At 37.1% G+C, this 72089-nt stretch overlaps 1 protein-coding gene across 1 annotated transcript; it reads right to left on the bottom strand.

Annotated features, from left to right (window-relative positions):
* Positions 1–18056: 18056 nt before the first annotated feature.
* On the bottom strand, positions 18057–64053 carry LOC128111445 (protein-L-histidine N-pros-methyltransferase-like; the record flags this gene model as incomplete). The annotated part of the gene is given in 5 exon segments (XM_052739714.1): positions 18057–18349; positions 18352–18539; positions 20437–20557; positions 57334–57424; positions 63880–64053. Coding segments are annotated over 5 exon segments (867 nt in total), but the record flags the coding sequence as incomplete, so codon positions are not given.
* Between the last annotated feature and the right edge of the window lie 8036 nt (positions 64054–72089).

Genomic DNA, 72089 nt, shown 5'->3' with positions numbered 1-72089 from the left:
TAATACAGTGGTTCTCAAGCTTCCTAATGCTGCAACCCTTTAATACAGCTTCTCATGTTGTGGTGACCCCCTCCCATAAAATTATTTTCATTGCTACTTCATAACTGTAATTTTGCTACCATTATGAATTGTAATGCAAATATTTTTGGAGATAGATGTTTACCAGGGGAGTAGTGACCCACAGATTGAGAACCACTGTCCTAATACTTTCTGCAAAGCAAAAACAAGGTGAGAAAAAAGCTTCTGACTAAGAAGCAATTGTGGCCTTTCTGCACACAGACCCTTGGTTCTGTACTTCCTAGACAAAAAAAGCAATCAGAAATAAGTTATGTTCTTCAGTCTATGACACATGGTTTCAAAAGCCCAAATAGACAAAGTCTCTGGATTCATGTTACATTAACCAACACCCCACATGACCTCAAAGGAAATGAGAGGACAGGAAAATTACTGGAACCAAAATACCACAACACAAGACGTCAGCCAGACTTGTTCAAAGGTTCAATGACTGATAAGTCACATGTAGTCTTGTCCAATTCGATCTAATGAGGCATGATATCTTTGGGGTTAGATGTGCACATCCCCTGGTAGCTGAACTCAGACTCACTTTGCTAAATTTCAGTTTAGGCAATGTGTCTTCCTTCTCTCACAGTCAGCACTAAAATATTTTTATAGAAAAAAATGCAATTCATATGGGTATAATTATTTTGTTCCAGGAAATGAGAATTTTCTTATGATGTTACAGCTTTCAATAAGCTTAAAAGGTTTTATGTTGGTTTTGTTCTCTTTCTTCCCCTTATGTGTGTAGATGGTGTCACCACAGTCAGGAGTATGGACTCAGAATGTGAAGTCATATGAATAAAATAAAATGTGTATTGCTATTATTTACTATCCTATCACTTATTATATAGTAATTATTATTTGGATTTAATGAAACGAAGTATCTTCCATTTTGCTCAATTTGGCCTTGCACTCACTATATTACTGGTCTGACCATGAGCTTGCAATCCTCCTGCTCAGCCCCCTAATTGTTAGAATTATGGAATTGCACCAATGCACCCAGATGAAATTCTTGTTATTCACACTTAGTTAGTATCATGAAAGATAGTATTTCAAAAGTCACCACCGATTGTAATTCATATGAACTCTTGCTTCTAATTAATATCAATGATGTGGTGATGACAGAGTTCCAAGTCTGTAGCCCTTGTCTTTACTGTGAGTCTTCCTCAGTGTCTTGCTACTCCACTAGCTGGGTAGCTTGGTGGGAGGCAGTGCTAACAGAACCAAACTATGCACCTTCTTGATAATTTTGTATCTCTCATATTGTTTCTCATGCGTTCTCTGGCTATTTTCTAGCCCTTCTTTTCTTGACATGACTTCTTTATATTTTCCACCCTTAAAGTAAGACCACATTTACTGTATCTGTTCTTTTAGGAATCTTACAGTAATCACAGAGACATTATAGTTATACAGGCAAATCATTTTAAAAAATCAAAATGGGCTAAGAAACTCACAGTTTCTCCAATAACCGAAGGAATGTTCATTGGTTTTCATTGTATCAGAAAATGAAAAATTAGTGCAAATTTATGCCAATATCTTTCTGAGATGATTGGGCATTTTGAGTCATTAGAAAAGCATTAGGTATTTAATATTTTGTCTTATCTGAATTTTACATAAGTTTAATCAGAAAATCACATAAACATCATTATTGTAATATTTTAACATAAAATAAAATATAAGGATTGAAAGGTTTTCCTAATTCAAGAAATTAACATCTATTCAAGTTAAAAAATTATTTCTTTTATTCTTTGAGATATCACTTCCCTTTCCTTTCTTCAAACAGTCCCATACCCTCCTACTTAATCTCTTTCAAAGTCATAGTCTCTTTTTTCATTAATTGATACTGCTTGCATAAATGTATATACATATATTTTTAACATAACCTGGTCAATTTGTATATTGTTAGTTGTATACATAGTTTCAAGGTAGACCATTTGGTTTGGATAATCAACTGGTGTGTTCTTCCCTGGGGAAGAGTATTTCTCCCACTTTCCAAATTCCTTTTTTCCTGTAGGTTTCCTGGTCGTTCCTCTGTAAACTTTTCAATATTTACTGTTGTCCTTTGTTCAACTCAAGTTGAGGCAGTCATGTTAGTGAGACATTACAACTTTAGCTTCTAACATAACAGGAGGTACAGTCTCACAACAAACTCCCCGATCCTCTGGCTCTCACAATCTCTCTGCCTCCTCTTTTGAAATGATGCCTAAATGGTAGCTGTGGGAGTTTTCTAGATATATCCCTTGGGAATGGTCTCTATAACTCTGCATTTTAATTGGTTGTGGATTTTCTGTAATGGTCTCTGTCTGTTGAGACTAGAAGTTTCCTTGATGAGGGGAAAAGACTAAACTTATGTGTAGGACATTATAAGGACAGATATTTAGAATGTAGTAAGGGATTTTGCTGGGTAAGGAAAGTAGAAAGTAGGCTCTCCTACTTGACACTACTAATCCTGGATAGTTGGTTAGGCTTTTAGTACCAGATATGATTTCTAGCTGAGTGGATCTTAAGTACAATTTGAGAGTTATTGGTTAACTGCCAAAGTGTTTGCCACTGCTACATCCTTAGGGTGCAAGTCAATGTTATGGTTAATAGGTGTCATGTAAGGGTAGAACTTTTGATTGCTTCCCTCATTTACATGCTTCCATGGAAACTTCTGGTACCATGAAACCTAGTCCTCAGGAGGCGTTTCAGTAATTTCTACATCAGCATCTCTGATCCCTGTCTCTGAAGTATATGATGTCTTCTTCAAAAGAGATTTACTTTCAACCTTTGAGGGTAAATCAAAAGTAGTAACAGTAGCCCTTACTTTTCCTGGGGTCTCTTAGACAACATTGAACAACTTAAAATAATTTTTTTTAAAATAATTGGCTTTGTGAATTTTGTTGGATGGTGTTTGACACTTTGAGTCAGCATTGTGAGCCCAGATGAGAAAAATTCATTTAAACTATATACATGTATTTACACACAGACTGTTATTTTACCTTCATCTCATTTCCTGTATCCATCTCCATCTCCTTCCCAACCTTGTCCATTTATATTTTTTATTCATATATTCATGTTTAAGAAAATCTACCTAGAATATTTACAATTCATTGTAATTGGTAAATACTACTTTAGAACTTCTACACATATGTTGGGTTCACAAATTTTGCTGGTATAATGCATAAAATAACTTAGAGTTAGATATACACAGTCTTAAAATTTCTTATAAGCTAACAATTATCTGAACTAAAGTCAAGGCAAATTCAGTATATAGTTATTGCTAATAATTTCCATGATGTTGCTTTCTTAAGGAAACAAATGACCAGAGGAAAGCAGGAACTGTCCCAATATCTTATAAATTTTATATATTTTATTTTTCATTAAGCTCAATATCATTGAATGCAACAAACTCCCAAGAAATTAAAAATTGATAATTTCTTCTTGAATTTATGATCCGTTTTCCTGTAGTTCTACTAAAAGAGTTAAAAATTATACTACCCTACATTTTATAGAGCCTTTTTTACTAAGTGTGAATAACGTGGTTGGAAAAGTGAGAGGTAGAAAAATGAGCTTTTTGACAAGGAGAGGTTATTAAATATGGGAACAAGTTCCTAAAGGAGCTGGGAAAACTGGAGGACTTTAGAAAAAAAAAAGGAAATATCCTCCTATCTGTGCTACAGGTGATCGTGTGGGCGAGATTATAACTAAAGGCAAAATGATAGATCTGATGAATACAAATGGAATTTTCTAGCCCTGTGGGTTAAAGATTTATTTTGTAGGATATGATAAAATCACATTTAAAAGTCATACCTCATTATTAAATCCAACTGGAGAAGAAATTTGGTGTTGAAATATTTTTGAACAAGAAAAATGAGAGGAAATGATTGTCTACTTCATGTTAATTCAGCCGGTCTCCATGGTATACAAAACAAAGGAGTTTTATATTCCAGTAACATCTGTGAAGTGCTGTGGGAAACTTTTAAATGTGACATGTAGCTGAAAGAGAAATGGCTACAGAATTCCTTTTTGGTGAGAACTCACCCGGGTTTAGTAAAACACAGAAATGGCCTTTTCTGTTTGTAGAAAGTTAGCATACAGAATGGTCCCTGGTTATCCAAGGGTGAGACAAGTATGAAGAAATTTGTGGATGAGCTGCAGTGAACAAAATGGGAGGGAGTGCCTTAGCAGAAGAAAGGAGGCTTGGAGCCACCTACATGGCCATATGAGCAAGGCTAAGGGAAATTCTCCACGGTTTCCAAGCCTGACCTCTACAAAGTCATATGGAGCCATATGAGGAGCTATCCAAGGGAGCAGTCAGCCCATTGGTCATCAGTTCTGGAAAGAAGGGTGGCAGAATCATGCTAACTGTTCATTTAAGTGAGTGCCTGCTAGAAAGCCAGGCTTTTGGCTACTGGCATTCAAATCAAGTTTGGGGTCTATTACAAGTGAAGCCACGAGCTCACTGTGGTTATTTCTCCTCTTTAAGGCACTATGGGGAAAAGCTTGCTCTGGATGCTTGTCAAATATGAAGGAAGAGGGACACGTTGTGCCTGCTGAAGAAGAAAGCAGACCACTCTTTTGTGACTTAGCTCCAGGCAGCATCAGATGCTGACAATAGTCTGCAGCCAAAAGTTGCCAGGAATACAAGTCCCACAAACTCAAGTAAATTAATCTCACCACCATACAGAAGCCTTGGAAAGTTATCAAAGCCCAGATTTAACTACAGTCTCTTCCCTCAGCTTTTAAACATTTCACTCCAGTTGGACCTTCAACAGAGCATCCATTCACATTGATTCTGAACTTCTGACTTTTACTAACAGGAAGATATTAAATGGGCATGGTTTTAGCTACTAGGTTTAAAGTGTCGTTTTGAAGTATCTCTTCCTTACTTATAGAAGCATCAGTTAAATATTAAAGATAATATTGTAAAATAAAATTAGTATGTACCCTATCTCTAATTGCTCTTTAAAATCATATAGTCAGTTGGGCAGAAGTGGCACATGCCTTTAATCCCAGCATTCTGAAGGCAGAGTCAGGTGGATTTCTGTGAGTTCGAGGCCATCTTGGTCTACAGAGCGAGATCCAGGACAGGCACCAAAACTACACGAAGAAACCCTGCCTCAAAAAAAAACAACAAAAAAAAATCATATAGTCAACAAATACCAAGAAAATGTACATTCCCCCAAAAAAAGTGGTACTTCTAGTTACATTTGACATGTCTTATACATATTAATCACCAATAACTCCAAATTCTGGGCTCAAAAATCTTATTTCTTCACAGCCAAGAAATAACACATATTTTAGACAATGTATGTTTCAAAAGATTTGTTCATGTGCACTTACTAATTTGTTAATGTGCTATATTTGTAATCTCATCAGTGATATGAATAAAGAATATTCATAGAGTTTTTAATTATTAAAGACTTGATACTCTGACAAATAGTTTTATCAGTTTGTATAACTTTAATAAAAAATACCTGTGATAATTAACTCATACAGAGAAAGAATATCCTTTAGTCGACATTTTATAGCTCCTAGTCCGTAACTGATTTAGCCATGGATGAAACATGTGAATGAGAAAATTACACATCTTAAGCCAAGAATAAAACCAGAAGGGAGCCAAGCCTCTAAAATATCTTCCTCAAGGGTAAACCTACAATGATCCAATGAGCCTGCCTCTAGAAATTTCTACTACCTCTCAGTGTGCTGCCTTGTTAACCATGCCTTTGAGCAATCCCTAAGTCTTTTAGAGATGTTCAAGATCCTACCTAGAGCTATACCTGTGCTGTATCATAATTTCCAACATTTATTACATCATTTGTATTTCTGGAAATTAGGTGAAAAGTATATAACAATAACATCTATTCAATAGTGATATTGGGGTAATACTCTGTTAATATTGAAAGTTTATTTGTAAAATAGTAAATCAGTCATTGATTATTTTTGTTATATACTCCATAGTGTGCAAAACAAAGGAATGCAATCTCTCTCTTCCTTTGTAACACCCAAGACAGCAACTCCATCTAAGGTGGTGAGTATGATTCAGACTATGTCCATAACTGCAATATTATGGAAAGCAGGCAGGAGATTTGACAGTAAATATTCTTGCCATGTTACCATTACTGTTGGAACTTTACACTATAAATGCATAGGAACAATATCTTCAATAATATCATGTCCATTTTTCAGCACTAATCAGTAAATTTTTGAACTATAAACTCTTTTAAAGCTGACACTGCATGATTTATGAAAATATTCATTGTGAAGGAGGAGAGATGGGGTGAGTTGCTTGAAATGGATTTATTAATGCTCATCCACACTCCAGCTCAGTTTATGACCTACATCCAAAGTAGGACATTACAATGATCAGGGAAAAGATATATGGTGTGCTTGGAAGAGCCTATTGGTATTGCATAAGAACAGTCCTTAAAGTCCATCCAGGAACACAGGGTGGTCGTTCATAAAGAACTGTTTGACAGGTCCAGGAAACGTGTGATCTGAGTGCATGGACTTTGGTCAGGTGCCAATGGAGTGAGACAGTAGAGTGGTTCCTGCAGCCTCCCCAGTTGTCTTCTTCACTGCATTCAGATCCAGCAGTGTAGGTACAATGGGGTAGGCAAAAACTTTCGGATGAGGTCAGATTCCAGGCTCCATAGTGGAACAGGGATAGTTCTGAATTCTCTGAATGAGCAGCACTCAAAAGTCAGTTTGTCAGCAATCTCTTTCACTCTCATAGAAGTGAGTTATGTTGTTAGGAAAGTAATTCCACAAAGGCTTCTATAGGGAAGAACTGATTACTCTCTCTTTTGTTAGAGTTTCCCCCTCACCAGAATATATTACTTTTCAAGGAAAATTAAAATTTAAAACATAAACCTCCCTCAAAATTAAATGAAATTGATCCCACTGTGACAATGTTGATAAAAATCATTGCCTACACAGAATGAATAAAACAAAAATTATACATGTCTGGCAGTAAATAAGAAAAGTATAGATACAGTAAGATCCAACTAGGTTTTTGTTGTTTTTATAGCCCCTACTATAAATCTCCTTGAAATAATTCATCTCCATACATCATTGTGTTTTCCACTGCTCTCTCACAAAAATCAATGCACAGTTTGTTCTCTCATAATTCAGAAGGAATGGCAAACTCCTTTGGAATTGTAGAGAACTATCATACTCTCTATATTTCAATGACATTATAACCATTTATCCCATGGTATACAGCATCTTAGTTGTTTGTTCATTATATTAAATGTTACTTCTTGGTGTAACTTTAATTGGTACAAATGGTTTTAGTCTTATCCAAGCCATCAACCTACTTGATTAGGATTGGAGTAATTAAAGGAAGGAGACTGATAGCATGAGGGGGTGGATTACTGAACCTACTTTTAAAGAACAACTTGACAAATATAGGATAGATATGATATCTTCTTTAATTTTGCCAAATACAAATAGACTAGATATTATAAATAGACTAGATATTGTAACTGTAATTCTTGCTTAATAATTGTTTTGTTATATGTAATTTTACTATGTCAAAGTGAAAACCTTCCTTTTGGAAAAAAAAAAGAGGGGGTAAGTGCTGTGTGGATGATTGATTGATAAATAAAATGCTGATTGGCCAGTAACCAGGCAGGAAGTATAGGTGGATCAAAGAGAGAGGAGAATTCTGGGAAGTGGAAGGCTGAGGAGAGGGACGTTGCCAGCTGCTGTGATGAGGAACAGGATGTAAAGTACAGGTAACAAGCCACGTGGCAAGATATATATGAATAGAAATGGGTTAATTTAAGATAGAAGAACTAGATAACAAGAAGTCTGCCATGGCCATACAGTTTATAAGCAATATAAGCATCTGAGTGATTATTTTATAAGTGGGCTGCAGGACTGCAGGGGCTTGGCAGGACCCAGAGGGAAACTCTCCAGCTACAGCAGACTAATGAGAATCCTCAAGTTTTGTCTGTGGATGTTTCTTACTCAGTTGATAGACTGCTTGCCTAAAATGCATGAAGTCCTGGGTTCCAACCCCAGTACCACATAACTGGGTATGGCAGTTCACAGTAGATCCAAGGCTCTGGAGATGTACAATAAAACAAAGTACAGTGTCATCCTCAGCTACATAATGAGTTCTGGATCAGACTGAGCCATGAGACCTAAACACAACAACAATCAAAAAAGGTACACATGTGGCAAATTGTCCTGGAACTCTGCCTTCTGGATATCAGGTGGCCAGTGTTGTCTATAAACCTGAGAAACTGTGATCATTATAGGAAGGGCTAATAAAATTGGACTCACTTCTATCCACTCATGGAGAAGCAAGAGGGGTAATGACACTCAATTGAGAGCACACCAGAGACTTGTCACAACAACCATCTTAAATTATATAAAAGCTGGTAAGGGGGAGAGCCAGCTCCCTGGCCCACCACAGGGGTAGGAGCAAGGAGGGGAGGGCATCTTTGCCTTGCCCTCACCACCACATTGCAGACAAGGGGGGTGTGGCATGCTATCCCACTCTCACACCCTCAGGGTACACCTGCTCTCCTGACTACTGCAACCAATGCAGGCAGGGACAGCTCTCAGGCTTTTATGACCTCAGGGCCAGCTCTTTTCTTAGATATGATTGTTTCATAGTTTCTCAGATTTGCTGAATGTTTTGTGACAGGAATTTTTTAGATGTAACATTTTCTTTGACTTATGTATCCATGTCCTCTATAGTATCTTCAATGCCTGAGATTCTGCCTTCCATCACTTGCATTCTGTTGGCAAAGCTTGCATCAGTAGTTCTTGTTCACATTCCTAAATTTTTCATTTCCAGAATTCCCTAGTTTGTGTTTTTCCTTGTTGCTTCTATTTTCCTTTTCTAGTATTGAGCAGTTTCATTCATGTCCTTTAACTTTTTTTCTGGCATTTTTTTTTAAGGATTTATTCTTTTCCTCCAATTGTTTGTTTGTATTTTCCTGGCTTCCTTTAAGGGATTTATTTATTTCTTCTTTTTTTTTTTTGGTTTTTCGAGACAGGGTTTCTCTGTGTAGCTTTGCGCCTTTCCTGGAACTCACTTGGTAGTCCAGGCTGGCCTCGAACTCACAGAGATCTGCCTGGCTCTGCCTCCCGAGTGCTGGGATTAAAGGCGTGCGCCACCACCGCCCGGCTTATTTATTTCTTCTTTAAGGACCTCTATCATATTCATATAGTTTGTTTTAAAGTCTTATTCTTGTGCTTCACCTTTGTTGGAATAATAAGTGCCTTCTGTGGTGGGGTTGCTGGGCTGTGTTGGAGGCATCTTGCCCTGGCTGTTGTATTCTTATGCTGGCATCTAGGCATCAGGGCTTGGAATGATTTTGGTTCTACTGCTGATTTCTGGCTCTATCTTTGTTGGGTGGTTGTTTCGTTCTTCATTTCTGTTTCCTCTCTGGATTTTCAGAGTGTATTGATTGTGTGTTACCTATTTTACTAGCCTGATCAGCTGATTTGTTCACAGGGAATGGTTGCTGGTGTTTGATAATGAGTCAAGGGGAGGCTAGAGGGAGATGGCCTCTTGTAGTGCTAGGAGTGACTATTAAGATTGGGTCTAGGGGAACAGAGGGATTGGAAAAAAAGTCTTTGATGACTTATCCAGATAGGCTCTCTTCTGGCAGTCAGGTGTAGGGCCTATGGTTGAGCAGGATGTATCTGTCTGAGTTCAGGTCAGGGACAGTGATGAGGGGTAGGGGAGGCCCTGGGGGATGGTCTGTGAGATCCACAGGAGGTGTGGACAGTGGAAGGGAGACTACAGCTGGTTTTGTTGCAGAATTAGGAATGATCCTGAGTATTGGGTCAGGGTCATCAGAGATAGTGGAGAAGGTCTCCAGATAGACAACCTGGTCCATTGAAAGCCACTAATTTACCTCTGCTGTAGATGAATTGCTAAACGGTCTTATTAATAAAAAAAACTCGGAGCCAGAAATTGAGGTTAAAGCTTGAGGGAGATCAGAGGAATAGGGAAAGCCACAGCTAACCTCACCTCACCAATGCAGCAGCTTCCAAAAGCAAGCTACTTCCTGTCTGCCCAGACCTATGTGCCTTACTATTCTGCCATCTGATTTGCTCTCTCTGTCCAGCTACATCACTTCCTCTTTCTGCTCAGCTCTGTCACTTTCTGTCTGTCTGTACAAACCTCCAGACCTCCATGGTTAACTAGTGTTAGAATTTAAGGCATGTGCCACCACGCCTGGCTCTGTTCCCAGTGTGGCCTTGAAATCACAGGAATCCAGCCGGATACCTGCCTGCCAAGTGATAGGATTATAAGTGTGTGCTACCATTGCCTGACTTCTATATAGTCTTTTTCCTCTGATCCTCAGGTAAATTTTCTTGGGACACACAGTATATTAGGGGATGCAATAGATCACCATCCTCTGTGCTCAAACCATATATCTATTTAAGGATGAAAAAGAATTTCATTTTCCCCTGTTTCTTTTGTTAATAATAAAACAAGAGGTTTAGGTAATCCGAACAAAAGCTAGCATAGAAAAGTCAAAGAAGAAAACAAATTTTCAAAATATCTTCTTCTAGCAGTTTCAGTATTTCATGTTTCACACTGAGGTCTTTGATCTATGTGGAGCTTAATTTTTTTTTTTTTTTTTGCAGGGTGACAGATTTTAGTCTTCTATATGTGACCATGCAATATTCACAACAGCATTTGTTGAAGAGGCTATCATCTTGTTTTCCAGGGTTTATTTGTGGCAGGTTTGACAAGTATGGGCTATTTAACTCAGTAAAAAACAAACAAACAAACAAAAAAACAAGTTTCTTACTGGAAAGATACTTTGAAATGTAAAAAACCTTTGTAATTCAGCATAATATAGAGATATGAGAGACTCTTTTCAATGTTTCTAAAAAAAAAAAAAACAGGTTTTAAGCTGAACTCTTCTTGCTTCCTGAGGCCCAAGAAGTAATCATGATTGATGGTGCCATTCATGTCTCAAGTGACTGATCATTTCTTCCCACTGTGAATAAAGGTTCTTGGAAAGACTTGTATCATATACTGAATCACTGATGAGGATTGCTAACTGAAATGATTGTGTAGAGGTTGGAATGTTTGTGTCCACAGACTATTTTTTAAACCCCTTAACATCCATCTTTTGCCTACCTCTATGTCTTAGATTACATCCTTGTGATTATCAGATGAAACCTTTGGAATTCATTCATTTCATAGACCACTAGCTTCCATCAACCAAAAGTCTAATACTATCAAAACATATCTGAGGCCAATAGATGAGATTAGCCTACCTACTAAATATTTCACCAAATGTATTTGAAAAGTGTCTTCATTAATGATTTTCTTGGTTTGATGCTGTGGGATGTCTTTCTGTATGCTGTGAATATGTGTGGCTCCCATTGGATAATAAACAAAGCTGTTTTGGCCTATGACAAGAAAACTTACAGTCAGGTGGGAAATCCAAACAGAGGTACAGAGAGAAGACTAGCAGAGTCAGGAGACACATCAGGCCACCACCGAAGAAGCAACAAGATGCCAGCAGACCAGTAATGCCACAGTCATGTGGCAGCATATAGCTTAATAGAAATGAGTTAATTTAAGATGAAAGAGTTAGGTAGCCAGAAGCTGAAGCCATAGGCCATAGAGTTTGTAATTAATATAAGCCTCAGAGTGATTATTTTATAAGTGCCTGCAGGACCTCAGGGCCAAGTGAGACTGGAGAAATTTCTGGCTACAGTTTGACTTCTATAAAGCTTTCTGAAACTGTTACCACTTTGGAATATAAAATTTGGGATAACCTGGATCTGTGTTCCTAGACCATGATCACTAATGATTGTCTCCAGAATAAACTATCTCACATCACCTTTGATGTGAGAGCTATGATTCTTGCATCACACCATGCTTCATTAGAAGCTGAGTATATGATGTCTGGAAGGCTTTGACCCTCCGATGCACATAAGTCACAGTGAAAACACATAAGGAATGATAACGCAGACAGAAATGTACTTAGACATCTTGGAATATCTCCAAAGCAGAGATTCAACCAATAAAAACCTCAGGACTTTTTGGATCATCATTATTTGAGACAATTAATTTATTTTGTGCTTTATTCATTTACTTTTTCTGAAACTTATATCTGAACTCTTCTCGCTAACAAAGAATGTACAATATAGAGACATGTTGTTCCTATTACAAAAATCTTACATGAATAAATTATTCATAATTAATAAGTAGGTTTAATTATATACAAAGTTAAAAACATAGTGATTGATTTAAGGTTTACTAATTTATCATTGAAGTACTAATGAAAAACACACTATAAAGTTATACACTATTTGAATTATAGTAAAAAATATTTTTAAATGTTTCTATCAGTAGCATGGTAAACTGAATTTGTAAAATCATAGCCAAGAATTATTTGTATCGTGGGTAAACTTTGTCTTGGAACTTGTAATGCAGACCTTGGACATTTATTCCTTGCAAATGTATTCTTTTCAAGCTCTCTCTACAAGCAATTGTTCGCTTGAATTGAATAGTAAGCCAATTTGTCTTCAAAATGCATTTATTTCCTCACCTATAACTTCAAAAATCTACAAGGAGCTTTTGAAAAATAACAAAGAATAAACATCTGATATAAAAAAAAATTATCTGAGGGAATCCTGAAAAGAACTTTACAGAGGAAAAAATAGAAGTAAAATCATATTCCATCACCAGAGTTGTTCTGCGGATTACCAATCACAACTGAATTTGGTAGAGGGGATATCATGAGCTATGTATGATGACAGAGCTCTGGGTCATAATCTTAAAGCAGCAGCATAGAAAGCCAGAAATTATTATAGGACTATGAGATGGAAAGTAAGCCCCTCGTGGAGGATTCTGACTGATCTGAGAAGCATGAATTCAAGAACAATTAACAACTGCTTACATCATTTCTCCCCTAAACTGTAGACCTATAGTTTTCTGGGATCTAGTTAGGATCCCCATTTATAAGGAAACATCATATAATAAGCCTTTAGTGCATACCCATTAGCTCCTGATCTCACTTTATATTTCCATCAAAAGCATCTCTGAATTTACTATATAATCTCATTCATCAGAACACTGAGAAAAGAAAAGAAACAAAAACAAAATCAAAAAACAATGAAAAATCCTAGATCATTTAGCAGCCATTTGAGATTTAACCAGAAAGCTACCAAAATGGTATTATAAATGGCTATAGCTAAGGTAATTAATTGTTACTCTCCCCTGAAAAGCTCATACAAATACTTGGTTATTATTATTATTTTTGAGTACCTCAGTTTCTCCTAACCCTTATGCTGAAGGTCTATGTTAAAATGCTTTTTAATATAGTTATATAGTACATTTCTTCAATCCCATGATGTTGGTGGCCCAAGACAGAGGTATTCATTTACTAGGTCTCATACTTCCTAAATATATGGTTCTTTTATTTCCTTTTTAGGCTTGGTACTTTACCCAGTGACATAAAGTTAAAGAATTATTTATGCATGAGTAATTTAAGTTTCATTGATCATGTATATAGTTTAATGATTTATGTAATATGTGTCAAACTCTTGAAATTTTAGTGAATGTGCTCTAAAATCTGTGCCAAGTAGAAAAACGAAACAGTATTCATTGAAGGAGAAATACATAAAGATTCAAGAGTTCTTTTCATATAAAATTAAAGTGTTAAGTGTTTTTGGCAGATAAACTAACCAATCTTCAGATCTCTATTTGTTTTCTGTAAATCACCTTGAGGTGGATTCCTATGTAAATATCAAATTCCATAAAATCGAGAAGTATATCTGTGTAACATTAAATGCAAAATTTTAAATAGGGCATTTCTAATGCAATGTCTTCAGATTTTAACTAGAAAAAGAATGAGGATGAAACGGCAGTTTGTGGAACATAAATCTTAGCAACTTTTTTCCCTTCTAGACCAAAGCAGAAGCAAGTATTTCTTGAGGTTGAGGGGAACACTTGAGCACCTGACACCATTCCATTACACAACTCTTAGGCTTTTGTCTGTAGCTAAACTCTTAGACCTTAGCAATGTGAATCTGTTTTGTGTTGCTATAACTTTGATACTTACTCTTTTTGCTTTGATTTACTAATCTGTTTTCAAAATTTCCTTTTAATCTTGTGAAGACATCATGAAAATTTTCATATGCTCACTAGGATCATCTCACTTATAAATATTTTAAGAATTTGTTTGTTATCATTGCAAACATCACCTTTCTAATTCTTAGTACAAAAGACAAATACTTGATGTTTCTCTATCATTAGCATGCATATAAAATAGAAATTATACAATGTATTTTCTTTTCCTTTTTAAACACCACTTCATGTTAAGCATCATGAGAATGTATTTTCAAGGCAGGTGGGATACTTGATCATGTAAGAAAGGTATTAGTCTTAAAATCCAGGTTTAGACCAAAAGATCCTCCAAATTCCTGAAGAACCAGTATTTTATTACAGCAGAGCATTCTGTCCTGGCATGGAGCCTATGCCAACTGTTCTGTGTGAGTTTTGTTCTGTAGTAAAAGAGTAACAGGACATGGAAAAAAAAGTTTGTTTTCCCTTCTGGGATGGATTAAGAGAAGAAAACAGATGGAAGTTAAGTGACGAAAACATTTTTTTTTCTGTTCTCCCACCTCTTGAGTCTGTGTTAGATAGATGAACTGAGAGGAAAGGTGTTCTGGTTCTGTCAATATAGCACTCCTGAGTACCTGGATGTGATAGTATCACTGCCAGTCTTCCAAATGACATTTGTGTCAGACATGTTGTGACAACCGTCACAGAGTCCAGAGTTCATGAGCAGGGGACAGCCAGGTAAGGTTTGCAAACATGTGCCTTTTGTATAAATGATGTTTTCTTGGAACAAAGCCACAGCTCTTATATGAATGGTAGAGATAGAGATACGTTTTTCTCTGAGCTAGCTCACTTTCTACAAGAAAAAAAATAGCCTGTTTTCTGTTTTTTTTATTTTCATGCTGATCCTTGACCTCATACACTCCATTTAACAAAAAGCATCTGACAAGTTATAGTGGTGCATGCCTTTATTCACAGCACTCAGGAGGCAGAAGCAGGTGGATTTCTGTGAATTAGAGGCCAGTCTGATCTACATAGTGATTCCTAGTCCATCTAGGGCTACATTTTGAGACATAGTTTCATAGAAAGGTAAAATAAAATAAAAATGAAAATATGAAACATTTGACTCCATTTTGCATTCATATATTGAACCAAGATGACTCTGGACCCTGATGAGCATATGTACAACTCAATCGGTTTGTTACCTTCAACAAGGCTCTGACCAAAAATATCTTGTTCCTAAAAGCAGTAAGTACGCCACTGTATGCATTTTCTAAAGGAATATGGAACCATAACATGGGCATACTAAAATTATATCAGACAAACCAGGACCAAGAACTTTCCAAACACAACTGAGCAAGTACAACATCCTTATAGGGACACCATAAAGATGAGGACCTGTAACAGTACTGTGTCCGCACTTGATGCCTTTGCATCTGACAGCTTGGTGTGTACATCATGGAACTGATGAGCAGAGAACTCTACCTTCCCTGGAGTGTCATCACTGCTTGGTCTCCAACACTGATGTGCCCTACTCAACTCACAATCAACGGTAGTGTTTGGGTAAGGTCCACACCTTTGTTTGTCTGTGTAGACCCCATTCATCTTTATGGGCTCTTGATCTTCTGCCTTACTTCGGCCGCGCAATTGCATACTAGACTGAACTTAATGGTGACCCGGAATCTCAAACTGTCAACAAATGTTGCTATTCATTTCCCACAGACTATCTTTGCCTCCTACCCACTTTCACCTTTCCTCTAGCAAGGCCTCTTTGAAATTCCCAGAACTTTGTTGCAGCCTTTTTTACTGTTTGTAGCCATTTTAGAACCTATACAGATATAGATACATATAAAGAGATCACAAATATGTTTACTGTGTGATGTATAATGTGTGATTTTAGAGTGAATTGCAGTAGTTAAAATTGTAATAAAATACTCTTTGTTTATTTACCCTGGCTATGTGATCAACAAAATGAAGACCACTTGGCAAATTACAGGCAACAAAAATCATTGTAGTTGGTGATTTATAGTTATTCAATAAATCTTGATATTTCTGACATGGCACACTCACAAACATAACCTCTTATGTGTGGCTGCTTTAAAGTTTCAGGGTCAACCTTTTCCTTATTGCAATGGAAATTGTATGTCCCCTAAGTCTAAATATTTACTTGTAACTTGGCACAAGTGGAGAAAAATGCATTGGTCATGAGAACATTTAGAGAGAAATCATGAGTTGCACCATCATATAAAGTGTTCCATAAACGGGAGTCATACTTCTGGTGACTGACTGTGCCTAACATACACAAATATGAAAGGGATCCTATCAGTTCCTAGGGACAATTATGCTTATTTTTCTCAATGTCTTTATATTGCTAGTTTAAGGAATGAGGAAGAAAATATTTACATGATGTAAGTTGGCAAGCACAAACAATCAGGTCATTTGTTTTATGTGTTTCCAGACAGGTCATTTAGAAAACTTCAAAGCATACCACTGCTCAGCAAACTGACACGTCAGAACTAACCTCCAGCCTTTCATGTCGTATAGTCTCAAATTCAGCCACCCAAAACAGCTAAGAGAAACACTAGGAAGAATGGAAGAAATCTGAATGACTGTGTATTTTCATTAAAATTATAAGAATTATCCAGACTTTATTCACACAGTTTAGTTTTTATCCCTAAAAATGTTTATTAGCATGATTAAACAAATTTTTGAATAGTAACAGAAGGAGTTGCTAAACATGTAAGAGTTATCAGTAGCTCTAACCTATAACCAATATTCGAACTGAGTGGACAGCTTTATTGCCAGTCTTCGTTTATCGAAAACAATCCACGTATTGGTTCCATGACATTCTAACTATAGCCTTGTCTGAGAATGAGTCCCTACAGCAATTAAGTATGAAAAAGTATCTTCCATCATAATTGGAAAGTGACTTGCATTGGAGTGTGACTGAGTAAAGAGTTGATTAAAAATACACAAAGAGTTGGATTTTTTGTTTTTAAAAACACTCCTTTACACACGACAAAGAAATAATTGGTGTTGTGGCTTTTAAAATTCCTATGTGATGCTGAGAATGGCATCCCCAAGAAGTCCCCCCACCCCCCTGCACTGGATGCAGCCCTTCTTGGAGATGGCAGATTCCAGGGGTGGACCCTGAAGACTTAGGCCTCCACATGTTTAGAGTGGGTGAGAACAAAGAAGGAAATGGGAGGTTCGAGTGGAACGGGGACAGAGTGGGAGAGCAAGGAAAGAGATACCAGGATAAATGAAGACATCACGGGAATAGGAAGAGACAGGGTGCTGGGGAAGTTCCCAGGAATCCACAAGGACGACTCCACCTTGGACTAATGGCAATGGTCGAGAGGGTGCCTGAGCTGGCCTATTCTGGTGACTCGATTAGAGAATACCCTAACTGTCATCATAGAGCCTTCATCTAGTTACTGATGGAAGCAGATGCAGAGATCCATGGCCAGGTGCCAGGCTGAGTTCCAGGAATCCAATCAATGAGAGAGAGGAGGAATTCTGTGGGCGGGGGGCATTGAGATCCTGATGGGAAAACAGGCATAGACAAACAGCCACACTAGTGGAAACCCATGAACTGTAGACCAACAGCAGTGGAGCCCCCATTGGACTGGACTAGGCCCTCTGGATACACGAAGCAGTTGTTTAGCTTGAACTGTTTGCCCCTCACCCCCCAGGCAGGGGGAACTGGGATCCATCCCTAGTACATGTGCAGGCTTTTTGGAGCCCGGTACCTAGGGTGTGGCACCTTGCACAGCCTTGGTGCAGGGGGAGGGGCTTGGACCTGCCTCAGCTGAGTGTACCAGGCTCTGCTAATTCCCCATGCTGACCTTGACTTGGGGGACATTAGAATGGGGGGGTTTGGGGAGAGGCTCGGGGTGGGAAGAGGGGGGAATCTGTGGTTGGTATGTAAAGTGAATAGAAAATTTCTTAATAATAATAATAAAACAAAGACAACATTGTTCAGAGCATAGTAATCATTGTACCTGTCATCTTCATACAGGTGTGGAAGTCTAATGAAAGCTTCCATGACAAAGTCAGCTTTCCTGAACACTTCAAGTAGGCTATTCAATTTTTCTTCCCAATTCTGTCTATTGATTTTCAAAATTTCTGACGGTTTCTCCCACTTGCAACCTACATTTTCCACACAGGGATGAAAGGGCAAAACTAAGGCAAGGATCTCCCTGCCTTGGATGAACTTCAAGACACTTTTGATATCTTTAAACAATGTCAGGGCCGATCACAAAGATCCAACAGATATAAGTAGCTGACGACATCTTTCTGGAACCCTGTATTTTGCCATTCATTTATACCAAGCACTCTGTACTTCTTTCTCTGGAGCTGCCAAATCATCATTTCAGAAAGCTCAGTGGTATGAATTTCTTCAAAACGAGGGCTCATGATTTTTGTGACTTCCCCTTCCCTACAGAACTTAAACAACAGCACTGAGAAATCTGGCTGGCTATTTATCCAACTCTGTAATGCTTTTGTATCATCTGTTCTTAGCCTATTTATGTCTAGAACATCTGTCAATGGGTTGCTAGGAAGAGTCTGCTAGATGTTTGTATTTTCACCAGATTAGTTTCAGAGACTACTTAAAATTAACCCAGAACAGAAAACACATTTTAATTTTTAAATGAAGGAATGTAGTTAAAAGTCATTGACTTATTTATGATTGTAGTCATTTCTGTTACCTTGTGATGGGACTTCTGAGCAAAAGCAAATCAATTATTAAGATTTCCTTTCTTGGTGTCCTTGTTGGCCACTCTGGCTCTTACAATCTTTCCACCTCCTCATCCACAGAGTTCCCTGATTCCTGAGAGGAGGGATTTGATGAAGACATGCCATTTAGGACTGAGTATTACAAAGTCTCTCACTCTCTGTACTTTTTCGGCTGTGGGTCTCTGTATTTGTTCCCATTTATTTAAGGAGAAAGCGTCTCTGATGATGGCTGAGACACTTATCTATGAATGTAACAGAATGTCATTAGGAGTAATTTTTGGTTATATTCATTTAGCAGGATTGTAGTGTTTGTTTTTCCCCTAGGTTCCTGGCCTATCTAGTCTCAGGAATTTGGCCATCGAAGCAATGTTTGGGATGGGTTCTATCTCATAGAGTAGGTCTTAAACCAGTTAGATGTTGATTGGTTACTCCCATAAGCTCAGTGCTGCTATTACACTAATGTGTGTTGCAGGCAGGGCACCATTGTAATCAAGGGATTTTTAGTTGGGTTGGTGTTTTACTTTTGTCCTTTGGTAGCATGCAGACTACTTTTTAGTGCCGTGAGTCACTAAGGATGAATAGAGTTTCCCTATGTTAAATGAGTTGTGTAGGTGTTTTCTCCAGTGATTGGGCCTTACTGCCACTTTGTGGAGATTAACCCAGAGCCCTGTCCATAGCCTGAGTTGTTTGTGGATTCCTAAAAAGCCCCTTTGCCAAACAACTTGATTAGATGAAACCCATTCCCAGTTCTAGAAACTTCATTTGGTGCGCAAAACTAGCTAGTTTAAGCTCCATCTTCCCCGTTATTTGGCAATTTCATCTAGATCACCGTCATACATGTGCATATTTTAGGAAGCTTCTACTGTAGTTTCTGTATTACCCCTCAAATGGTGCTTAGCTTTAACAACCACTCCCCATATTCCCTCCCATTTGCCCTTCTTCCTTCCCTTTACCCATTGAACCTCCCATTACAGTCCTCCACCCCCTTGTCCATCCATAACTGTCTATTCTATAAACATATCACAGTGGGTAAACATTAACTCACAGAGACTGGCAGCAAACACAGGACCCACAAGGGTCTGTGCCAGATGGGGTCTCAGTGCTGAGAGAAGTGGACACACACTCCCATCTGTAAACCAGCATCTATCTACAATTGATAACCACTAGCAAATAAAAAATTAGTTTTCTCTAATGGATTCTCCCTAGGGATACAAACCACACTTAAGGTCAGGCTCCATGCCCAGCAGTAGATGGTCAACAGAAAACAAACTCAGTGGCATTATCTAAGGTTCTTTGTCTCAATGTTTTGTCAGGGCTTTTTCTTCCTGCCTTCCTTCCTTCCTCCCTCCCTCCCTCCCTTCCTTCCTTCCTCCTTCCCTCCCTTCCTTCTTCCCTCCCTCCCTCCCTTCCTTTTTTCCTTCCTTTCCTCTTTACAGGCTCTTTGCCTATGTATTATTGTTTCTGGATTTGTGTTTTTATGTCATTCCTGTCTGTGCAAATTTATGTCTCTGCATCTACATGTGTTTTTCCTGAGTTTCCTTTGGCTCTTTTTCTTCTGTTAGTTTTGTCCTGTTTCAATTTGTTTGTTTTTGTCTTACCTTATTTGATTTTTATTACTAATCTTTAGATGCCTGCTTGTTTTTGAAGTAGAGAGAAAGTATGTGGATCCAATTGGAAGGGAAGGTCCGTCAGATCTTGGAGGAGTAGGAAGAAGAGGAACTGTAATAACAATGCATTACTGAAAAAGAATTTTTCTATTTATATAACTTCAAGTGTTAGTGTTAGAAGATTTCTAAATGCAAACCAAAATAGATATATATTGTTTTGTAGAAATATACTTAGTTTTGCAATATTTAGGAATATTAAATATACATTGTTATTTTTAAAAGTTTATATAAAGCTAATATTTTTTTATTTTAATACTATTGTAGAGAAATTTATTTTTACATTTCCTTTTTATATTTTCAACAAGATCTTTTCCTCCATTTTCTTAGTGATAAATATGAGGTGTTTACTTCCAGTAGAACACTAGGAACTGGTATTAAAGCTCTCCTTCTGGTGGTCCATTATTTTACCATTCCCTTAACCTCCACTGAAAATATTCATAGGAGCACGCAATACATAGCAGAAAAAGCAAAGCAGTTAGAATTCATTCTGTTTAAAGGAGACAACCTCAAATGATGAGAGAAATGACATTTATTTTTATTCTTCCTTGACAATATGAGAGAAAACATATGGAAAATTAGCATTAGGGGGTTGATTGTAGCTTTTATTTCTTAGTTTTTTTTTCTTTTTCCTGTTTGCCCATTTATGGAATAATAAGTAAGCATTGACAATTGTACATTAAATTTTGTTATTATTTGCAATAACGTAATCATCAAAATGAGGTTTTCTGAGTACATTTCTGTTTTATTTTTCAAATTTTATCTTTACATTATCATTAAAATTGTGTTTTTATTTGTGTGATCACTTTGTTTTATAATTTTATATCTATGATAAGACATATGTCATCTGACTCTAATTAATAGTTTCACTTTTTATAATTAATTATGCTAATCTCTCTGGACTATGTCATAATATGACATGGAGATTGGAGAATACTTTAATTATTTTGTAATTAGTTAACCTATTATCACAACCCCTCTGATATTTTATGTGATCATTATCATTTGTTTCTCTTCTTGACTGTTCCATTAGTTTTTGCCAATTCTGTCATGTCACTTTGTCATATCTCATTTTTCAAGGTTAAAGATGTCTATTAAATCAAGGGCATGGTTTGTCCCAATCCTGTCCATCTTATGACCTTCAGTAGAATGTTCTGGATAAGTCCTAGAAAAAAATCATGTTCTACAAGATAAAAGAAAAATATAGGATGAATTGAGTGACAGATGTCTTAAGTCTCCTGTAATATTGGTTTAATGAATATGTGACAATTGATCTATATTGTGGATAAGAGCAAGAAATGGATTCAGAATTTGACATTGATGAGAACACAAAGTCTCATTATATATTCTAGGCTACTACACACTCTCAATTGCTCTGTGAACCTAAAGAAAGACTAGTTACTATTTAGTGTGTTCATTTATAGGTACCTCCTTTTATCAGAATTTTTTAGATTATAATTTTGTTACAATGTTTCTTTCTTTCCTTCCTCCAAACCTCCCATAGATCCCTTCCCACTCTCCTTTAAATGTATGGCCTCTTTTTTTCTCTAATTGCTATTGCAAGCATATACTTATATGTACATGCATATATATTCTTAAATATAACCTATTCTGTCTATAAAAATCAATTTGTATGTATATTTTCAGAGTTGACCATTTACCAGTGCACAACGAATTGATGTCTTGTTAGAATTTAGAATTTTGATCAAAGGGAGGAGATACAAAAATACAATTGACAAAGGGTTGACTACTGTTATAATAGTCTTTAATATTTATTGGTAATTTATATTTTACACCTACATTAGATCAAATTAGATTTTATATTTTGTATTTTGCATTTTTGTATTTTGAAACAAAGTGCCTCCCAGAGACAGTTGCTTGCTCTTCTGTAGAAGCTGGGCTATGGCTTATTGGTTCCTAGGATATGTATCTTTGACAGAGATGGCTCTTTATCCTTGATAAAGCTATTCTTAGGAAACAAATTAGCCAAGTGCAAATCTATTCTTCAAAATACAATACCTATGCTTGCCGGATCATGGCCTTCAGGACCTTGTAGCTGCTGCAGCTGGCTGTGTTTTACCATGCCCTGTAGCTGGAAGTTCCTCAAGTCCTGTCTGGCCCTGCAGTTGGACGAATCTCTCCCACTCATGTCCTACACCTGCTTGTTCCCAAGTAAACACACAGAGGCTTATATTATTTACAAACTGTATGGCCTATGGCTAAAACTTCTGCCTAGCTAGCTCTTTAATCTGAAATTAACCCATTCCTATTAATATATTTGTTGCCATGTAGCCATGGTGTTAACTGTCTGCTGGCATCTTGTTGCTCCTTTGGAAGCAGACTAGAGTCTCCTCCACCTCTGCCTTTCTTCTTCCCGTCTTTCTCTTGGGTTTCCTGCCTGGCTATAACCTGACTCACCATAGGCCAGAGCAGCTTCTTTATTAGCCAATCAGAAAGACATCCCACAGCAACGCCCGTGCCTTGATGGACTGCTCCGTAGTTATTTTGTTGTTGTTGTTGCTGCTGCTGCTGTAACAGCTGTTTCCTCACCAGCAGCAACCCATGCAACAGCACCTTGACTTCCAGTACAACTCCATGAGGCATATAGCAGCCTGGTCTTGGGGCAGACAGTACCCCATTGCCTAGCCAGTCCTATGGCAGTGGATACTGTAGCTGCAAGAGGAGAAGCAGTAGATTGGACCCCAGGCCAGCAAATCCACATAAGCCCTCAATAGCACATGCTTGAAGGACAGCCACATACTTTGCATTTGATCTACCAGCAGATTGCTATATCCCTTATAACCAGATATAGGGCCCAGGCCTCTGTCCAGTCTCTAAGGCCACAATTCAAGCATCCACATTTCAGTTCATCAATGTGGATATAGTTTCAGCCTTCCTCACCACAGACTCTTTCCCCCAACCCAGGACCTACAGTCACCATGACCAGGCCCATGAATCAGAGACACTTGAGGATCCCTGAACAGAGTGCAATCCACACCCCTCCCAGTGAATACCACCCACCTGCCCCCAAACAGGAACATGCTATCCAGAGAACTGTCCCTATTTGGTGACACCTTTGGAGACACACTAGAAAAAAGTTCATAGATGGTTTGTAACATTTTGAGAACAATGGGTGTTTGTTGTTTTTCTCTTCACATCCTTAAACAGTTTATACTGAAAACCCAGACATCTACGCTCATTTTATTAAGCACAAACAGGACTATGATGCCCAAGCATGCATGGGCCATTTGAGGTTTAAAGAAACAATACAGATATTATTTTCGATGTTGTTGTTAAAAGCCAGTTGATTTAAATACCCTTCCCATGCCCCCCGCCCCTTTCCATCATGTTTTATTTTAGGAGCAAGGGAATTATGGGAATTCTTTTTGTCATCATTATTGGTACCTCCAGCCTATTAAAATGGGAAAAAATTCATTATATTCACTTTTTGTTTGTTTGCTTTTAGAGACAGAGTTTTTCTGTGTATCTCTGGAGCCTCTCCTGGAACTCACTCTGTAGAACTGGCTCACAGAGATCTGCCTGCCTCTGCCTCCTGAGTGCTGGGATTAAAGACCTGTGCGACCACTGCCCGGCCTTATTTGTATTTTCAATACTTAAGCATTTATGTGTAAAAGTGAGAAGAAAAGTAATACTTAGAAACTGGTTTCAGAAATAATGCTTCTTATAATACGTCCCAATAACAAGCCAATGTCATAGGAAGTTTTCTGTTTGTTTGTTTGGTTTGGTTTGGTTTTTTTCTACAGCGAACTCTGTGGACTTCTCCAAATAGTAATCATAGATGATAGGAATTGACTCTGGCACACACAGATGAATATACCCACAATATGCATTTATACAGTCAGACTAAAGCCAACTTCTTGTCTTACAGATGTAGGAATTGCTGCTTTGTTTCTCTAATAAAACTGATTTTAGACAAAAATAGAAATGATTACATTCTTAGACAATGCTAATGTTAAAAATTACTTAATAATGTATCTATTTAACTTAACATTTAATGACAGAGCATCTTTAATTATATCTGCAGCAAAATATATCTGAATTATATGATTTCACCCAACAGAAATTATTAAATCTCCTAATATACTTTTGAAATTCCCTTTTGTTTTAATGGGTCTTTCTTAATTTTTATTCTCACAATGATCAACTAGCTCACCATTTTCTAAAAGAACATACTTCTAAAAAAGCACTTCAGAGATGCATATATCTAAAAATGGCCTCTCTCAGAGATTTGTTAAGCCTTTTTTACTCCCAATTAACCCCCCACCCAGGCATTGTGCAGATTCAGTTTCTCAATCATCTCTATAAAGTCCACAGATTTCTTCTTTTCTTTAAACATGCCAGAGAGCAACAGCACCTGCTGTGACTAGAGAAAAGCAAAATGTGAACACAATGTTAGCCATGGCCTTTATCCCCCTTCAGAGTCATTAGGCAGTAGGAGCCTTGAGAATATAGATGAAATAACAATATTCAAAACGGTAGTAAAGTCTCTTTTCAATTAGAAAAAGAAAGTATATTGCAGTTTATCACTTGATACTTTCAGTTAATTTGCAGGAAGTCTAAGAAAATGGCTGAAAAACACACTTAGTGTTTATTTGACCCCTATGTACAATGAACAAATATCTACCAAGATAAGCAATTAAAACAAGCTAGTAAAGACTGGATTTCAGGGGAAATACCACCCTCCCGAGTAGACATTTACTTAATTCTAAAAGTACTTGAGAAAATTAATCATGTGCTTTTTGTCTATACAGAAGACAATCCTATAAGTCAGGTTTGCTCTTAAAATCCTAGTATTTAACAATATTTGCCTTTCAGCATTTGTTAATTTAAAAACCCAACTTTTAAAATTCCAGTAATAATGGAATATTTGAGGGAACATAATAAAAATTTGAGTTTTTCATATGTGAGTATTTGGTTTTATTAAAGTACATGGTCTGGGTAAACAAATAGTCATGAGAAGGTCATGGTTGATTAAATACACAATGTCATCATCATTCAGACATACTAAAGCAAGTTGTACCACCTAGGAATATGTTGAAGATAATCCTAAATGCTCATAATTTTTAAAATAATAAAATTCTTTCAGAAATATAGTAAGTGTAAATTACTAGATAGGTTATTGTAGGGGAATTGAGATCAGTTATTTGGGGGACTTAACTGTTGATTTAGAGGACAGCCACTTGACTTTCCTGAGGTCCAACCTAATTTCTTTGTTGTTATTTGTTGTTCAGAAAACAGATTGGGGCAAGTTTGAGGTGAGAAGTGTGAATGTAGACATTTCTTTCCTGAAATGGTGAAGCACATAGTCTGGTTTGAAGTGTTAGGGTAGCAGAAAAGCTCATTCTGATCAAGAGAATGAACTCTCTGGCCTGAGTGAAGACCTAACATTTCAGCTGGCCAGCAAAGAACGGCTTTTGCTAAGGAACAGCCATCAGAAAGATGGGACCAGCCCTAGGAAGGCAGGCTCATCTTTAGCCATACTACAGGGCAAAGTTAAAGGATAATTATTCCTTTAACCTGACAGGTACGTTTCCTTACCAGAATTCCCACTGGCCAGCACAATCCTTCTTAAACAAGTAAGTCAGCATAGTTCTGCCACACTTTCTGCTTTTGTCTCTCCCCATCCGTTTCTCTCTTTTGGATGCAGTTCAGAACCTAAGTATACTTTTTATCATTCTTGTGCTTCATAGAGCTCAAAGTTATAATTTGTCTGTCATGTTTTTTTTTTCTTTTAAAATCCTGGTGAAATTGTCTTTGAGCTTCCATTTGAGTCTGTACTTAAAATGTTTTATTATATGAGACTGTGATCCTAACGAAGGTCCCAAATTCTTCTGCATCAAAAGTATTTCATAGAGTCTGTTCCTCTAGAATAGTAGGAGTCCTTTATTGTGATGTCTATTTTTTTAATTAATGAAATCATGGGTTTTTAGCTTTTCTTCCTCTGTTTCTTTGTCTTGCAGGGGAAAAGCTGAAAACATGTGGAATTGTTGGGAAGCTATACAGATATTAGTGATCTTAGTAGTTACTGAGAATGAAATTCTTCCTCATAAGCAGTGTTAGGCATCACCTCTTTTTCCCACACAAACACTAGAAAGAGATATATGAGGTTTTTCCTCCTTATGATTTAAAATACTATAACAGCTGCCATGATATTAGGATTATGTTCAGCAGACTACAAGAAACAAGTTTCATGAAACTGAAAGTTACATGAAATGATATGTCAAGTGAAATGACAATGTGTTTATTAGAAATAAAACAAAAATGAAACTCCCCAAGTAGTTGACTCAGAAAGGACCAGTTCCCACGTAGTAACAACTTCATGCCTTTAAGTATTTGCAGACTATCACCAAGGAAGAGGGTAAGGGATGACTTATCTTCTTCCAGGTTACCCAAGATCACTGATTTCTTCCCAACATCAGGGTTATGTCAGAAATTTGAATAATTCCCTAAAGCTCATCCATCAGAGGGGTTTGATGCGTAGAACATCTGTAACTGACATTAAGAGCCTGTCCAGAGAATTGAGGGTCTCCAGATGTACAGGGACTCATTGGGGCGAGTTCCTCACTACCTGTTTCCTCTAAGCCCTGCCTTAATACTGGTTGAAATGGTAGAGATAGCTAGCAGGGTTTTTTGAGGCCCATAAAGGGAAACCTACTTCCTTCCGGTCAAAGTATAGATTCCGAGTTCTCCCCTGACCTTGGATACAGAGAGGCTAATTTAAACTGCCCAAAACTTTACCAAGAACTCATAAAGGCAGCCCCAGTTCTCTGGTCCCAAAATGACTCTAATCTATTATACATGTTTAGTTCTCATATTTCAAAGTCTTCTTATAACAGTATATAATGTGTTCATTGTAGGAGATGGTTCACGCAGTCCTTTGTCTATTTTTAATAGGCCACCAAATCCTTATTTTATAAGCACAGGGTTGACACAGGCCTGCACCAGATCCTCTGTGTCTACATTAGAGCTCTCAGTTTAGCAGTTTTATGGGAATCCTGAGTGTGTGACCGAGTGGGCCTCTGACTCTTCTGCTTTCCTTTGGAGCTCTTTTCCATCTGTTGGTTTGCCTTGTCCAACTTTAATGTGAGGTTTTTCGATTTATTTTATTTTTTGTCATGTTCGGCTGTCATCTCTTGGAAACCTGTTCTTTTCAAAAAGACAAAACAAGATGGGATCCTTATGGGAGGAGAGGTAGGGAAGAACTGGAAAAAGAAGAGATAGGGGAACTGTAATCAGGATATATTGGATGAGGAAGAATCAACTTTTAATAAAATGTATGAGGAGAAATCTCAGGTATTCACTGCATGGGAAAGAGGAGTCTAGTGCCCAGGAGGCTTCCACTTGTGTTCAAGGAAATCTTTGGTAACTGTGAGTTTAAGGTTAGCCTCACTATATAAAATCCTGTCTCAGAAAACCAAATAAATGAATGAAGAAGTAAATCTATAGAATTTAAAATGCTGCACAACATAAATTACATTTTTAGTTTCAAAGGCTCTCTTCCAGCAAAAAAAAAATTAATATATTTTTAAAAGTAAAGAAATCAAACTGTAATTACCAAATATAAAAAAAAGAAAAAAAATTAAGAATTTGAAAAGATGGCAGCAACCGTCAGCACCAGCCTTGGAGCTCCTCAAAGTCCAAGAGATTCAAAGAGGCTCTGAGGGTCGATGTGGCAGTGGAAAAGAAGTCTGCAGGGTCTGCAATAGCTCCAGAACAACGGGGGGGGGGGGGGGTAAGGTTTTGTGGCAAGATGCTTGTAAAAAGTGGACTCCCCAAATCAGAAGGCAAGATGGTGTTATGGAATTAAGAGCCAGGAGAGAATGACAAAATTACACCCTTTGCTGCCACATCTCACTCAGCAGGCTGCAAGCACAAGGGTCTAGTGTGGCTTGCTCCCAGGGTGGCAGACATTGAGGACAGGGAGGTATGTGGCTGCCAAGAGCTTACACTGAGCTGGCCCCAGGAAGCCCTGCCTCGCTGCAACATCACCCTGACTCTGGGCAACAGCAGGATATCTGAACTGAGTTTCTGCAATGGTCCAGTATTTATGATGCTTCAGAAGCTAGAAACCTTGAACCAGACCAAGGACTCCTTCTAATAATATTTTACATGCAAAACTGTCTGGGGGAAAAACAAACAAAACCAAAAGTAAACAAACAAAACCAATATATATGCATACACATACATACACATGTGGGTATGTGTATATACATTTATATACATACACAATGTGACACAGTGCAATACCTGTACGATGAACAGGTATACAGAGGAGAGGTGGGAAAGATAGAGAAATGGAGCAATGGATGAGGGAGCTGTGAAGAGGTGGAACTGAGTCCGTGGTGATGTCCAGGTCCCAGCTGCTGCTGAGGGTCATATCTACACCTGTGGTTCTACTACAAACAGAGCCGGTGTGGGATCTCCATGGCCATGTTGTCACGAAGGCCATTTGGATGTCCATGGTCTGTGTTGCAGCCTGAAGCTATGTTGATATCTGAGGGTTGTGCTGCAACTGGGTTCCATATTGATGTGAGTGGCCTATGCAGCCACCTGGGGCCATGGTGAAGTCAGGTTTTGTGCTACTGTTACAGGCCGAGTCTTTGTCAATGATTCTGCTCCTGCTAGGGTCTGTGTTGAGATCTGTGGTCCATGTTACCACCAAAAACTGTGTGGATGTTCATGGTCTGTGCTGCAGCCTGGGCCCATGTTGATGTCCATGTGCTCTGCTGCCACCAAGGACCATGTTGTTGTGAGTGGCCTGCACTGCCACCTGAAACAATGTGGATATCCTTGGCTTGTGCTGCCAATAAGGGCATCCTTGACCCATGCGGAGGCCGGGGTTGATGTCTGTGGTCTGTACAGTTACAGAAGACCAGGCTGAGGTCAATGTCATGAACTGAAGATGGAGTCCATTTTGATGTCTGTGGTCCACACTGTGCCAGCAACCTGTAAGTTCATGCTTCATGCTTCCATTGAATGTAAAGGGCAAGGAAGCTCTTTTTGCCATGGTATTGATGACTAGAGACTCACATTTGAGAGAGTGGGACATAGAAGGCTTCTGTGACAACTCCTAACCCCAATCCCCCAAAGTAACAACCTAGACAGAAAGCCATAGACTAGAACTCCTAAAAACTATGATAAAGATGCTGAAATGTAGCTCTTCACAACTGATAGCTTCTGGAGGGATGTGGGTAGGGAAGGACCCAGTTTTCCTTAAGGGACTGGCCACCAGGAATTTGACCATGCTCAAGTGAATATATGGACAACACAAATTGAACTTTATTCTCTTTATTTTATTGGGGGGGTGCTGGGATAAGATGTGGGAAGACTGAGAGTTGAGAGTGATTGTGGTTCATGCTGTGAAATTCCAAAATAATAAGTAAAAATCTATGTGAAAAAAATAAGAAAGGAAAGGGAAAGAAAACATTCTGCCCCCCAACTCAGTTGGTAGAGACTGGAGAGATGGGATCTGAGGTCCTCTTCTAGTGTCCACTGGCACATACATCTCTAAAGATAAAACCTTGTTCAAATAAAATATGAAATGAATAGAAATTTTAAAGTAAAGAAAAGAGCTCAAAAAAAAAACTGTCCTGTATTTTACATTTAATTTTGCTCCTTCAAAATGCATCTCCCAAGATAAACATGATTTTGTCCTGTAGATTACAAAGGAAAGAAAACATGATATAGAATAAAAATAAAGGGACTTTTCTGTTGAGGTAATAAAGAAAGACTAGGGGTAAAATCGAGGGAGAATTGCAGTTAAGTTGGATATGAGTAATATAGCAAATATCAGCTAAAATGGAATTAACTGAGCTAGGAAAGCTAAGAAAGGTGGTTTTTAAAAAGTGGAAGGTCGACTAGAAGGACAGCTGAGTCAGGAGAATGTTTGGTATGTAAATGTGAGGACCTGAGTTCAGTCCCCAGCCACAAAACAAAACAAAACAAAACAAAAAACAAAAAACAGCATAATGCCATGGAGGCACAGATGACTGAATACCAAGGATGGTCATGCAGTCCAGTCCAGCTGAATAACTAAATTTCTTAAACAGGTAGCTGCTTTGAGACCCTGTCTCCAAAGTAAGTGAAAAGCAGTTGAAGAAAATACCCATTATCAACCCTGTAGGTTCATTTCCAGAAGTATACATGCCTACATGCACACACACACACACACACACACACACACACACACACACACACACGCCACACACCAAAGAAAATATAGAATGCTACAGCTTGTGCATGGTTGTGTTGGCTAATTTTATGCCAACTGGACAGATCCTAAAGTCATCTGAGAGGAGGGAGCCCTAACAAAATGACTGTTCTGTAGACAATCCTATAGGACATTTTTTTTTAAATTAGTGATTGATGCTTGTGAATGGGAGAAGAGGGTGTCAGTTTCCCTGGCTGGAAATTCAGGTGGCTGTATATCCCACAATATGGGTGCTGCGGATCAAACTTTGTCCTCTACAAAAGCACAGAGCACTCTTAAGTGCTCTCTTCAGCCCTACAAACTTAATATTTAGATGAACATTCAGTAGAAACTATATGTTAAACTTTTAGATTTTTTTATCTCTGGGTTACATACAGACTGTAGGATGACGTCTGTAGATGCAGTCAGCAGAAGTTCCCAGTCTGCTATACGATCATGAGAACAAATCGTCAATGCACTGGGATGAAATTTGCGGCTAAGTTGTGATGTTTGGTTGGTTTAGGGTACTAAATTTTCCCCAGCTTATAACAGGCTTATCAATGTGAACCCCATTGTGAGTTAGATCCCCAAGTTGGCATAGCCATACACTGTAGTCATGTGTTTCTAGCTTAAATGTCTTAATATTTTCTGTGTCTATGCTGATTTTGTTTTCATCCTAAAGAAAACATACAGAAAATAAACATTTTTTTTTTTTGTAATTCACATCACTATTTGTGGGAACATGAATGCTCTCAACTGTCTAATGTGAAAACATTTAAATTTCCATTCCTGAATTTGCAATCTTAATTCATGATCTCAATAATTATGTGAATGTAAAAAAAAAAAAACCCATATCCTGGTAGCAGTCATCATTAAGGATGTCCTCATTGTTTCCACACAGCTCTACTTGAAGATATAAATATTAAGCAGTGTGTAATGGTAATAGGTGCATCATTGTACTCAGCAACAAAATAGCACAGTGAGCTTCCAATAAAGGCTGCACTTGAACCTAGAGACCTGAGACTTGTAGTTCAGAGAGCAGAGCCATCAGGGACGTGTTTTTTTCAATCTTATTATCATTAGAACCAGTGATTTAGGAACAAAAGTTCATTTAAAAACAATAAAGAAACATTGTAACAAAATTTATTTTTGCCATTTGGAAACAAGATGACCTTGCATATAATTAATATTTTTCTGTATTTTTTTATGGACAGTTAGTGATCAGCAATAAGGAAATGTGGGCTTGATTTTATTTAACCCATGAATTCCATGTATCATTTGTGCATTTAATTTACCTTCTACAAACAAATGTTTTATCTATTGCCACAAAAATAATACATTGAATCAAGTATTTGGTGATGTGACTTGATTAAGTAGTGGACTATTTTTTGATGGAATTATTTTATTCTTTGTTTCCATCAAAGTGGTGTCAGTTCCTTGATGAAGATGTGCTGTGGGATGTTCTGTATGTCATTTGATTAGTTGATTCTGTATGTTGCTGATTAGTCAATAATTAAAACACTGATTGGCCATTGGCTAGGCAGGAAGTGTAGGCGGGACAAGGAGGAGAATAAAGCTGGGAAGTGGAAGGCTGAGTCAGAGAGACACTGCCAGCCGCCACGATGAGAAACAGCATGTGAAGATGCCGGTAAGCCATGAGCCATGTGGCAAGGTATAGATTTATAAAAATGGATTAATTTAAGCTGAAAGAACAGTTAGCAAGAAGCCTGCCATGGCCATACAGTTTGAAACCAATACAAGTCTCTGTGTTTACTTGGTCGGGTCTGAGCGTCTGTGGGACTGGCAGGTGAGAGAGATTTGCCCTGACTGTGGGCCAGGCAGGAAAACTCTACCTACAAAGATGTCACTTTAAAAATAAATGAGGCCTTTAAAATTTCTTCCTCTGAGAAAATAGTTTTATGGAATGTAAATCAACACACAAATTCCTCAGTGCATCACCTAAGTCTGTTATAGATCATGATTTACCAAATATTTCACTTTGAATATTTTAGAATGGCATTTGTTTAAACCCTACTTATATAATTAGTTTTGTCACCCTTTGCCAGTTACCCCAAAGCCAGTAGCATACATCTTGTTATGATGTGTGTGATAGTTGCAACCCTACTTCAATACTGATATCTATTTGAGTCCTATAGGTACAAGAGGCTGAAATTATCCGCACTTTCGACAGTCCTGCCTCACTCATGTTACGGTGAACATGAGGGTGAGCTGTAAAGTATGCACCTCCTCTCTGCTCCCCATGTCTTTTCACCTGAGGACACAACCAAGAAAGACTTATCTGGTATATGATGTTCTATCCAGAAGATGACAGTGCCTGAGATGGATGACACAATTATATTTAAAGTTCTGTTGTGATATAAATTTCAATTTTCCTCTTTCTTCTTTGATAAAAATGTTCTTCATGTTACAAAGCTAAAATCCAGTGAGATAAGTGCATATTTTCCAATCATGGAATGGGAAAGAAAGTCCCGTGATAATGAATGGGTGTGTAAATGTCTATTATGAGAAAGAATGATTAGCATAATAACCTTTTTTTGTAGCCGTTTACTTCCACAATCCCTCTTTTCGTGTTCTATGTTTTATACCTTTTTCTGCTAAAATTGTAATTTTCGGTAGTAAATATTAGTTTTCTAAAAATATTGTCAGTAATTTATTACTAACTGTATCTCTCTCAGCTTATAGTATCTTGATTAGGATAGAGCTCTTATTGACCATGAAACTTATAAGTTTCAGTTGGGGCATGTTTGGGGATGAAATCAATCTCCCAGCTGTATTTGGGCTAATACATGGAAAACTCAAACAAATGTTCACATTCCTAAGACAGAAAATGACTGTGTTCTTGGGAATTTATAGGGGTGAGTGTGAAGTAAAATTAATTTATTCTGTTTATAATAATCTATCTATCTATTTATCTATCATGTATCTATAATCTACTAATCTAAATACCATCTCTGTATGTATTCATCTATTATCTATGTATATTTAAGGAGGAAATGTACAACTAAAGATAGTTTTCTATAGGAAACTTAAAACACAATAATGAAATTGAAAAGGTTAATATCAAGGAAAATTATTGTGAAAATGTGAGGAGATAAACATAAAATATATCTTGCATCATTAAACATTTTCCCATCATGCCAGCTGCCTGCATTCATTATAAAAAGGTGATTAATTCCGAATTACAGAAAAATACTTAAAGTTGAGAAAAGAGGTTTGGGGAATTTTAAAGAGTTTGTGAGTTATGAAATATTCCCTGAGCAGTAGCAATGCTTCTGGAAATTTCTTGAATTCCTGAAATTTCAGTTTGGAAAGTTGCATTGATTTTTTTTATATGACATAACCTTGTTCTAATTCCATATCTATATGGATTTTTCAAACATAATTTTTATCAGTAAATGGGGTGTGAGAAAGAGGGTTAATGCTGCCTCACTGAGGCTGTAAGGAAAGTTGGCTTGAGGATTTCTAAGCCAGCTTTTGTAAAATAGAGTTTCAGCAATTAAGGAATATAAGTATTCCAAAAAAGTGGCAACACACGCACATGCACACGCACGCACACACACACACACACACACACACACACACACACACACACGCACACACACACACACACACAAATACGCACACAGAGGATATAGAGAGAAAGATAATAAGGAAGGGAGGGAGGGAGGGAGGGAGGGATAGAGAGAGAGAGGGAAGGAGGGAGGGAGAGAGAGCGAGATGTTTAAATATTAGGGAAGGTTAATTCTATCACCTACAATGATGTAGAAGGGTTTAAAGAATAAATGAAAGGGTTAAAGAGTAAGTTAAACATGAAATTAATCATGTGGAATCAGGTTAAACAGTATCCTCCTTCCAAATGTTAGAAGTTAAATAGTGTAAAGCCTGATGCTACTCATTAATACTTGTTTTATTAAACCCACGAGAATAAACATAGTTGTCAATATTTTCTTTGAATGATCTTAGAACTCAAAAATGTGAGGGATTTTAAGATACTTAAGTACTTATACTATCAAAGACATGGAGAATTGAAAACATGTAACATATCCGTTTCTGACATATTTAGATGGTCAATGGTTAACAGATTCATGGAACCTTAACTCTGACCACAGGTTTCTTTTTTCATACCACACATAACTCAGATTACAAACTTACTTTCCAAAAGCCGTTCTGAGATAAAAACTGTGTTTTAGTTCAACCAGCTCCACCTGCACCTGAAGGAAACCTCTAAGAGACTCTTCACAATCAGTATACCTAAATCAGTGGATGATTTTTGAAACTGTGACTGAATTATCAACACATGACTTAGCAATTCTGGAAAGCATGATTTTATATGGATGGCTAATAGCCTTTCACCCAGGGGGCTTTTGGCATACTCTCCATATGTCAATCTAGTGTAAAACCGATGGTATCAAACCTCTTAAACTAGTGGTATGTTTTTTTTTTTTTTTCCTTTGTGGGTTTAAGTCCTTCTGTTTTGCATTTCTAGTGGCACAGAAAAGAACTAGCAATTCTCTTAACCCTACGGTGCCAACCAAGTTAACTGACATCTTGATTCATATGAAACATTATCTGAGTAAAATTCTAAACAGTTGATAATAATATACATAAAATCTGAAAAGTTATCTTCAAATTCCCCAGGACATTATTTGGAAATCACTTGGGAATGGCCTTCAAATCCTTCTGTGCTTGAAGACTGTCCAAGTGCAGAGATGTTGGAGTTGGTAGGGCCATTATGGCCTCTGTGCTAGTTCCAGATAATCAGGTGATTTGGGGGAACTACCTTCTAAAGGAACTGATTCTGTTCTACCAGAGAGAAGTAGTTCTCATGAGATTAGAATAGTTCTAATTGAAGGCACCAAAGGATATTGGCCCTTTCTGCAGGAGGACAGCGCCTTTCCTGTTTTCCTATGTGATTCTTCCACTGGGTCTATTTCCAATGCAAAATAATAAGGCTTTCAGTCGCCCAAATTGTGCGCCAAATACTGCTATCCCTTCAGGTATTCAGATTGAATTATATCAAAATTTTATTTCTTATTGATTTATTCATGTATTGATTGATTGATAGATGGTGTAGGCTGAGTCTAGTGCCTTGCATACAAGCACCTAACACTGAGCCAGCCCTAAGCCCTCTATGATTTTACAAATTTCTCCACATGCAATACTGAATCTGACTTACAAATATAGTGCATAAACATTTTTTTTTTTAAAGAAAGAACATAGTGGAAGCTTGGCCAAACTGACCTTTAGAATTGAAATTTCTTATGAATTGTAGATGCCTCATTTGAGCTGTTTCTAAACCTGGGTCAACAGATTTATGTTCCTTTCAGGTGGTCTAAGATCTGTCCCTTTATCTGTACCAGCCTATCAAACAATCATATACTTGTTAGAAAGAGGAAGCTCATGGATTTTGTGACAATGCACATTGAGTTTGCTAACGAATTACCTGTCAATTTTATCTATATCTTCAAAGTATGAGAGAAGGTGCCCCGTAAATGCTGATGTCAACAAAAATCTCTCTGTCTTGGCTGTTAGAATTGTATAGCAAGTAACTTGAACATATTAGGTCCCTGCCAGGAAGGACATCTACTACTCTCAGAATTGCTTTCCCTATTGTACCTTAGGAGTGTGCTCTTAAGATTCATTTCTACAACTTAGTAAAGTATGCACTGTTATATCATTTACAGAGAAGTTTTCAAAGAACTGTGCCAAAGCTACAGACCATATTCATCTTAATTGCTTAATCCAAAGTATTTTACTTCTAGAGTTGATGTTTTAACTGATCTGATAAAGAAAAGAAGGTACTTCTTATATAAACATTTAATAATTCAGTCTTAGAGGAACAGTCAAGTTGATTTAATCAGTAGAAAGTTTACTAAAAGTGAAGATCATGAAACTTGTGCTTTTAAATTATTAGAAACTAAAAAAAAAAAAAAGAAAAAAGAAAGAAAAAGATATGTGATAAGTTAAGTGATTATTATTTTTTGTTTCCTGAAGTTACCCTTAGTTGGTCAGAAACCAATTGTATTACCATCTTTTCAATAGCTTTTTATTCTAATCCTTTATTTGAATAGATCTATTTTTTAAAATAATTACCTACTCAACAATTCTGCTAGATAAAATACAAAGGCAAAAAGCTCATCACTGTAACAAATTTTTAGCAATGAAATCATATACACAATTCGAGCAATTTCTATAGTCCAACACCTAATTATGTACTTACTCATTACTTAGTTCACAGAAGTGAATGTCAAGCTAATTAGGACTTTTATTGGGCTCTTCATCTGCAATGAAAATAGACTGTAGTCAGGGTTTGTAGTGAACTGGAGAGCACACTGAATAGACTCTATGGTTCTATTGTTTAAAGCTGCTCTTCCCATAGTGCAAATATTTCAATAATGTGTCATGACTGTCCTAAAATTCTTTTGTTTTTCTGAATTGTGAATCATAGTTGATGGAAAAGGTGGTGCATATTAAGTGCAAACAGTGTTTTCTCTGCTTCTGTCATGTGCCTTTCTCTTCTTTCTTAAAGCTCTTGCTACATTCTGTGTCCTAGAGGACAAAGACAATTAACACTGAGGCATTTTTATTGTATCCAGCATGTTAAAACTCTGAGAAAGCTGAGATTATACTTTCTCCCTGTATGGACCTAAATGTGGATTTATTTGATCACATCAGCCATTCACCTTGACTTCTGAAATCTTTTGTTTGTGGTGTCTCAGTCACTGGAGTAAACATCCTTCTCACCTTGATCTTTTCTCTTCATCACCTTCACGTTTTTGTGTCAGACCATGATTGATATGCATATGGGAGTGGGGACTGGACCTCTAGGACTTAGAAAATGAACTGAAAGTTATTTAATTTGCCTGCATTTTCTCAGAGTGTTACCCTCCTTCCTGCCTTAGTTTGCTTCTTACCATCACCACTTCAGCCCATTTCTGATCAAATTTTATCCCCTGCTGCTACATCTTTGGTTTTTCCCTTACTGATTTCCTGGTAATTGGCATTCTCTTTGTTTTAGATTTTAACCTTCCTCCACTCATAGCAGCTGAGACATATTCCACAATGCTCCTTTCATATTTCCAATGGACATTGGTGTATACACAAATGATCCTTCCTCTTATAAGGGGCATCAAGTATTGATGTGGCCATTAAACACTTGACTGTTTCCCAATCACGGGTGAGTACACTTCTTGGTTGTTTTGCTGAGTACTAGCCATCTGTCTTGTTTTGTTATCTGCACTGTGAGAAGAAGTGTTTTAATTACGCCTACAATTCCATTGCTGAATGCCAGGACTAGATTTTCTAGAGTCCTAGTGCAACTTACATTCCTTGAGTTTAATAACCTTTTTAATCAAATGAGTATTACTTATTTACTTTCCCCCACTACAATGTATCATAAAGTTCTTTAGGGGACTCTGGCTATCCAACTCAGAGAAGGATTCTATTCCTGTAGCCCTTACCTGCTTTGTTATAAGTGATAGACTTCCTCTTTCTGTTTCTCACATCATCACAATAAAACCTCATTTTGGCTAAATACTGTCCTCTTTTATATCTTTAAGCATGCAACTGAACATAATTGGAAAAAAAAATGGCTTTGTTAACTGGTTGAACTTTAAATTCTGAACTGTCAATGGTGTGTGTCCTCTTAGTCCTGCCAAACAGCTCAGCTTTGCTTTCCTGGGATGCTGAACTTCCCACTCACAATGAAAATCTACTCTATTTCCCAGCAGCTTGTTTTGTATTTTGTTATAATGGATGCACAATATTCCATAACCAATTGGACCTAGATATTAATCTTGGTCTATAATGTGTAATGAATTTCAGTAAATATATTTGATAGATAGAAAAATATTCATTAAAACATATTCCCTGGTCCCTTCTAGATTTCTACCTTGACATATACACTGTATGTTTTTCAATATAGAAAGCTTATACTTGTCAAATGTCTGATAATGGTAAGAAGGTACCTTTTTTATTTATCTAGTATAACATTTAATCTTCAGTACTATTATATATGATTATTACCCCCATTTTCAGCAAGGAACAAAAGATGTTAAATGCATCCTTACAGTAACACAACCAATCACAATTGGTGGGGGATTTATACAAAAGTTGTTTTTGAATTCCAGAGGTCAATATTCTATGACATACTTGGCCTTATGCAGTATAGTGAAGAGTATGAACAGTTAGTTATGTTAGAAGCTAGGAGTAATGAAGGTCATATCACTTCCTGACGACCCAAAGATAAGAGTTTTTATGTTGACCTGGGCAAGACTGTGATGTCCAACCTCAGTTGGCAATCGTTGCCTGTATCATAAAGACGCAAAGAAAAATCACTAGAACTTCACTGTGCTATTTTTGGTAAAAATTATTCATTCTGATATTCCCTTGGAATGCTGAGTAGCAGTTTGTACCATTTATTTCACTGAGGTGACAAAAGCATGAGACAAGCTATGAAGGTAATGTCTTAGCTATGGTTTCTATTGCTGTGAAGAGAGATCATGATCATGGCAATGTGTGTAAAGGAAAACATTTAGTGGGGTGGCTCATTTACAGTTTAGATGTTTAGTCCATTATCATCAGGGCAGGAAGCAAGGTAGCATGAAGATAGACTTAGTGCTGGAGCTGAGAGACCATACATCTTAATCCAAAGGCAACAGGAAGTGAACTGTCTCACTGGGGGTAGCTTGAGCATAATTGTGATCTCAATGCTTACCTCCAGAGTGACACACTTCCTCCAACAAAACCACACCTACCCCAACAAGACCATGCCTCCTAATAGTGCCACCCTCTTTGGGGGCCATTTTCTTTCAAACTACCACAATCCTCTCCCTGGCCACCAAGGCTTATAGCCATATCATAATGCAAAAATGCACTCAGTCCAATTTCAAATGTCTCTAAAGTCTATAACAGTCTCAAACTTATTTAAAAGTCTGAAGTTCAAAGTCTCTTCTGAGATTCATTTAATCTCTTAACTGTAACCCCCTATAAAATAAAAATAAAAGAGCAAATCATATACTTCCAACATATAATGGCCCAGGATATACATTACCATTTCAAAATGTGAGGAAGGGAACATAGTAAGGAAATATAGGACCAAAGCAAGACTGAAAACCAGATGGGCAAATTTCAAACTCTGCATCTCTGTCTGATGTCAAAGCACTCTTCAGATCACCAACTCCTTTCAGCTTTGTTGACCACAGCACTTCTTTCTCTTGGGCTGTTTCTACTCCCTGTTAGCAGCTCTCCTTGGGAGGTGTCCCATGGCTCTGGCATTTCCAGTATCTTGGGGTCTCCAAGACAATCAAAGCTTCAGTTTCACAACGTAACAAAATGGCCTCTCTAGGTGTCCATTCAGGGACACCCCTGACACATGCTTGGTCTCGTCAGTTTTTCTTAGTCAGGGAGGCAAATCCCACAGCCCCCTTTTTCTCTCCTTAACTCCAGAATGACACAGCTGAAGCCACCAGGTTTGCTGTTTACGGGACTGAGGCATGGTCCCCTAGTTCAACTGCATCTTCACCAACTTGCTGGTTTTGATGGTTTCCTTCACTGCCTAAGCTTGGATGTTCTGAAACTGGATCTGTAGATCATGCTGTCCTTGAACTCAGAGATCTTTCAATTACATCTCACCAGCTTTCTGTCTTTGATTTCCTTCACTGCCTAAGCTTGGTTGCTCTGGAACTTGCTCTGTAGATCAGGATGGCATCAAACTCAAAGACTCACCAGTCTCTGCCTTCCCAGTGCTGGGATTAAAGGCATAAACCTTACACTCTGCTCTAAGCTTTTCTGTAATTCCTTTCCCCAAATTGGAAACAGTAACATGAATTGCTAAATGGTCTTATTAATTAAAAAAAACCTGAAGCCAGATGCTGGGGTAAATGCTGAAAGACCAGAGAAACAGAACAAGCCACAACCAACCTCACCTGGCCAGCTCCTTAGCTGATCCTGTTTCCTCAGATTGAAAGCCTCTGAGTCCTTATCCAGAAGGGTCCTCAGCTGAACTGCTGCTAAAAAGCCTCTAGTTCCTGGTCCTCAAGCCTTTATATACCTTTCTGCTTCCTACCATCACTTCCTGGAATTAAAGACTTGTATACTTCCCCAGCAAAGACATGAGATCTCAAGTGCTGGGATTAAAGGTGTATGCCACCATGCCTGGCTTTGTTCCCAGTGTGTCTGGAACTCACAGAGATCCAGACAGATCTCTGCCTCCTGAGTGATTGGATTAAAGGCATGTGTGGCATCACTGTTGGGCCTCTGTGTCTATCTAGTGGCTGGCTCTGTCCTCTGATCCCAGATTATTAGGGTACACTATTAGGGTGCAAAATATATTGGAGTAGGCAATATATCACCACAAGAAACTTAACTGAGTGGGATCTTTTCCTGAGGTCACTACACCTTTACTAAATTTCTTATTCTGTTTATCTCCTTGAATACAGAATTTAGCTCCATTCTACTTTCTGGTCTTCTTTTTCTCCTCAAACATTTTTCATTGCTCGGCTTACTCCTTCTCATTATATATTTTCATTAGAGTTAATACTAGAAAATGCATAACAGAGTCTATTCTAGGTTGTTTTGAGATTTCCTGTGCCAAGGGAATAAATCCAAAACTCTTTACTGTAGCCTCAGGCAAACATTTCACACAGGGACAAAAGACAGACACATTCTTCACCAAAATATCACAAGAATGATTTCTTTGCAACATACTAAAATTCTTCTCCTCTGAACCCTCTTGAGACAGCCTCCCCTGCCCCCACACACAGTTCATATCATTCTCAGCATTATCATCTTCCATGCTCCTACTGGTATGGCCCATTGAGCAGCACATAAAGAATTCCATTGCTTTCCTAACCCAAACTCCCAAAGGCCAAATTTCTCCCAACAAGCATGGTCAGGCCTTTCACAACAATACCCCAAAGCCTGGCACCAACTTCTGTCTTAGGGTTTCTGTTGCTGTGAAGAGACATCATGACTGTCGCAACTCTTATAAAAGAAAACGTTTAGTTGGGGTGGCTCACTTACAGTTCAGAGGTTCAATCCATTACCATCATGGTGGGACATGGTGGTGTGCAGGCAGATTCGGTGTAGGAGAATTCTACATCTTGACTTGCAGGCAACAGGAAGTGAACTGTCTCACTGGGCATGGCTTAGTCATGTGTGAGACCTCAGAATGTGCCTCCAGAGTGAAAAACTTCCTCCAGGAAGGCCACATCTACTCCAACAACGTCGCATCTCCTAATAGTGTCACTCCCATTTGGGGACACTTCTTTCAAGCCGCCACAGGTAGGAAGCCTCTCTATTTTTGGCTCAGAGTTTGAGGGCAGGGTTCATCATGTCAGTAAGTTCATGGTGGCAGGAGCTTGAGACAGCTGGTCACATTACAGCTGCAATCAGGAAGCAGAGAGAGATGAATGCCTTTACTCTGTTGGTTCTCCCGTGTATTCAGTCCAGGATCCAATCCCACAGAATGATGCCATCTACAATGTGTAGGTCTTCCTACTCCAGTTTTCCTGATTTAGAAATTCCTTCTTCAGAGCTGTTCCACTTGGGATTAGTCTTCTAGATGATTGGAGGGACTACAAAATGACGATATTCACCACCACAACTTAGTTATGGAGGACTTAAATACAACTTGTTTATTCCAAACCAATTATATTTTATTTGGCTATGAATTAGTTGTTCATATTATATACCATAACATGGTGATTCTAGCCAGAGCTATAATCAGAATTTAATGTTATATGCACTGGTTCCTGTTTAAGAAATTGGCTTTTCAGGGCTTACTTTGGCTGAATTCGGAAAAAAAATGGATTATATTTTCTACCTGCTTCTAAGTGATAACCAAGTGTACTCTGAAAAAGCATGGACTGATTCTCAAATGTAAAATTGTTTCAAGTTTGCATACAAATTGTTGGCTCATATTTACAGGTATAGGTCTCCATTGAATACAGAAACATTCTAAATTTATTTCTGTGAATAATGGTGAGGATAGAATGCCATAAAAAGGCAGGTAAGAGTAACAGATAATGAATGGCCTTAGAGAAAGATTTGCATATTAATGAGAAAGGATTCTGGTGTGGAGAACCAGACTTCGCCTGAATCTACATCAAGGACAGAGCAGACATTTAGGTACAGGGTAAGGCTGATTATTAATTAGTCAACTTCCTCATTTCTAGTACCCTAGAAGATTGCATGGTAAGACCTCTCAGGACTGCCCTGCTGTGTGACAAGAACTTTATTATCAGACAGCCAAAGAACTCAATTTTTAAATCTGTTTAAATTTTTCCTACAGGAGTTAGCAGTGATAAAAGGAATTTCTTTCCTCATCTGCTGGACTATGACTTGATGACAGAGAAGCAGGCAAAGATGATGAGGAGCTCAAAGCAGTGCCTGCTGATAAATATCCTCAAAATTGCAGGGATCAAGTTCCCTAATGTGACATAAAAGTCTGCTCAAGAAATTCACTGATCACATACACACCACTGAAAGCAGACAGAAGCAAAATAGAAGCAAGCAGGAAAAAAAAGTGGTCCACAACGTAAGAAGAGAACAATTAGGTCAGAACACTATAGCACAGGAGGCAGAAGGTTTTGGAGGCTGTGTTTACTTTGGAGATGCCTCAATTCTTTTCAGACTTACCATCTATTGCTGTGGGATGTTCTGTATGGCAAATGTGTTGCTGATTGGTCAATAAATAAAACACTGATTGGCCATTGGCTAGGCAGGAAGTGTAGGCGGGACAAGGAGGAGAATAAAGCTGGGAATTGGAAGGCTGAGAGAGACACTGCCAGCTGCCACGATGACAAACAGCATGTGAAGATGCCGGTAAGCCACGAGCCATGTGGCAAGGTATAGATTAATGGAAATGGGTTTATTTAAGCTAAAAGAACAGTTAGCAAGAAGCCTGCCACGGCCATACAGTTTGTAAGCAATATAAGTCTCTGTGTTTATTTGGTTGGGTCTGAGTGGCTGTGGGACTGGCGGGTGAGAGAGATTTGTCCTGATTGTGGGCCAGGCAGGAAAACTCTAGCTACAATCTATGGCCTTTGTGTTTGATGGTATTGCCTCATCAGCTAGAGGAAACTGGTAGAAACTACTAAAGTCTCCTTCATGTGCTCTTTACTGGGTTGGTTCCTACTAACCTATTCCCAATAAAATATCTCATATCTATTGATTATCAAGATATCTTAATTCATTTCCTGAAAATTCTGTAATCTGTTTTACAGATGCTGAATGAATATAAGGGCATGGCCTCTCCAAGGTATGGTTAAGGAGGAGGTTTTTATTGTAGATACAAGAGAGAGCACACTCAGAGGCTTCTGGCAGTCTAGACAGAACTGGGCCATGGCGGGTGGGGAGGAAACAAGAGATAGGAGAGAGAGAAGGCAAGTGGACCAAGAAAGGAGCCGGAATCATGAGAATGTGTGGTGGTCTAAATGGCAGGTTTATACAGCAAAGGGAAACAGCCAGAAAAGAAGAGCAGTCCAGCCCTTGGGCTGGTGAGGTTTAAGGTAGAGGGTGGGGTGAGTAGCTCTGGGAGCAGCCACACTTACTGAGCTAGTCAGACACTGGTGTCTTTGGGGTCTGACAGACTGTATGTATGCAACTATGATGTACAGACGTTTGTTAAGGCAAGAGTTTCTATATTATATGTGAGTTTATCGTCATATTTTAGGCATAAAATTAAATATGAGTGTTTAAGGCAAGTTTTAGCTCTTCCCCCCCCCCCCCCCGCCTAAAATCCAGCAGTCTTTAAACAACCCAAGCTAGTTAAATGCTCATAATGGTTTTGTAATTTTTCTAGCTTATAATTAGCTAAAATTGTATATAAAGAACTGCCAGCTTTCCAACTTCTTTAGTTGCAAGTGATTTTTTTTTCTTAGAAAGTGAATTTAAAGATTATTCTAGGTTTTTTTTTTTTTTTTGCATTACTGGTTGTTTATATAAACCTTTCTATATTCTCAAAATAAAGACTTTATTGAAGGGCTGTGAAACAGAAAGGAACTAAAAACTACAGTTGATGGATTAGCTCAGTATTTCCCAGCAGAATTTTTTCAGTCTCTTCTGTTTCATAGTTTCCTATCTCAGTGGACTACACCTCCCGTTTTTTATCAATTACCTCCGGGCACTTCTCTACAAATGCTTGCAATTCTATAGACTGTTCTGGCCGACCTCGCCTTTACCTTTGGCTCTTTATCTTTGGATTCTATCAGAAGCTTTCAAGGGAACTATTGTGCAGCCAGCTCTGGGAACCTGAGCACTAGAGTGTTTCAGATCTTCTTTCTTCTTCTTCTTCTTTTTTTTAACCCCCTGTGAAATAGTTGCAGATCCCAAGATAGCCATTTTCAAAGCAAGTACTATTTTGTGAAGGAAGAAAAAACTCCTGGATTTATGCATGAGAAGGGGATAGTCTATACATTTAATTTTCATTCATTTGTATTCTTCTGAACAGCTAATGTAACTATAGTAAGTAAACATGCACACAGCACTTTGAAGAAAGAAAATATATGCACGTGATAGAAATTATTGCTGGCTTGATTGTGATGATGATAATATTCACCTCTGAAATACATTTAATCATTTCTAATCATTCTTAAGTCATTCCAATATTGTCAATTTTCTTGAATTATTCAAAGATTACCTGTAGCCCTATTTTGTTTTTATTTTGCTTCAAGTAAAAGCTTTGGTGTAAGACTTACAGTAACTTTGTTAAATTTATAGTGTGTTTTAGATGATGACATGCAAAGGTTCTGAGGTAAATATTACAGGATGCAAATCAATTTCTGAACTTAATGTACTTGTAAGCAATAAATCAGAAAAAAAGACACATTTTGATATGTTTGTTTTTAAGACACTGAAAGCAAGAAATTAAAGATACAGGAAAAGAGAAAGACTGCTCATGAACATGTTCATTGACTGGTAGGATTAATATTGTGAAAATAGCCATGCTACCAAGAACATCTACAGATGCAATGCAACCCTTCACCAACTTCAAATGTAATTACTCACAGAAATTAAAAATATTCTTATATTTTATATGCAAATACAATGAAGACACAAGATAATATCACTCTGCTGGGAATAGTGTTAAATTGGCTTCTAATTATTTCTCGTACCCATAGATCAGTGAATCCCTGAACCCTCTCCAGAAAAGCTTATTTTTGTAGTAGGTGGGATTAACAGAGGGACTCTTAACTGGCCAGGTTAGAGAACAAGAGATTGCTGAATGCTCGTCCTTAAATATGACATCAATATGACACTCTTTTCAAGGCTCTGGATCCTTTGGTAATACGAAGAAAGAGTGTAAGAGCTAGAGGTAGTAGATGAATACAAGTAAACCATGTTTCCTGGGCACAATTGAGCAGTGGTGAAAATGTGCATGAGTCCAGGTTAAACTCAAGCCCGGAGTAACTCCAGCACAGAGAAAAAGGTGGGCAAAAGTCCTACCTAGCTATTTGCAAATGATAGTAGATAGGAGAAGAGGCAGTTTTCTGTGGTGATGTACTGTATCCCCCAATACACTGTGTCCCCAAATAAAATTTATCTGAGCATCAGGGGGGAAGCCAGACACTATAAGTAAATATAGAAGTCAGGCAATGGTTGCACACGCCTTTAATCCTATCACTTGGGAGGCAGGGATCTGTCTGGAACTCTGTGAGTTCAAGGCCACACTGGGGAACAGAGCCAAGCATGGTGACACACGCCTTTAATCCCAGCACTGACCACAGAGGTCTGGATGTCTGTACAGACAGACAGGAAGTGACAGAGCTGGTCAGAAAGAGGAAGTAATGTAGCTGGGCTGAGAAAGCCAATGAGAGAACAGAACAGTAAGGCATATAGGCTTGGGTACATAGGAAGTATCTCTCCTTGAAGACTGAGGTGTCAGTGAGGTGAGGTCAGCTTGTGGCTTTCCCCATTTTCCTGATCTCTCAGGTTTTCACCCCTATATCTGGCTCCATGTTTTTTTTTTATTTAATAAGACCATTTAGCAATTTGTCTACAGTTTTTTTATCACCTTGTGTCTACTAGGAGACCAACCATGCACTACTAGAAGGGTACACGAACAAAATTACATAGATAGCACAAATTGTATGTGATGGATTAAGAAAAAACAGAAAAAGTAAACAAAGTTGAATGTGTATAGAAACAGATGTGGACCTGGGAGGAATTCTAGGAGTGTGAATATGATCAAAAGTATATTATATGAAATTTCCAAAGAACTAATGAAACACGGAGAGACAACAAAGTTGTAAGATTTATTTTTACATGATGGAGATTTTACCACAGAAATACTAAAACATTCAGAATATAAATGGAATGTTATACAAGTATTGGTGCTGACATTGCTATTGGTCAGCATTACATTGAAGGAAACATGTTGTTTGTGAGTGTATGTACATGATGTGTGGTCTGTTATAAGTAAGGAAACTATGGAAATTTCTTTGGAGAGAATGGTCAGCAACTAGGAAACATTAAAAAAATATTCTGGGTGTTTTGATTTAAAAAAGGTTTTTTTCTGCCCCAAAATTCAGATGAAAGGAAAAATTAAAATAATTTATAAAGTGACATTGACTATGGTCTTTTAGCACTTTGCAAGCCAGGATATCGTCTTCCATCAATGCATTAAACTATAATTTCAAGTTTTTCCTCTTCTTTTCTTTATAATATATGGTCAGTATAATAAAAAATGTGTGCAGAGAAGTGTGGTGATTTGTTATTTTTATAAAGAACATATTATGGAAATGATGTATTGACTTGCTGGCAGCCATAGGTAAAGGTTGCGTTGGTGATAGAATAAAAAGGCTGCTTCATATAATTAAACATTAGAAGTGTCCACGGTCATCCTGCAATACCTAATCAAGTCATGTGAATTATCTCTTTCAAAGAAAATTTCACACAATTTTAGTTTGAAGGATTGTAATATCTTTATAAGTGTGCACTCATATCCATAGGCATATGTATAGATAGGAATATCTGTGCAAACACACACACACATATGTATATTTATACTTGCATGTATAAAATCAAGGATAAATTCTTTCACAAGAAGGAATCAAAATCAGTTGTGACTTGATAACATAGTTACACTCATGTGATTTAAAATAATAGTTCAAATCAAGCCTAAAAGTAGCAGTGTGTCTGACTTCAATGACTGCTAGCTCTTTAAGTTACCAAGGTGAAAGAGGTGTTACTTGACAAATGTAATAGTATTTCCTCTTAGAAGACAAGACTTTTTTCCTTTCCAGATTAAGGCTTTGAGATGACTTTTTAGTCCTCATATTTTCCCCTCTGTGGTGGTGAGATTTGAGCACAGAGCATTGCATATGTAGGAAATGGTCTATTGCTGAGCTGCCCTTCAGTCTTTTACCCTGTATCTTCAAAACTAATTGAGAAAAATTATGAACTGTTTTGAAGGCTAAATTCAGAAATGTACAAAATTAAATGCAGGACAGCTATACAGTATAAATCACCTGTAAAAATATATGTTTTCTAAAATTTTATTGACAAAATTTTCTATATTCAGCTGATGTCCAGGAATTTTTCTACAATTTTTCCTGCATATGTGTCTTCATAAGTTGAGATTGAATTATTTCTCGGCTTATCTTTCTGTGACTGGTAGAAAATAATTCCATGCCTCTATTAGTATGCATATACATGATTAATTGTGTTTGGGTCTGTGGGAGTGGTTATATGTAGATATTCAATTCAATAATCCATTCATAAAACATTTTATTTATTATATAATTTCAAATTCTATAAATTACTCACAAAGATTTGCAACTGAATTATTGAGCAAGTATTACTATATTTCTCATAATTTTTCCTTCTTTTTTCTATTATATATATATGTGTGTGTGTGTGTGTGTGTGTGTGTGTGTGTGTGTGTGTGTGTATAGCTGGAGTTTTCCTGCCTGACCCACAGGCCAATCAGTGATTTATTCATTGACCAATCAGCAACACATTTGACATACAGACCATCCCACAGCACTTCCCCCCCCCTTTTTTTTTTTCAAAAAGGAAGGTTTTAACCTTAACAAAGTAAAATTACATATATTTTGGGAATTTGGGTGTAGCTTCTCTTACTACTTCCTGCTGGAGGGGGGCACTGTATCTTATGGGGGCTGAGTCAGAGAGACACTGCCAGCCGCCATGATGAGAAACAGCATGTAAAGATGCCGGTAAGCCATGAGCCATGTGGCAAGGTATAGATTAATGGAAATGGATTAATTTAAGCTGTAAGAACAGTTAGCAAGAAGCCTGCCACGGCCATACAGTTTGTAACCAATATAAGTCTCTGTGTTTACTTGGTCGGGTTTGAGTGGCTGTGGGACTGGCGGGAGTCAGAGATTTGTCCTGACTGTGGGCCAGGCAGGAAAATTCTAGCTACATGTGTGTGTGTGTGTGTGTGTGTGTGTGTGTGTGTGTGTGTGTGTGTGTGTTTATGTGTGTGTGTATGTGTATGTGTGTGTGTGTGTGTGTGTGTGTGTATGTGTGTGTGTATGTGTATGTGTGTGTGTATGTGTGTGTGTGTGTGTGTGTGTGTGTGTGTGTGTGTGTGTGTATGTGTGTGTGTCTATATGTTTGTACTGAAATAGTTCATTTTCTCAGGTCCGAAGAAAGTTCATGAAAGTAAAGTCTGCTGTGGATTCCAGGAAGACATGTAACAATTTCCTGACTTATCAAAACTGTCCTTATCTTTGAATTTGGAAATTGATTAAGGCCGACTAATATAATTAGCAAACATTTAATTCCAGTGAAAAGTTTTGAGTTATCTACTCCTTATCTAGAAAATAAAATTGTCCAGTCATTTCAATTCAGCTGAATGTTCAGTTTTATGTGTCATGTATACCCAGTGATTTTGTTACAGCTATAGTCTTATAGTTTATGGATATAAACCTTAAATTTTAGCAGCATTTGAATATCCATCTTACAGAAAAATATGTACCAATTATGTGTTTATTTAAAATTATTATCATCATCAACAACAAAATATTCTTCTGTACACAATGGTTTCCACACCATATTAACTTTGTCCAAGGTGCTACTTCGCATGGTAAATTTTGTCTCTTTGTTGAAATGAGTTAGGTTGAAATACATTTTTCATAATTCTAATTTTTTTAAATTTATGCTAGTGCTGTACTGCATGAGAAAATCTGCATTTAGTATGCAAATTGGAATCAGCTCAGGATAATGGTGGCTTTCCCAACTTTCAATATGTCATGTCATAAAACTGCATGTAAGACACATAAAATATTAACATTAAAGACACAGAAAGAGGTCAGTGTTACTGATAACATCAGAAAGGACATTCTAGGCTGATTCTCTCTCAAGTAAATAAGACTCTTACTAAAAAGAAATTTTTCATTTTAATAAGCAGGTTTATAAAATATTTTTTAGCAGTTCATTTGATTTTTAGGAAATTGGCTGAAACAGAACATATGGAAGCTTGTTTATATTAGAGACCCTCTTAGATTTGCTTTATTCTTAATATTAGATAACAAATCTTCAGATGTGTCTATATTTTCTAGTTTTAAAAGGGTAATTGTATAGATACCACTTTCACTTTCACCTGAGACATAAATTTTCTCTTTCACAGAACTGAAGCTTCTTTCTGAGCCAATTAATTCCACTTACATGTACAGAAAAATTGTGTTCATAAAAGTTTAGTGTTGTTTTCTTGGATATGTATATTATTTTAAAGAAAATTTCATTGAAGGAATGAAACACATAGTGGTGATTTAGTGATTTGTTTGTTTTCCTTAACACAAAGAAAGTTTCCAAGCAAAGTAGATGATTAGTAATAAAATGAATTGCTTGTCCATAGAAAACATGGGAAAATGCATTGTAACTATCTGATCAATGGTGTCTGGGATATATGTAAACCAGCAAAAATTGTAGAGAAAAAATAATGATGGAAAAAGAAAAAGAGAGGGAGATTCTGTTTAGTATCAGTTTTATCATTTAACCCAGCTCATTTACATTTAGGCTTGTGAAAATAGATACACAAAAATCAATAGGTGAATATTAAATCTAAAACTGATGGACATTTAAACTACTATATTCTTCGATCTAGCAGAGATAATGAAGAAAATTAACAGACATTTTGCGTTTAAGGAAATACACTACAGTCAGGAAGGTAAGCTCCTTTCCCAGGCACTGAAGTAACAGATTATGTAGGTGTTTTGTAAAACAGGTCTTTCAATTTCAATTTGATTCTGAAGAAAATAATAGCTACCAGCTTTGATGAATAGGATTACTATTATGTTAGGAAAAGGAACCTGTCATCAGTGGTTTTAAGAAGGCTAGTCCATTATTTCATACTTTACCAAAACATTATAAGGTAAGCTATTTCCACATTAAAATTCTCCTTGGCTGTGTTGATTAGAATTCTTATGATTCTCTACCCCTTCTCTGTTATTTCATACATATATATAATGCATATATTATATATATTCATATATATTTCAAATTAAATATATATCAAATATATGTAAGTATGCTATATTTTAAAATGATAAGAATTTTCAGTGTTTCTCTGCAATATCAGGCTGCCTCAGCACTTTGTCCTTGGTAAGTTTTGTCCTTGGTAAGTGTCCCTATTACTCAACAGCTTCCAATTAATACTTATCAAATCATTATTATGAACTCAGTGTTCACAACTGCTGATGACTAGAAGCTGTATTGCTGCCATCTCACAATCATGCTGGATTACATACTAGACTCCACATATATATCTTCATTGGAATGTCCCAAAATAGTGAGTTCTTTTCTCCTTAGCAGATGATTATTGCAGTGTGAACCTAAAATTAGTTTGTCATTTGTTTTGTTTTTAAATTTTTAACTTTATTTTATGTGCACTGGTGTGTAGCTGTCATAACCCCTGGAACTAGAGTTACTGACAGTTGTGAGATGCCATGTGGGTGCTGGGAATTGAACCTGACTCCTCTGGAAGAATGCCAGTGCTCTTAACCACTGAACAATCTCCCCAGGCCTGAGCTTATCATTCTTAATACTGTCTCAGTTTTTTTTTTTAAATTATTTCTCTGACATGAGTACATTTTTGTCAGACTATGAGATCTACTTCTTCCTATTTCAAAAGTTTGGGGTAGTACTAAAAAAATGAGTCTTTTGTAAGGTCTTTTATCTTTCACTATATTGTTTTTGGCAACATGTGAGTGTATTTCTTAAGCCCCACATTTGGATTCACTCTTCAGGCATTTTCTATTGTGGATGTCTTGATACAGGACTGAATGGTTATAGTACACTTATTTCAGTACTCTTAGCTGTGTTGAATATTGATAGTTGTTGCAGTTCCTTGCTTGGTTTCTGTATTAATTTCAGCTACTACTCCAACTATGCCAAATATCTTTTTTCACTAATCATTTGTTGCTATATAGCACATTACTGTAAGGTGGAGCTCCTTAAAATTGTATTGTCTTTTACATTGTTTGAGATGAAGTGATCTGGAATCACCTTAACTGGAAGTCTGTATTTGAAAGTTTCCAGTGAAATCACAGTCAGTCTGTTGATACCACAGCAATTTCCATACTCACCTACAGCAGGTTGAAACATCTGCGCTGCACATGGTGTTGTCAAGCCACAAAATGTGTTTTCATACTGCCTACAGGAATTTCTCATTCCTGGCAACTGGTTTAAACCATGGTCATTGGTCCAAGAAGAATGGAAAGAAAGAATATTATGGATAAACAAGTTCTTTTATGAACCCAAATTCCGAGATAATATGCCACCATTTGGCTCTAATCTATCCTTAGATGTGAATCAATAAGCTTATTCATACTCAGGTATGGAGGATCGTACAGGATGTGAATCTCATGGGCCCAATATATCAATTATGGGACATGCCTTGTAGACATCTTAATATGTTTTTTTTCTACTAAGATACTCAGGACTGTCTGTTATTGATTGCAGCCCTTTGGAGATGAGTAGTCAACTATGTGAGCATTGAAATATTCTTTATATTCTTATGTCTTTTTGTGTACTTTAAAAAACCAATTCAGGTATCCTGGTTACAAATCTTGAATTCATATTTTATAACTGCCTTAGTTTGACCAATATCACTGTTATCAGTAGCAGAAAAGAAAGCAATTTAAAAGCAGGAAACATACTTTGGCTCATGACTTCAGAAATGAAAGTCTGAGCAGTTGACCTGATTTTGCTGGACGTGAGATGAAACAGAGCACATTGGTGGAAACATAATGTTGGAACAGGCTTCTCTCCTCAAGGTCTTCAGACAGCAAAGACTGAAAGGAAATAAGGAGCATGGACAATGGACAGACGGCCAATTGCTGCCATGAAATGATGGCTTTATCATAAAGTCAGACAGGTCCTTTCATTACTCATACAGCTTTTTATATGAAGTGACTTTATAAAAATCACCGTAGATTAAACAGAAAGGTAATGATTAGAAGAATACAAAAGACACAATGGAAACTGCATTTAAAAAACATTTATTTGTCGGGTGGTGGTGGTGCATGCCTTTAATCCCAGCACTCAGGAGGCAGAGGCAGGTGGATCTCTGTGAGTTCAAGGCCAGCCTGGTCTACAAAGCAAGTTCCAGGAAAGGCACAAAGCTACACAGAGAAACCCTGTCTCAAAAAAACAAAACAACAACAACAAACAAAACAAAACAAAAACAAAAAAATTGCTTGCTTGTATGTGTTTATGTGCACACATATACAGCTGTGTGTACATTGGAGATAAAAGGTTGTATCTGATCCTTCAGAACCGGAGTTATAGGTACATTCCTCCAGGACAGCCCAGATTCTTATGTGCATGTTGCTGCTGTGGGTGCTGCTGTCTGAGCTCTGGTAACTAAAATCAATAACATTGTTGCTTCAACTATGTTTAAACATTTAAAACTTTTTTGATCCTTCATTGGAAATTCCACTTATTCCTTTTCCATATTTGAATGTTTTCTTTGAATACATTTTTGGGTGACTTTGCTGTCATTTGGGGTGAATTTGTACTTTCCAGGCCCTACTTTTTGTCGTTGCTTAAATATTCAATATTATTACTGGAGAATGCAGAATAAAAATGGACACCACTTTATTCTTAGGATTTCCTGTTTTATCTTTGGAAACTGATAATGTTATTCAACCATCCTTCCAGATTTTCATACTATTTGGCATTTTCTCTACAGAGTTATAAAAATCTGCTCTTTGCATAATGAGACTTCCTTTAATATCCATTTAAAAACTACTGAGTTCATTTTCTTTAAATAGGTGAGTGAAAGCACACAGACATTTCCACTTTTGGGTGTCTGAAGCCAATCTCCAGATATTAATCATTAGTAGTCTGTTGTCAGGCCATTATCAATATCTTCCTCACTGGCTTTATTGGCAGAGTTGTTAGGGTTACCAGCAGAGTTATAAACAACTATGTGCAACATCCGCATCCACACACTGATGCTAACATTCACATTTATAAAATCACTTGGAGAATATTCTTTACATTAATGTGTATATGTTAATGTTGTGTTGTGTATGTATTATGTGTGATGTATAGGAATATGTATGTGCCAGTGTATGTGTGAAAGTGTGTATTCAGGTGCAAAAGCATATGCTTGTGATGTTCTTGGAGGCTGGAGTTGATTTAAGGTGTCTTTCCTTGATCACTCTATCATTCTTCACCTCCATTTATATAGTCATATTATTAGTTCTTTGAGAATTCCTTGCACCATGTTTTAATAATATTTACCTCCACATCCTCCAAGATCCACCCCTTCCTTATCCATGCAAGTTTGTGGCTTTCCCCTCACTTTTTAAAAGCCCATTGGATCTAATATGCATTGCTCATATGTGCATGAGTGTGCGGCCTTCCACTGGATCATGTTCAGCATATCAGAAGTTACAAGCTTAAAGAAAACTGACTCTCTTTCTCCCAGCAGCTATCAATTTCCATAGCACCTCAGCTAGTGACAGGACTTCTTGTCCTCTTCCCTTCTCTATGAAGGGATTTAGGCTTGATCTTGTAAAGATCTTGTGCATGTTGTCATAACCGCTGTGAATTCATATATGAAACTCCCCTGCTGTGTCTAGAAGACTGTTTTCTTATAGTAATCCATCACCTCTGACTCTAACAGTTATTCCCTTGCTCTTCTGCAATGTTCTGTGAACCCTAGGAGAAGAGGCAAGATATAGATGTCCCATTTAAGATTGAGCATTCTACAGTCTTATTCTCTGCATCTAAGCCAATTGTGAATCCATGAGTTTATTGCATTTGATGAGGGTTGAGAGATACATTATGAAAACTTGCTATTGTAGAAGCTTCACACACACACACACACACACACACACACACACACACACACACACACACACACATTGAATTATCTTATAACAGGATGACAGTGCCCATACTAAATACTGCCTTTTTTTTTTAAAAAAAAAAAAAAAAAAAAGGTATCTCATGAAAACCAAACCTCAGCTAGAATGTCTGCCCAGCAAGCTTCAGAAATGTGCTTATTCCTATACTCCTACCCCAGTGTTTGGGTTAGAAACACATACTACCAAACTAGTTTTAATTATTATAAATTTTTAGAATGTGGGTTATATGACTGTAAACTCAAGTTTATGGCCTTATATGGTTAGATTTTCCTCACTGAGCCATCTGGTCAATCCCTGTCCTTGGTTTAAAGTGACATCTTTTTTTATAATTAATGTTGCCCCCTATTCTTTTTGTCCTCTGAATATAGGTAATGGATAGCAGATTTGTTTAAGGAGTTACAGAGCTTGTGTTTTAATTTATTATTTAGGTGCAGGATCTCACTTTTGTTTGGCCTATATTACAACAGGCCTTGAAAAAGCAGAAATCAAACAGTCTATGCCTTCCGAGTTCTGGGTTTCAAGGCAGGCACAGATACATCCATTGGGGAAAAAAACTGTTTTAAAATACTTCTTGTGCATATATCACAGTTGGATTTAATAAAGCAAATTAGTTGACCAGTGTCAAAACATTAAAAATTATCTGAAAGACAGTTCTTGGGTTTTTCTTTCTCTACCCACTATCTCTTTTTATTTCTTACTTATACTCCTGTTTCAAAATTCTGATCATTATGAATTCTCAGAAATCCATGGCCTTTTATAGTCTCTCTCTTTTTTTTTCTGTACTTAACTCTGTTTGCTTAAATGTCCTATTCCCAACTAGTATCCTGTAGATGTATCCAACCTTCTTATTAAATAATAAACACAGAACCAATGCAAAGAAGAAAGCCAAGAGGTCAGAGCTAAGAGCTAAAACCTTACCCTTCCTCCTGCGGTGGTCCTACCTCTCCGAACCAGAACTACCCCTGTGTTAAAGTCTTTATATAGAGTTCCTGTCCTGCCTTCTCATTGGTTGTAAACCCAACCACATGACCGCCTCCTCACGGCCTGTCTGTATAGGCCTCCAGGTTTTCCATGATTGGTATTAAGATTAAAGGCATGTGTATCCAATAATGGCTGTATCCCTGAACACACAGAGACTTACCCAGCTCTGCCTACCAAGTGCTGGAATTAAAAGCGTAAGCTACCACTGCCCTGCTTTCCTATGGCTTGCTAATAGCTCTGACCCCCAGGCAACTTTATTTATTAACATACAAATAACATTTTAATACAAATAAAATATCACCATAGTATCCATCCACTGAAAATTCTAATATAGCTTGGTCCTATTATGGACTACAGAGAATGATTGAAGAACCATGATAACCAGACTTTTCAGATTTTCATGTTCCATGCCCCCAGTCAAGGAAGGATACAATCCCCATTAGCTATTGAAGTATCTCTATATAGTAGATGCTAGGGTGTTGATTACTAGTAGGGAGTATGCTGAAACAGGAATGAGATGTAAAATAAGATGAGTTGAATGGGAAAGTCTTCATAAGAAAGCCTTCATGCTCTATGAGCAAGGGACATTGAGATCATGATGGGAACATGTACAGAGACAGCCAGCCAAACTAGTAGAAATGCATGAACTGTGGACCAATAGCTGAGGAGCCCCCATGGTACTGGCCTAGGCCCTCTGGGTAGGTGAGACAGTTGTTTAGCTTGAACTATTTAGTGGTCCCCCAGGCAGTGGGATTGGACCCGTCCTTGGTGCATGAACAGGCTTTTTGGAGCCTAGTGCCTGTGGTGGGACACTTTGCATAGCCTTAGTGCAGGGAGGAGGGGCTTGGACCTGTCTCAACTGAATGTACCAGGCTCTGCTGACTCCCCATAGGAGACCTTGCCTTGGAGGAGATGGGAATGGGAAGGGGTGGGAAGCAGGGGGAAGGCTGAGGCATGGGAGGAGGGAGATGAGGGGAATCTGTGGTTAGTAAGTTTAATGAATAGAAATTCTCTTAATAATAAAAAAAATGTTTCTCATGTTAAAAAAAAGAAAACCTTCATGTATCATCTGTTTGTTTGGGACATATGTAGTGAGAAGGCCTGGATCCTTCTTTGGTAGAGATTTCTATGGATGAAATGCTGGCTAAAGCAAGCAATGCTATAGGTTGAGAATGGGTGATAGTTTGCTTGAGAAGAAGACAACACATGGATAATTTCAGGAGTTGTGACGTAGATGTAGTCACTGGGGCTCAGCTCCCCATGATCACTTACCTCTGCATTTTGTCCAGTTGGGGTTTTCTGTGATAATTTCTACTTGCTGTAAAGATAAGCTATTTTCATAAGTGGTGATAGCTACAGTTATCTGTGAGTAAAAGAGAAGATTGAGAATGCAATTAGGAATTATACTGGCCTAGCAAAGTGAAGGTAATAGATTATCTTCTAAGATCCATGACCTCACTAGGAGGGTTGGGAAAATTCTAAGAGTCAGAAAGCCAGGATATTTTCTGAGAAGCAGTCTTTCATAGGAATGATTTCATAAATAAGACTTGAACAATGGCAATATTTGTAGACATGCTAATACTAAAGGGGAGGAAAACTCATGGGGTTCCATGACTAAACAAAGAACTACTGGTCACTAGTGACCGATAAGAGAGGTAGAATTAGCCTTTCTCAGGAATGAGCCACTACCTGGTTACTGAATACAATGTAGTCAGCACTGAAACCATAAACACACAAACAACAACAACAAAAAAACAGATTCTGTAGGATATGCATATATATATGTGTATGTAGATGCTTTGTCATTAAGATTTTAGTAAACACACACACACACACATATATATATATATATATAAACACAAATGCTTAAAAGTAAATCTATAATCATATTTCATATATCCTTTCATGAATATAATAAAATGTAATTAGCTAATATATTCAAAATATATTGTCAATCAATGTACACAAAAGTTATATATTCTGTTCCTCCGAATTTAGGAACATACAAGTAAGGTAGAGACAAAGTTGCTATATTTGCATGCTTCTATGTAAAACTGACAAACCTGGATGTTGACAGAGAAGATATCCAAGACCAAAGTTATATTCTCTATAAGCTGCTCCTCTGATATGAGAGGGTAAAGACACAATTTCAGTAAGCCTTGCTATAGCTCTTTTCATTCAATTTTCACTCTATCCATAGTTGTGGGAGTTAACAGTAAAGGATGGCATCACTTGGGAATCTGCCTGTCATTGATAAAGGAATACAAAACCTTCATATGGGACAGTGAAAGGAGTAAGACCCAGCTATGATATGTCCATTGCTTGAGATTGTTCAGTAAACCTTCAATTCGACATAAAGAAAACTGAGAATATAAGTAAATGAAAAAGAAAACTCAGGAGAATATGCACTCATATAGGTAGAACACAGGTTTAGCACAATGACTTATTAGGTTAGTTGTAACACTCTAGTTAATCATGCAACAAGCTATGTTGAAAAATTCCCTGTAGAACATGTACACTTCTAAGTCATGAATATAAACAGAGTAGAGAGTTGACAGAGCAAAAATATATTGGAGATCAGGATTTGCCAGACATGTGGGGGCCTAGATATGTGATATTTTAGGCTTTAGCAGCCATATGGTGTCTATCATGTCTACTCATCTCTACCATATTACTGAGATTGTAGACCTAAACAGTACGTAAGGGAATGGCTATGTTGTGTTCCAATCAGATTACACTGGCAAGGCTATTATTGAACTCTGTTTTAGGAAAGACATTAGCATAGTAAAGGAGATACCTATAGTCTCAGAGATCTAGAGACAGTTGGGTATTGATGGTCAGTGAAGTGAAGGTTTGAGGATGATGAAATTAACAGCAAGAGATGCAAAGGCAGAAAAGCCGAGTGAGCTTAAGGTAATAATGAGAACTTTAACCCGTAAATCAGAGTTTGGACAGATGGTCAAAAGATTTGATGGTGATACGTGGAAGAGATTGTCCTGGAAGGATTTTTGAGGAGAATAACTTTTTGGATTATGCATTTCAATAATAGAAGGATTGGAGTAGGTTGAAAAATCAGGTATTACATGTTTCATCAGGGTTGGGGCGATGGCTCAGTCTGTAAAGAGCTTGTTATGCAAGCATGGGGACCTGAGTTCAGATACCCAGAACCCATAAAGAGAGATAAATTCGTCGTCTGAGTGCTGGAGAGATGGAGAAACAAGTATCCTGGAGCTTCTGGGCCAACTAGTCTAGATGATTTGATAAGCTTCATGTCCTGTCAGAGACCCTGTCTCAAGAAATAAGGTGACAAGGGACTGAGAAACTCTCTCAACTTTGACATTGTCCTCTGTGTACACATACATGCACACACATATATGCAGACACACATGCACACACATACACGTGCACACACACACATGCACGAACACACACTCAATTAGATGATAGATAGTGGACAGATACAGAGATAATATATATATACATATATATATGTATATATATATATATATATATACAGATGATAGACAGATGTACAAATGGATAGATAGATGATAGATATAGACAGACATAATCAATCAATCATCCAATCAATCAATCATGTTTATCCAGTGAAGTCTCTCCGGTTTTCAGTCACACAATGTGTGTGAGGAGGACAGGGAGAAATTTGCATCAGTCATTTGGCAGGGCCATATTTCAATTTTCATTATATCATTCCTGAAACTCAATGAAAAATTATTCAGTGGGTTCAAATACAGAAAGAACAATTTGGAGGTGGCTCATGTAGACAGTGATGTGAAATTTTTAAAGGGCATAGCTGTTAGGAACAGGCAAAAATGAATGTTTTGGCAGAAACTTGCTGTATTACTTGATAAATGCCAGAGAAGATTTAAACAGTGATGCCTGCTCTCAGTATTTTAAACTGACTTTTAACTGTGTAAATGTGCATACATAGGAGTTAAATGCTTCATTGTTGACATTCAGTTTATATGTGTATATATGTATATATATTAGATAAACACAAAGCAAAATAATAATAAAATAAATTATTCTAAATTGTAAATAAGTAGTTGATAATGCCGATTTCTGGAGAAGTCACAATAGTAAATTTCTTATGATCATTTAATCCCTTAGGACAAATCAAGTTTGGCCCCATGTATGCCTGTGCTATTTACCATCTGACTATTTTTCTTAAGATAGTGTAGCTTTCACTTGTGATCATGTCAATGCTGAGTTCTTGACTCTTGTAAATATAAACATTACACCCCATCTCCCAAATGATGTTGAGAATGATTTGGAGGAAGAGAAGAAAGAAGAGAGGGGTAGGCTGAGGTGATGAACAACGGCTTGATGTTCATATGTGGCTAATTGTAAATTCTCGGTGACAGAAACCTGACAATGCCTTTCATAAATCACATGGCTTTGTTCATATCTCTTTTGACATATGGTTTTAGGTCGATGCCACTAACACTTCTGGTTTCTTCCTTCCTGTGCAGCCCTGATCTGTTCAGCACTAATGATGACAAGAGTGATTGGTGGAGGTCTTTCAAAGGATTTAGAGCCATCACAGGAGAAAAAGTAGGGATGGAATACCATTTATAAGATCCAAAGAAGAACAAAGTCCACATTAAGAGCTGTGACTTGACCATCACTTAAAGGACTGTCATACAAAGTCTCATGTGTCACTTGAAATATATTGACACTTCAAGCACAAAGTGGGCCAGAGAGAGAGTTAAAGGTCTGAAAACCTTAGCATTCTTTCTTGGAATGAGTTTCCAGGGAGAATAGCAAAAGTCATGATTCATCTTGATATTTTCTTTTTAGTTATTATTTTTTAGGCATGTATTGCCAAAAGTCATTATATTTGTCTTATTATTTGTAGAGTCCATGGTTATACTTCCTAAATATCTATAGAAAATATAGGGATTAATATTCTCAAATTGTTGGCAGCATCAATGGCTTGGCCTGTCATCCTTTTCCTCTTCTCCATCACACCACTAATCCTTGAAAGCAGTCAGACTGAAACCGATTCTGTATCTTGTGTGACTGTTACTTGATTTTGTTTATTACGAGGTTAATAGAGCATTCTTTACACCATATTTACTTTAATTTCTCTCAAAGATGAAAAAAAAACAGTATGATGCATCATGATAGTGAAGGTATTTAAATAAATAGCAGTTCTTACTCTTATCAATTATCAATACTTCAATATTTCAAAAAATGTTTACAGGAAATGGTAATCAATTTTAAAAAGTACTCTTTCTTATAACAATACCACATTAATTGAAAAATTAAGAGAGTAAATCTAATATAGTTTTAAAAATACAAATTTAGTTAAAGGCGAACAATTGTAAGGCAATTAAAGAAAGTACAATGTAGAAAGATGGGTATATGTTTTAATTTCGTTACAGTGTCAGATTTCACTTTACCATCCTGCCAGATAAGTTCTGAAGTCAGACAAAGTGATTTCATATCTTCTTGCACAGATTTATAAAACCTACTGCTTCTCCTGATTATAGTGAAAATTTTATTAGATATTAAACACCACTTAGCTAAATATATAATGTATATTAAATAATTATTAATAGTCAATGATTTTCATCTTTCAGCTATTCATATTCAAGTCAGATAAATGCAAATTTGAGAAAATTTCTGTATTCCTACTTTTGTTTCCCGTGACATACCAGTGTAATATAGCTTATAAAATGAGTTAGGGCACATACCAGTAAAAAATGTCAAATTTAAAAACACCCTATTTTGGAGAGTAATTCACATACACTTTATTTATGCAACTGCTTGTGTATTGATTGGCACTGATATTCAAAATAAAATGAAAATTTAGTCAAGTTTCCTGGCTAACATAGTATCAAAAATTAATTTTTATAATGATGTTTCATATTGCGTATACCATTTATTCTTTTCAGAGTACATCTAGATTTGTGTAAACATTCACAAAAGAAACATATTTAAACATATGAATAAATATTTAGGCATTAAATATTAATTATGCACCTGTTTGGGAGAGAGATAGGTAGGTAGATAGACAGATAGAAAGAAAGAAGGAAAGATAGACGACAGACAGACAAATAGATAGGTAGATAGATGTGGATACATTTGTATTATGTATAGATGCACATATATAAAGCTAAGTATATAAAAATATATGCATAAGTTTAAGTATATATACATTATTGATAAAAATTGTAATTATGCTTTTAAGCTTCTGTTTTCAAAATGATACTACAGAAAACTACTGAGATCAGCCTCCATTTTAAGCACAGTAAGAAATCTAAATTTTCATCAAAATTAGATGGGGGTGTTTGTTCTTGTTTTAACATTTATATGCATGTGGCAGCTGTGTGCTAGATTTTGAATTACTTAGGTAATATGACATCAATTTTTTTGATTCTTAGATCTCTATGTTAGATATTTCCTTGGGTTTTTTTCGGAGTGTGACTGAAAGTGTTTTTTGGTATATAAACCAGTTTAGACAGAACTCTCAATGGATTCTTCTTAGCAAGGCAGAACCAGTGGCCTCATTCTGTAAAAATTAAGGCATCATGTCTGTCTGCAGAAGGAAATTACTTTGGTATTACCTCATTTTCAGTTGCTTTCAGAGTTACCAAGCTTCCCAGAGGACCGCTCATCTCCTTCTCTCAAACAAAAGGTGACTTTAAAACAATCTCAATGACTGTAGTTTCATTACTGCCTAGGACCAAAATGGGATGATTCTTATATTGAGAACAAATAATGCAAATTTTTTTTATATTCTCTATTTGCTTAAGTATTTTCTACTATTTTTAAAAGGAAGGGTTCAATTTGACTTATAGTTGGAGAGTGCAGTCCATAAAAGCAGGAAAGTCATGCCAGAAACAAGAGTTAGCTGGTCACCTATTATCTGCAAACAGGAAGCAGAAAGAGATGAATGGTGCACACAGCTTACTCTTATTTGTATTCAGTCCAGGTCCCCACCTATATAATGCTGTTGCCCATACTCGGTGTGTATTTTCAGCTTAATAAACATAATCTAGAAATTTCCTTATAGACATCCTGAAAAAAAGAATCTCCTCTTATTCCACATCTCATCTTGGTGACAGTACTGACCATCATATCATGTGACCTTTCAAGGATTAAAGGAAGCAGGGACAACACTGATCTACACCAGCCTGAGTCTCTTGTAATAGAGTACAATGAACAAAAAATAATAGCTCGGTACTTTTGCTTGCTCTCTGATAAAGTTCAGGAAGAGTGGTGCTAAATCTCTCAAATACTTCTTCAGCAGTCTGGATGCTCACAGCTACACTCCAGTGTAGCTCAGTTACTAAGCAGGAGTAAAACCGTTTTACTCACATAGAAAAAAATTGGATGGCAGCGGTTTAGTAGTGAATTTACAATTATTAATATTTATGCCAATAATAGCTTAATGGTGCATCTGTTAATATATGTGGAAGGAAAATGTTTATAGACAGAGGCATAAAATTGAAAAATAAACATATAACAAAGGAGGATACTCTATTGAATAGACAATATAAACCCATATTCAAGAAAGGACCATTTCCAGTGACCATAATGTTTATTTCTCATTTGTATATGATTGCATTAGGCGACTGAGAACAGCAATTGGCGATGCAGCAAACAGGCAAACCGTATAAAAATAAAGACTGTGCAAAGTACATTTTTCCCTTTTGTAATCTTCAGTTGCAGAAATTTACACATTTAAGTAACCATCTGTTTTCCTCAGGAAGAAATCATTTTCATTTCTCTCTCTCATCTTGCAAACAGCTGTCAGCCAGGAGGGCAGAGAGGATATTTATTGCTCACATCAGATGAAGCCTGGGACAGACTCCAGTAATCCTCAAGTTTCAAAGTCTTCTCTATCACTAAGTCGCCTTTGTTTTTCTCATTCATCACTCTTCGTCTGTTGTACGTTTTCCTTTTGTAGCTTTTACTGCTGGCATCAAATCTTGGAGAATTCTGCTGGATACCTCTCTCCATTATAATTATTTCAACCAATATTTCATATTGAGCCTTACTTCGAAAAAATTCTTATGCATCATTTTGAATTTCTGGTTGAAATATGTATTTTTCAATGCATTTTGCAAAATAATAAATACAAATCAAGAATGTTAACATTACAGAAATTTCTATCATACTCCATTGGGAACTCTGCACAAAAGGTCATCATTTGTTAGGATTTTGTTAAATTTAATGATTTTTTTCTTCTATTATGATTAAATTTTTCTGTTTGGGGAATGGGGCAGTCCCCTCTTATGTTTCCTAAATTAAGTTAACATTAGCACACAGAAATTTACAAATATTAGAAAATCAATATTTTGATTTGCTAATTTGATAATTCTTAACAGGTATATTGGTTAGAGTCAATATTTCTGCTAAAATTGTATCATTCAAGAAAACGTTCCTGTAAACTTTCCTAATCAGGTCACATCCATCTCAGAAAAAGCATCAGTGGTTTCTACTCCGAATGTGTTTTTTTCTAAAATTACCATTTTAAATAAATGAAATTATTCATGTTCATAGGTGCTAAGTAGACAGGTGATCACATGGTTCATAAAATTCTTGGCATAGCAATGAAAAGGACAGAAACTTGAAGTTAAGCACAGACATGATCACCTAATAACTGTCAGAAGTTAAGAGTTACATACAGAGGTCACTGTGGTAATTGGTAATGGATTTACAAGAAGGTAAGACTCTAAGAGAAATGCCAACCAAGAGAGATTTTATTCTACAAGATTCCTGGTGACTTTGAAGTAACTGTGGTATACTGAGCCAGAAAGAAGCTTAGGAAACAAGATTACTAGAGTTATAATAATAGAACTGAGACAATTAATAAAAACCCTTTGGAATAACTCATGTAACTATAAAGATAATGGAACAGTATTATGAAATGCATTTACAGAATTACTCAGTGGCATACAGTCAACAGAAGAGACAGAACCTTTGTTCACATTCCAACTCTAATGTCTGTTCCAGAGACCCTGCTCTCTACTAACTGGAAAACAAGATAGTTACCATTATTGTGAACATTTTATACAGATGGACAAGGCTTTTATACTGGTACTCACAGTTCTTAAGTCATCCGGAGACTGTAATTCTGAAAAAACAAAATCAATGCAGCAGGGAGTCAGAAAGACTGAAAGTAGTGTGTAACTGTATAATATTGCAACCTAGAAACAATTTCATCTGAAATAAAGCACTTTCTGCAGGGTAGATATAGGAAAATCCCTGAAAATAGTAAGCCCTCTGCATCTTGCTGTCATTTATTTTATATTATCTGAAAATCAAACACTGGTCCTATTGGGAGGTGAGCATAAGAAGCCTGCATTCTATGAAGGCAATTGCCTTACAAGAGTAGCACACAGCACTGTACTCTAAAAACAACTTTAGATTTGGCTAGCGTGTGAAAAGTATTCAAAAAATTCTACGAGCAGTGGCTGTCCAGAGAAATAACGGTGTCACCTCTTCTTGATTAAGAAAGTCATGATCTGAATAAATGATTTCTAGACAGTAAAAAAAAGGCAAAATAAAACATGAAAATCCGACAAGTTTCATATTTTTTTTAGATGAAATTCACTGAAAAGTGAAGTGGAGGTAATATGGCCATGAAGGCGTCCTAGGAAATAACCACTGTCATTTCCTCAGATTAACAGGGATTGTCTCTAGGAGACTCAGATAAGAAAAGCCAAGAACGTGCAATCTCTTGTATAATGTAGTGTCATTTCATATATCATGTATACAAATTCTACAGGTAAATCATCTGTTTATTAACACGAAAAATGGGAAGCCTAGGTAAATAGACATTATACTGAATTGATTAAGCAATTATAAGAAAATATCTACATATGGACAGTACATATGCAGAAATATTTTCCTTTTTTAAATTATAGTTTTCTCAAAGACAATTGCACACCGGGGTGTGGAACTCATAGATATGAGCAGCTATCTAGCTCTGAAAATTACCAACTGCAAATTCTTGACTTTCCCACAAATATAGTAAATTTTTATTAAAGAGGAACATATGAATAAGCAGAAGAAAATAGATACGCCAAAGAGCAAAAGTACTATAATAAGCAGAATTCTGTCTCTGTTAGATGTTTCAGAAATCAAACCAGGAATATTTTATAAATTAGCGATATATTGTGAGTTCAAGGGTGACAACCTTTCATTCAGGAACATAATATTTAGAGAAGATTACAGCACCTTAGGGCATATTTTCAAATTTCCTATTCTCTTTTCTCTACCAAGCTGTTATCCATATGATGGAAGCTTGATTATATAATCTCCTGAGAATAGTTAACATTGGAAAGTGAATTTCACTTTCCAGAAAAATTCCTCATTTAGGAATTTGTATCCCTACCCTGGTCAATTGTCATATGAACCTTCTCTTTGGCAGGTGACATTCAGGAGGCAGTACTCACACTGTGAAGGAGGTGACACCTGTAGGTCATCAGAACAGAGATAATAGACTCCTTTTGGAAAACAGCTATGGAAAAAGTGTGTCTGGGATGCCCACTGTGCACTCCCAGGGCCCTGGAACCTAACTGTCTGTAGACCTAGGATGCCCACCATCCATGCCCAGAGCCCTGGAACCTAGTTCTTTGTAGACCTGCGATGAACATTGTGCACTTCCAGGGCCTTGGAAGCTAGGTGTCTGTAGACCTGGAATGCCCTGCCCACTGTGCATCCCAGGGCCTTGGAACTTAGTTATCTGTAGACTTCTGCTGAGCAGTTTGTTCAGGAACTCACGATGCTCTTTTCTTTAGAGATTCTTGAAATGAACTATAGCAACAAAGCTGTAGCTATTCTCAGGTTCTAATGACACCACTCCTAATCTATTCCTTCTACTGGATATTCATTTTTACCTTCAAAATTCATCAACAGATTCTGGGTGGTATATTATGGGATCTAACCAGCAGGATTCTAGAGTTGTAAGATACCATGGCATAGTCAAGTTTATTCAGGTCCTTATACAGCAAATGTTACTTTATAAAATAGTTATCATAGTGTTTTTGTTACCAAGATCTAGCACTTGCCTTCTCTGAACTGTTTTTGTCATTTCTACTGAAATGAAGGCAAGACACTGAGAACAGAGTACAGAAGAAACAGTATATTATAGTGTAGAATGAGACACATTCAAAGGACAAGTGTGGCTGATGGCCAAGTGACCAATGGGGGGGAAAAACTCTCAAGGGGTGATAGAAACAGTTGTGAAGTAAAATAGTCTAATGTATTGGGAGTGGACAGTAGTGAAAGGAAGACTTTCTTATGGGATCACAATGGACAATAGGCAGAAAAATGATAAAGGAAGAAAACCCTCTCAGGGGTGAGAGTGGATAATGGATGGAGTGATCATTATGTCAACCTCCACTTTATTTAGAAATTATAATCTATTTATAGACTTTATTACTATAGAAATTATATTATAGGCTATATTACTAAAGTTTCCAGAAAATCAAGTCTGTTAGAGGCATTTTTCTGCACAAGCGATTGGCAGGATTACTAAGTTAAACTCTTAAGGAAAGTCTCCTATTTACTGTGTATTTGGAAGTTTTATTTGTTTGTATTTTGCTGTTTTTTTTTCAACAACTCACACTAGATTTATCTGGGAAGAGGAAAGTTAGTTGAAAAGAATGTCTATGTCAAATTGCCTTTAGACAAGTATGAGGAAGCATTTTCTTCATTAATATTTGATGTGGGAGAGCTTATCACACTCAGAGCAGTGCCATGCAAGGGCTAATGGTTTTTGATGGTATTAGAAAGCAGGCTGAGGGGGCTATGAGAGAAGTCAGTAAACAGGTTCCTCTGTAGCATCTGCTTCAGTTTCTGCATTTAGATTCCTGCTTGGGTTCCTTCTTTAGTTTTCATCCATGAAATATCATGTGGGATATGTAAGGCAAGGAAGTCCTTTCCTCTCATATATATATATATTTTTTTTTTGACCATGGTATTTACTACAGCAATCGAAAGTACTCTAAGACAGGAGGGATCAACAGGTATGACTGTGTTCTTTATTGTAGGGTGTATAATGTAGAGCCTCAAACTAGATCATGACCAGGTGGCTAGTGTAGATGACCACATCTCCACACAGGGAAAGGACAGGGATACTGAACAAATCCCACTCTTCTGCTAGCAACTGGAGTCCTACAGCTTCAATTCCAGGTTTTATAACTTTTAATTATGTGAGAGCGGTCCATTCTTAATGACCTTCAATTCAGGTGGTAACAAGCTCTTAAAACTTCTTAAATTTAAAGTAGGCAGATTTGCATAAACCTCCTGACTTTGCCAAGACAAAATGTGCTAATCTAAATAAATAAAATGCTTATTAAAGTTGCTGACATCGTCCCTAGTAAACTTGTCCCCAAGCTTCCTTAGTGTCTGTTTTTACATTAATTTGTTAAGGAGGCTAAGAATCTTAAAAAGAAAACACAATTTTCCCTGTAGGAATAAATATGCTTAATTTGATATTTCAATGTTAGTAATCGATTCTGATGAATGAAATATGAAGATAAGAGGATCGAGATAAAAATTAAAGATAGAGTAATTTAGTGTTGTGTATTAGAGTGAAGATAGACTTAAATGCTTTAGGAGTAAGGCTAAGCAATAACTCTTCAAGTTTGCCATGGTAGTGCAGATCCTGTAATTCTACATACTAGGGAAGCTGAAGTAGGAATATAGGAATTTGAGGTCTTCCTGGGCTATTGAATGAGTTCAAGGCCAACACAAGCTACACCTCAGGACCTGGTCTCAAAATAACATGTAACTTGATATCTGTGGATGTAACTAGTGATGTTGTACTTGAGTAACACGTGTAAAGGCTCTAGATTCAAACTCTATGTTCATACGAAAGTGAATGAATGAACAAATAAACAAAAATACACTCATTTCAGTGGTTATAAATTCTTCAGCACTAATAATGTCAAGGGTGTTGGTTTTATTCCCCAGAGGCTATAGGTGAAGAGGATATTTTGCCCAAGTGATCAAATTTAAGATCTTGAGATGGGAAATTTTGCAGGAGGGTCATTATTATCACAGGGACTTAAGTTTCTACAGTGGAGGGGCAAATGAGGGTGGGAAAACACACTTCTGATTTTGATGATGGAGAAAAGAACTCTGCTCCAAGTGTTGTTGGTGACTTCTTTTCCTTATGCTCCAGAAAACATAGCCATGATGACCCATGTCAGATATTGACCCCCAGATCAATAAGCTCCTACAGATATAATATGTCCTTTTTGTAATCATCAAATCCATGGCAACTTATTATAGCAGCAATGGGAAATAAATTCACTGGCTTTTTCTTTAAAGTTTTGTTTTACTGTTTTGGGTGTATGCCTATTCATGCTCATATAGATGTGTGTGCCCAAGGAGACCAGAAGAAAGCATCATATCATCTGGAGTTGAAGTTACAAGCAGTTATGAGCTGCCCAGTGTAGCTACTGGGAACCAATCTTTGGTCTTCTATAAGAGCAGCAAGTATTACTATCAGTGAGTCTCTCCAGACTCTCAGTGCATGTTCATTGTTTTTGTTTTTTTTTGCTGAGGTACTCTTAAATATTGTTTAAAGTAAATAAACATGTAAAAATAAACAGATAAAATAGGCTTTGAATTCCCTGGATATTATTTACACTTTTGCTGCTAAATATATAGAAAATTCAATGTCTGGAATATAAGCATCATTATTTTCTTTTTACTTTTTAAAAGTAAACACAAAATAAAGTATAACAGGAAATATTCTAAAGTGAAAGGAAGATGCTGTTTCTGTATTCCCAAACTTATTTGTTTTTTTATATTCTCAAGGAAAAATATTCAACACACATAGCAAAACTTTACATTTTTTATAATCCATATGTGTATAACTATATGTTGTAAAATCCTATTTTTGCAATGCTTACAGATGTGCACATTTAAAAGATGAAACACAAAACGAAAAGCTGATAGGACACTTATGATCTGAATATCCACTATTGTCTTCAGAGGCTCTTTGGATCATACTCCTTTGGATTTTCACTTCCCTCTTTACACACTGCTCTACTAGATGATCCATATAGCTCTTTCTCTTTTTTGAATGCTTTTTCTCCTTTTTCTATTGTAAGCTTGTTTTGCTATTAATGACAAATATAGCACAGAACCAGTTAGATGCTATGGAGTAAGATGTTGAATAAGCAATGGGACTAATCCTCATTGTGTATTCCCAACCTGACTCCATGTGTTCCATTTTCCTGTCTCCTGAGCATTAGGGCTTATTAAAATTGTCTACTTCTGTAGTATTTCAGTTAAAGGTATTATGATACGATGTATTTTTCTTCTTAACTTGCCAAGGTGATGAACCAAAATTGTGTGATCATTTGGTTAATGACATTAATTTAACTGCGTGAATATGTATTTTACAAAATCACATGCTGTTATGGCAGGGGAGAAGATTAAGTTTCTCACATTTTCAAAAATCAGATAATATGCATGACACAACTAAAGAGACACTTTTGTTGAATGACTCTACTTTAATCTCAGTGTAGTGACACTGGTCTTGTGGACTTTCCTATTAGAGGGAAATGTAAAACAGAGCTGTTCTGTTTGTAAACCTGGCTGCTGCCTTTCCAGTTTACAGCTGCCTTCAGACACTCCAAGTGACCTAACCTATCACTTCAATATGCTGAAATTTGCATGAAGTTGGAGGAGAATAAAACATAGATACTACCGTTATTGGGACACTATCTACCAACAATGAACAAAGTACATGCAAAATATATTTTAAAAGACTGTGGCTTTAAGAAGCTAAACATATCCATGTCACCTCTCTCTCTCTCTCTCTCTCTCTCTCTCTCTCTCTCTCTCTCTGTGTGTGTGTGTGTGTGTGTGTGTGTGTGTGTGTGTATTCTGCTTTGCTTTATATTAAGAGACCCTGGAACCAATGATAGCATAACCAAGACTTTTCGCATTACATCATGGTCAAGAAGATAAGAGGCAAAAATGTGGGCAAATCCCTGCAAATGCATCTTTGTCTTCTTTCATACACTTTATATTTTTCTGGGAAATGAGCTTTCCTGTGACCTTATGATCATCTTGTTCTTATAAAATATTTAAAGTCCCTCTTGAAATTCAATCCAATACTCAGAATTCATTTCTCTTGCATATGATTCAGGTGGATGTTGGTTTATTATTTACTGTTCAGTTGCTATCTTTGGTAAAGGAGAAAGGTTGTAAATTATCTGCCTTTTCAATTTGGGTTTCATGAGCAGTAAGCCATGGGGATCTCTGAAGGGGAATCACTGGGCCCTAGAAATCATCCATGTCACTAGAGATGTGATGTGATCCCAGTGTTGGAACCCTTTTATCTGTGTCTTTTCACAATTCTTAGTGTCATTCCTTGAATAGAACACCATGGGAACATCTACTGTTCTACCTCAAAGACAGCCCCAGTTAATCTTCCATTTCTGTTGGGAAAGCCTATTAGTAGTTTCTCTGGTCTTAGCTCAGAAGTAAAATGTCCCATCTCACCTAGAATATTGCTACCAAGTATAAAGCCCCACCTCTCAGTTGCTTTTGAAATGGACTTGCAACAGAGTTTTCCTCAACTCCAAATGTGGTAGCACACAGATTCCAACTTGTGGTTTGACTCAAGGTCAGAGAGTCAGAGTTCCTGTTGCTCTCCAAGGCTGCATAATAGGGTGCAAAGCCATGGTTACCAGGTGTCTTATACGTCAAGGCCTAATCACAAGATGCTTTGCCAGGAGTTGTAGTTACCAGGTGTTTTGAAGGGGCTACACTTGGTTGTATATACGTTGTGCTTTGATCTTGAAAGGGGGATGCCTTTTGCCTCTTCACTTGCTAGTGTATAAAAAGCCCATTAGAAATAAACTCGATGATGCTGGTATTGACCTAGGGCCCTCCTGAAGCTATCCTGTGTCACTGTCTTTTTCTGTGCCTATATTTCTATCTATCATTTCCCAATTCATCACTCCCACCTTCAAGAGAATCTTTGATAGGTCAGGGCTGATTCCCAACACTAAACCCTGACA

The sequence above is a fragment of the Peromyscus californicus genome, unplaced genomic scaffold (genome assembly GCF_007827085.1).
Source record: "Peromyscus californicus insignis strain IS unplaced genomic scaffold, ASM782708v3 Scaffold_16__1_contigs__length_79575227, whole genome shotgun sequence".
NCBI classification, from domain to species: Eukaryota; Metazoa; Chordata; class Mammalia; order Rodentia; family Cricetidae; genus Peromyscus; species Peromyscus californicus.
The sequence above is the reverse complement of the archived record's forward strand: the minus strand, read 5'-3'. Positions and strand labels throughout refer to the sequence as shown.